Consider the following 72,089-nt stretch of genomic DNA (forward strand, 5'->3'; position numbering starts at 1 on the left):
TTTTCTTTGTGCTAATCCATATCGTGCAAATCCGCGGCTAAAATTATTTGCAAAATAGGCAATTTATGTTTCTCTTTTCGATTTTATATTTTTTCTTAAACAAACATCTATCTTCTAAAACTATTTATGATCAATTTTTAAAATTGTCCAGTATAATATTACCTTGTGCACATCCATTTCGGGCCCATCCTTGGTAACTAACAAATCAAAACTCAGAATAACAAATCACTTCAGCAGTGCAGTAAGAACGACACTTTAAAACCCTCTTGTTACACTCAATTTGCGCTTTTGTTTTCATATTTTGTTTTCATATTTTGTAATCTGGCAATCTTTCTGCGAAAACATTTTTAAATCATTCTTGAAAAATATCCGTCCATGTAAGTTGTTATAATTTTGCTACTCGCTTTATAGTCCCCCCTTTTCAATGTTTTTTCTTTTTATTTTATTTTATTATCTGTTTTTACATGTTATTTTTACTTTTTGTGATCTATTTTATTTGTTGTTATTTTATAAAAAAATTTTTTGAGTGCTCCTCACACTATTGTATTAATATATTTTGCTTTGACTTTATTGATACAATATCAGAAAGCACTCTGTTTTGCGGATATAATCGTGTGGGCTGAAGAAAAGATTATATCTTTTTTTTCCGGTTTATTAATTAACATTTCATTTTTTTTAAAATTTTCCTTTTAAATAAAATGTTATTATTTTTACTTATTATTTCCCACCTCCTTTTTTTTTCATATGTCTATAATTTTTCTTTGTTTTATTCTTCATTTTGAACTATATATGAACTTCATATATATATATATATATATATATATATATATATATATATATATATATATATATATATATATATATATATATATATATATATATATATATATATATATATATATATATATATATATATATATATATATATATATATATATATATATATATATATATATCATACTAAAACCATTAAAGATTATAGCTATTTGGATATAATATGAAAATGTATTATACCCCATCAAAAATATGAATCTATAATGATGAAAAAAATGAGTCAAAAGATTGAATTCTAATCTATGCAGAAGAATAAAATTGCAATTTAATTTCTAGTTGAACCAATACTTTTCCATCGATCTTAACAATTTGCTTTTTTTTCCTCTTTTTTCATATATACAGAGAATAAACGTTTTCAAAGACGGAGATAAAACTGCAATAAAAGAGAACCAAAAAATGTAAATCCTCGAATATAGCCATCAATAGTAAAAAAAAAATCTGTCGTTCAGTATCATGAAATAGCATAAAAATGTAAATATTCAAAAGTATTCATAGATGAATAAGATGTTTCAAAACTATTCTTGAAGGATTGAAAAATGGTTTTAAAACTTTTTTTTATTGATAAAAAATAACGTAAAGCTATTTTATTTAGAATGTTCCTATATAGCATATTTTACAGACTATTTTTTCATTTTATGTAAAATTAAAATATTTATTTACTAATAAGTATTTTTTTTCTCGAAAAGATGCTCTAAAGATTACTCTAGAAAAGATGATTCCACTCAAGTTGACTCAGCTTAATGAATTTATTTACCAACTTTATGTAAGGAAAAATAATTAAAAATATGTCAATTTTAATTTCATTTATTCATGCTATTTTTTAAAAAAAAAATCATTTCCAGACTACGGTCAGTGACCAACGAAAAGTATTCCGGGCACTAACCATAAAAATAAAATTATGCCCGTAAAGATATCAAGACCATAAAAATACAATTGCCCATGAAGTTTTTTCGAATTTTTTCATCAAGCACTTCGATTCAAGGAAAATCATGGAATAAGACGAAATGCTCTTATGTTGCCATCTGTGGAGAAGGGAGAGAGGGGTGTGTTCTTTTACACCAATGTGGGAGAAGGTTTCGGAATCGGCTGAAATCAATCCCAGGACCTTTGGTATCATAACCAGATGCTATAACCATTGTGAAAAAGAGCGTACACCCTTAGAAAGTTAGAAGGCTTTGGTATAAATTTACAATTTGGCGCTCCTCTTATTTTGGCGATTTTTTATGTTCTTATAGAATATAGGGAAAATGATTTAAAAGTGAGATTTTTAAAGACAAAATATCAAATATGAAGTAATACGGAAATGAAAAATTTTATGTACAATAAATGCTCCAAGGTACAGTGTTCAATCCATAGGGTACCTAGTTTAATGTTGTTGTTGTTGTTTGTCCTCATCTGGCCGGACGAAGTCGGGCCAGATCTAAGAACCCGTTGACCTGAATGAAATCGAAGACCAAAAGAGAAGTAGAGTAGATGTTTTACCTAGTTTTATACTCTAACCCTGCGGTTCCCAATTTTTTACAGCTATAGTACCCTAAATGATCGAGCAACTTTCGCCAGAACTCCAAAGATAAAATTAAATTTTTTAGTAGCCGTGAATATATTATCCAAAGAAAGGCTATTAATTAATTATTTTAATTACATTGAATGTGAAGAATGAAGTTTATTTCAATAATAGTTTTGTCAATAAAACTCTTAGAATAATAGATTTTATGCCAATTCACTGGCCTAGAGTGGTATCTAGTCTAGTTCTGAATTTGTTTTTGGTGCATACATTACCTGAAAAGGAATATAATAAGCTGAATTATAGTGTTTGATAAAGAACTCTTATAAACGTTGAAAATAGTTATAAGCTAAACTAAATATATTATTCCTGAATTTGATTATTTTTTTTTGAATTAAAAAGTTCAGCGAGGAAAGCTTATACAATTTTTTAATAAATGTTACCATTTCTTTCTTTTTACTAGCATTTCACTTAAATAATTTCATAAAAATAACCTAACTATCAAAGAAATTATGGTCTATTGTCTTGATGTAATTATAATTGCAAGTTTCAAAATGAATTCCTGATTAAAAAAAAATTAAACTCTCAGAACGTCTGCGACCCTTTCATGGAACACAATTTAGAAGCCGCTGTTGTAATCGAAGGTTTATGCAGTTGCTGCCACTAGATGAAGTTGTTTGATGCCAAACTTATAATAAAAGTATTTAAATAGTTTCAGTTTAGTATGAATTCGAATAAAATTAATCAATTATCAATTTATCTACATTACCTGCATTTTCATTAAAAAAAACGTGATGGTACTTTTAGACATGAAATTATAACTCTGCTTAAAAATATGGTCCTATATATCCCTCTAATATTGACCTATAATATTAAAATTGGACCACGTATTATATTACCGGGTATAAGTGTACCCCACTAGAGGAAATAATTGTAGACTTATTATGGGGTACACAATGTGGTCCTATATTTTACAATGTATGTATATATGTAATAATGTGTTGAATAGCGTTAAAATGAGGAAATTCGAAGTCAATATTCCGTATAAAAATTCATAACGAAATGCCTGCATATAAAAATAAATATGATAATAAACATGTGAGAGCAGAATAATTGAATAAATAATTCCAAAAAACTGAAGCAGTAAGATATTACCTGATTGAAAATTTTATACGCTTTAAAAATATACAAGTAGGAAATAACAGTCGACATGTTTTAAACACTTTAAAAATAGATGCCCATTTTAAAATCTTGTTAGACGTGAATGTAGTAAGAAATAACAGTCTACATGTTTCAAGTACTTCAAAAATAGACGTCCATTTTAAAGACTTGTTAGACGTGTATATAATAAAAAATAACAGTCGGCATGTTTCAAGCACTTCAAAAATGGATGTCCATTTTAAACACTTGTTTGACGTGAATGTAATAAGAAATAACAGTCGGCATGTTTCAAGCATTTCAAAAATAGGTGCCCATTTTAAAGACTTGTTAGACGTGAATGTAATAAGAAATAACAGTCTGCATGTTTCAAGCATTTCAAAAATAGACGCCCATTTTCAAGACTTGTTAGACGTGAATGTAGTAAGAAATAACAGTCGGCATGTTTCAAGCACTTCAAAAATAGATGCCCATTTTAAAGACTTGTTAGACGCGAATGTAATAAGAAATAACAGTCGGCATGCTTCAAGCATTTCAAAAATAGATGCCCACTTTAAAGACTTGTTAGACGTGAATGTAGTAAGAAATAACAGTCGGCATGTTTCAAACACTTTAAAAATAGACGCCCATTTTCAAGACTTACCAGACAGGAATATACACGAATGCACGTCTGAATGCAGACGTGAATGTACATTCGCGTCTGACAGGTCTTGAAAATCATTCTCTATTTTTGAAGCACATATTTTGAAACATGTTGACTGTTATTTTTGGAGTGAATGAAGTTTTTATTTAGGTAATGTTAAAGCATAATTTTAATGGCGACATTAAGGAGAGATTATTTTAGAATTTCCCTCTGTATTCAATTCCTACGTTTTTACTTCATAGAAATTATTTTCTTAACAATTACATTCGGATATTTTTTGTCCATTAATTTTTGTGACATCTTTGAAAAAGACAAATCGATGCAAAATCCTATCTAAGCAAACAAAAGAGAATCCAAAATACAGAAAAGAAGTATTGATGGTTTAAGATAACAAGAAGCTTTTGAAAGACTTATAACGAATGAAATAAAATGTTGGTAAATTTGGAAAAAAAGAAATTTGCCGATTTCCTTTTTTTTTTTCTTCATTTACCGATATCTTATTTTATTTATCAAGAAGATAAAGAACTTTTGATCCTTTTGTGCCATTATATTGTGTTCATACAGCATTTTTCTTTGTTTATTTTCATTATTTCAAAAACATCTGGTGTTTTCAATTGTTTGTATTGTAGTAAATGCAGAAAAACAATGTGATCGTATTCTGAATCGATACTTGAAATTCTTTTGTTGTACAAAATTGGCTTCATTGCTTAAGAAAATTAATTTTGATAAAAATAATTTTTTTGTAACTTCAAGTTAATTAAAGCCTTTTTTTTTGAACCAGAATGCGTTATATTTACAATGAAATAAAATGTTTTTCTTACGATATTTGTTTATTTATTTTTTTTAAAGTGAAGGAATAGTTCGGTTTTCAATTTAATAATCAAAATAGTTATATTTTATTGATATTATACTCTAAGTTTATTTTAAGTCTTTAAAATATTATTTTACAAATTTTGCCACGTAATGAAGTTTAATTATCAAATAAATTATATTATTAATTACTATTATCTATAAGTTATATTATCTAAAAATATTATTATTAATTATTTAATTATCTATTAATAATAATAATATTATATTACATTCCATTCGACTTTATAAAAACATCATATTTCATTAAAAACGAATATAATATTACGTTACATTCTAGTTAAATTAGAAAATGTAATTTAATTTAATCATAATTTGGTTTAATGCAGGCAGGAATATGTAACATTTTAATTTAAAATATCGAAAACAAATTTACGACATATTTTGGCATAAAGTAGAGATATTACTTTATATTATGTTTTATTTCGATGCAAGAATGTAATCTATAATAATAAAGGGAGCTTGTCTAGTTGTTTGCGTATTTATCTCTTATAACTCCAGAACTGTTAGTGGTAGGGTCTTTAAATTTTAATAGCGGGTGCAAGGGGTAATTCCGTTCCGCAGTGGACTGATCGTTAAGACACGGTTTCCAGCAGATCACCGAAGTCAAGCATCACTCGCTGCTGTCATTGTGCGGTTGGGTTTAACATTTAAGTGCTCGACTACATTTAAGTACTCGACTTCGCGTGCAGGTCGTCGGGCTACCGAGGGCGGGGTGCCATCCCCTCAGCAGAGCATCAAAATTGTGATGGTGTGTCTTCGGATCATCCTCAGGGATGTTTCCCAGACCGTCGCCAATAGACCATTGTGTCGAAGACTGCCCGTGTAGTAAATGGTGACTGATGCACGTTAAATCTGTTGAGTCTCAAAGTCCTCCATGTTCCCATAACAAATCAATACCTCTGGGGGTACTGATAGCGGAATTTCCTTGTCTTCCGGATTGGCTCAAAATTACAAGGCTACGGCGTAGAGCATTAGTAGTCGTAAACCCAAAAATTGGGTCGGCTGTTCAACGGCAGAAATTAAAAAATAGACCATTGTGCAACTCTAGAGCTACGTAAATGAACTACAACAACGGCAAGGGACAATTGCAATGAGCTCATTTGGGAGGAATTTCGGAAAATAAATTTTTCTAATTGCTCTAACATTTGGCATCGTTATAAATTATATTTTAAATGGTGATGTCTTTTAAAATATTTAAAAGATAACATGAATGATTTTTGTTTGCTCATAACCCTATTTAATCATAAAAGAAGCACGTTCGTTAAAATGTATTTATATTTTATTCTATATTGCAGATAAGCTAAGTGATCAGCGATATAATACTCGTATAAAAGCTACGTCACCGAATTAGCATTTTGTAAGTTATTTGAAACCATGTGGTTATTTTGTTTATAGTTATACTTTTTATGTTTGCAGTAGTACTTTAAGAGCCCTCTTTTCTTGCGTCTTTGGAGTTTACGAAAAAGCTTTTTTTCATGCTTATTGTTATTTATTAATCCTTAATGATAGAGCTTAATTCGTCAGAGTTATACTATTAAAGAATTAAAGAAAGTCTTTATGTCTTAGTGGTTCGGAAATTTTTTTAATGTTATGTTCCTGGTAGTTTCAGAGTGAAATCAAAAGAAAAAATTCATTTGATGTACGTCATGATAAGAAGATCGTCTTTTTTTTATTAGAAAATTGGTATTTTATTGCCTCACAGTCGGCATGGAAAATATACTTTTTTATATCTACATTTTGGGCACGTGGTTCAATTCCTCGGGCCCAAAGACTGGATGTCTGAACAGACTGCTTTTTCTCCTATCACGTCTTAGTGATTATAAAAATGAAAAATATTCATTTGTTGCACGACTTAGAAAATTGCCTATTTTTTATTGGAACATTGGTTTTTGTACTTCAATCACTTCACAGTCTGCATGGCAAATATTGCCTTTTCTAACTATCAATTGTATATTGTAAATATTGTCTTTGGGCCGGGGTTCAATTCTTCGGGCCTGAAGAGTGGATGTTTTGAATGGACGGATTTTTCTCTAATCATGTTTTTGTGATTATACGCAAGAAAAAAAAATAATTTGTCGAAAGTTATGATAAGAAAACAGCCTATTTGCTTAATCGAACATTGGCATTTTATACTTCAATTACTAACTGTTGAAATGGTAAATATTGTCTTTGCCAATCACAGCTTGATACGGGTTCAATTCCTTGGGTCTAAGGACTAGGCGTCTGAACAGACTATTTTTTTTATATATTGGAACATTGGTTTCTTATGCTGCAATCACCGTACAGTTGGTATAGTATTCGCAAACCAAAGCCTGGACCGGGGTTCAATTTCCCGGACGAAAACGATTATAATTTAACTGTATTTAAGAGATTTATTGTAATTACATACATTTCAGATTTGTGTGCTCAATTTAGGCTTATAAACCTTTGTCAATTAGAATGGACAGATAGCACAATACAGAAAAGGACAGCACGGAGATACACCCAGGTCTACAGTGGGATTCGCACCCGCTATCTCTAAGCTTTGCACAGCGTTAGGCCAAGGAGGCCCTTGTGTTTAAGTAAAAAAAGGCAGATCCTTTAATCTACGTCGCATTAGAGCTGCTCAATAGACCATTGGCGCCTGTCTGAGAAACATCCCTGAGGATGATCCGAAAACATGCCATTGCTATTTTAATCCTCTAAAGAGGGGATGGCACCCCTGCTTTGGTAGCCCGACGACCTGCACGTGAATTCGAGCACTTTACGGTAGAATAGTTTAACGAGGACCGTTATCGCGCTCCCTCGGTCCTCACGCAGGCTGACGAAAGTGGTCACTAACTCACTTTCTGATCGCAGCCAGTGATGCTTGACTTCAGTGTTCTACTACGAACCGTGTCCTTACTAGCAGTCCACTGCGGGATTTAAATAACAAAAGGAATCAAATTTAAATAATTATTGTAAACATACAATGAACTCGCAGCAAACTCATTTTTGAATAAATAGAGCAGTAATCTAGCTAAAGTCATCGGCGTTATCTTTTAAATAAATAAATAAAAACGGAATTATTTGCGATTTGAATTACAATAATGATTTTTGCATTAATCTTATAAAAAAGAAAGTGAGTAAATCAGTGTCATAGGAAGTTTTAAGTTTGCTTGTGCAGATGTTTAATCCCAAAAGCATACAGATTTACCGAATTTCTAGTGGATTGCTTTAGAAATACTAATTTCTATATAGCACATGCACCCATAGATATGTGTATTGGATTAAGTATGCAATGGTAGATGCCTCTATTTTCTTCATTAAAGCAAGAGTAAGTCAGAGTACTGCAAATGTGCAATTATAAACTTAAATGCTCCTACCAAATCAAGAAAGACAAATGTAGGTAGTTTTTTCTTTTGATACTTTTTACATTTGAACTACACTTTCTAAAAGTTTGCAATTGAGAATGTTTTGTAGTTTTTATTATAAAAACAATGAAATGCCAGATAATTGCTTGAAATGCAAATTTTTACGTATATGAATTTTGGAATGTTTTAACAACACAAAGAAAATCTATAGTTTAATTTTTTGTGACTGTATTCTGTTGAAATGTTGGCAGTTTGATCATAATAAGATCATTAGGATGATTTTGTGAAATTCTTCTTTAACTCGAGAAAAATGCTTTACAGATAGATATTTTTATTTTTTTCCGGCCAAAATGACGGAATTATATTTCTAAATCTGTTCTCTATTATGCAGATGCTTCTAATTGGAAAGAATATATTTTTCAACCACAAGATAGAAAGGAGAAATTGGATTATATTTTCTGGTATCACTGGTCCTTAATCTTGTCACGTTTAGTAAACGAGATTTGGTGTTCTTGTGAAATATTTTATTAATGTTCATGCATAGAATTCTCTTTTAACTTTCAAAAGAATTGCTTTTTTTAAAGTAAATTATGCTTTTATCTTTTTAATGAATGGTGTCTTTTTAAAAGACCCAGCTTGGTTTCAATTTATTATTTTGGAGCAATTTCTAAATTGTGAAACGAAAAGCATTAGTTTCCACGGCAACACGATATGGTGATGAAAATAAAGAGGATATTTTTTACAAATTGTATGTCAGATGAAAAATATATTTTAAATTTTAAGCTAGCTATTTGCATTATAATTTTGAGCGTGAAGTCTTTTTTAAAAAATAATTGTATAATATGGAATAAATACGTGCGTTCTAAAAATACAATAACTTAAAAGTTTCAAATTCTATTTTCTCTAGAAAAAATTTGATAATGGAAGGGTCCAATGACAACATTTATAAGAAATCGCGTTATCTTTGTTTTAAAATCAAGTTCTGCACTCCTTGTTTTTATGAAAGTTACTGTGTCCAATATTTACTTGATTAGAAACTTTATTCGCATCAAAAAACTACGAATTTGAAATAACAGTCGCGCTCCCAAACAGGCGCCCAATTTCATGACTGGCCGGATGAGATTTCATTCGCGTCTGACAAGCCTTGAAAATGGATCTTCACGTCTTTCAAGTCTTGAAAATGGGCGCCTGCTTTTGAGCTCTTGAAAAATGTCCACTGTCATTTTCAATTTGTAGATGTTTGAAACAAATGAAGTTTTTAATCAAGTAATATCTTACTGCTGCTGTTTCCTGGGATTATTTATTTATGTTTCAGATTGTCATTAATAGACCGTTAGTAAAGATATAGTGCGATGTTAACAATGAAGCTAAACGAAAAAAAATATTTTTGTAGTTTAAACGGTAAATTAAGTTTCAGATGACAAATTTTAAAGTAAATCACCTTTTTTTTTGTAGAATACTACTAGTTTGGAGAACGAAGATGTGTTCCATATCGTCTCTAATAACATATAAGTGTAGAAATGGTGCGATGTTAATAATGAAACCAAACTAAACATAACTAATTTTTTAGCTTAAGCAATCAGTGAAATTTCAAATAACAAATTTTACATTAAATCACGTTATCTTTATGGTAAAATAGTGTAGAGTACTCCTTGTTTTGGAAAAAGTATGTTCCAGGTTGTCACTAATAGACCGTTAGTGTAGATATAGTTCAATGTTAACGATAAAGCCAAACCAAACTTAATTTAATAGCTTAAATAATCAGTTTTAGAAGACAAAATTTACAGTAATAAGTCATTTTTGTTTTAAAATGGCGTTGAAAACTCCTTTTTTTGTAAAAAAAAATACATCCTTTGATATTCAGTATTTTGATCATTTTTATATTCAATATTTTTGAACTTTAGTGAATTTAAATAAAATTATGTTTTACATGAAGTTGGCAAAGATGCTTCGGTTTTCTGTTAACTTTGTAGAATGATGCGTGTCAAAAAAAGGCTAAAATTAACAATATACATTTTAAGAAAGAATACGGTTGTTAATCGTTTTAATTTACTTAGTACACTAGGTTTCAAATAATTACCACACATTTTTAAAATCTTTACAAAAAATGAAATCAAAATAACGCAAATAATGGTGATATCAAGTAGTTATTTTAAGGAGATATAAGTAGCAATCTCATTATCAAACAATGACGAATAGTTGTGAAATTCAGGCAGAATAAGAGTAAAATGCTAAGAAACTAATTTAAAACTAATTTTGTTTCGTCGGATGAAACTCAAAAGGGTTTTCTTTTCCTCAATTTATTAATCGAAGAAAAAAATTTTATTTTATTTTTCATTGTCTTGATTTTGATAATAATTTACCAGGTTTTAATAAAGATTGTGTTATAATTCTAGTTTTGACAAATATAATAGTCATAATTTTTCAAAAGCTATTACACAATTCGAAGTTATTACGCAAATGCCAGTTATTACGATTAATGGCAGTTATTACGATTTTTTTTATAATTAAGCAGCATACAAAATTTAATGATTCTTATACTTCGCGCTATAATTACTTATTTATAAATCTCTATATTTAACTTCAAACACGTAGAATTAAATTATATATTTAAAAGTAGGTAATTCTTCAGAAAACGAAAAATAAAACACATTAAAAAATTTAAACTCATCATTTGAGGCACAATAAATTAATTAATTAGTGAAGAAACTCTTTCTTGTACATAATTCCAGGATTCTAGTTTACATTTTCTAAATATGTTGAATTCGGTTGTTAGTGAAGAGCTCAAAGATAAGAAGGCGAGCCCAACAAGGCTGAATGCGTAGAATATCATTAAGTGTTCCATAATTAGAAGTTCCGCATCTCCTTTCCTTATGAACTACCACTTTCCAAACAGTTTTACATTTTGGAAATTGCATGTTGTTAAGAATTTCAAAGTGCTATCTTACTGTGAAATCTTTTCATATAAAGTACTAACTAGATGTGTGATAACAAAAGGAGGATTGCAACTAAACTTAATTTCTACTTTTCATCTCTTCCCCTTTAGATAAGACAGAATTGATCTAATTACATTCCTTTTTACTGTTCTCTGTGTCCATTGATTACTAGTTCTTAATTAATGAAAATTTTGAGTGGTTTATTGTTCTGAAATTTAATATTGTTATTTCAGAATGTATAAAAAGCTAATTAAAATACCATTTTGAAGCTATTAAGCTTCTTGTTGCTTAGTTCTCCTGTTCACTATTCTTTGCAGTTTAAAGTATGTCAGAAAAATGTTGTTTAATTAGATGATAGAGAACTAAAGATGATATTAGTGTGTTAATTTATCTGCAACTAAATATAAACTGTTTTTAGAATGTATAGAAAAACTAAATGTTATCAATATCTCTATCGGCTTTATATATATATATATATATATATATATATATATATATATATATATATATATATATATATATATATATATATATATATATATATATATATATATATATTTGGTAAATTTACCAAATGAGGTTTAAATTTTACAGAACTAATATAACTTGATAACGCAAAAATGTTCAGTTTAATTATCTATATTTTATTTAGTAATCGCTTGTGAACTTTGTTGTTGTTCAGCTACCTTTCCCTTTTATGCAAGATTTAAGCTAACTTTACATCTTATACATCTATAAAAATGCATGTTTGTAACTATACAAATGCGTTAACAAGGCTGAACTAAATCAGTAACCTAAATGTTACGCATCAGACTGATCTAACATCCTAAAATGAAATTATGGAGATAACAGGTTCCTATCCTAACGCAAAAATGGATGCATCTTTTCATTTATATATATTGTTTCACATACAGATGCAAGTCTGTTTGATTCTTACAAAGTTCGGCTTATAATCACCTGTCACGTCGTAAAACAGGTTTGCACAGGATAGAAAATGACATCACAAAGACACATCCTGGGTAACTGCAGGATTCGAACCATCTACCTCTGTTCAATAATAGAAGAATCATTGTAACGTTCTTCTCCAACTTGTGCTATCTGTTCTTCAATTTAGCAGGGCTTATAATAAATCATTCTTTGTAATGAACACATAAGCCTCCATATGTATGTGTAACAATAAATAAATACTTGAAATATAATTTTTTAAAAATTACTCATTTACAGGGGATCCTTGGGCGAGAAGTCTCCCCCTTTAAGCCATTCACTGTTTGAAATGTAGGAACCTGGCTCGAATTACACCGTAAGACTGGATATGTGACAATAAAGAAATTGTGTTTAGATATATTTAAGCTTACGTGCTTAAAGTAAAGGAGGAATTGTCGCTTTTTTTAAAATTGAAGAACAGATTGCACAAAAAATGAGAAAGACATCGCAGATATATTGAACCCGCAACCTCTACGCGCCAGAGTGTTTGGTGGAAGGACAATGAAGCTCTCAAAAATGTATGGTTGTTTTACTTATAATGCTAAATTCCACTACTATATATTATTAAATTCCACTGGATTAAAGCCCTCAAAGGATATGAGGGCAATGAGGAAGTAGATAGGCAGGCCAAATTAGCTTGTAAAAAATCAACAATAGATCTAGTTGACATACATCAAAACACACAACAAGAACAGAACTTATTAAGAATAACCTTTTAGCATGGCAGCAAAGATGGGATAGTGATGTTACAAAAGGTAGACACACTTACCAATTTATCCCAAAAGTCAGCAATCGAAAAATCTACTCCAACTTCTATATCAATCAATTTCTAACTAACCATTCAGCTCAAGGTAGTTATTAGTCAAAATTGCTCGGGAAAGACTCGAACTGCAGAGTTTGTAAAACTTATGAAGATATCGAACACATACTTAGTGTCTGTCCTGTTTATGATGATTTAAGAATCAGATTTTTCCCGAGAAATTTCAACTTTGATTCCATTAAAAGAAACTGGAACCAAAAGAAAATAAACAAAGGAATTGAAGAGATTTTTAAAAGATTTTTTGAAAACAGAATGGAAGATCTGGCCTAAACCGATCCTTCAACAGTATTCCCTGCATGCCCCGAAATAGGGGCGGAACAGGGTAAAGCCGAACGAGCGAACAATGAATTCTAGGGGCTTTGCTTGCGTGCATTATCGTTGTTCGGCTAAACCCTCTGAAGTGTAGATGTAGTGGGATCGAAACCAGCGATAACTCTGAATGTATTTCACAAATTTGTGCTGTCTGTTATTCATATTAAAAATTGAATTTAAGCCATTATTTTTCTTTACAAAGAAACCCACTTATCTATTAATTTAAGACATTTTTCTCATTCCACTAAGTGTAAAAAGTTTCATATAATTCAAGGTAAACATTTATTTCTTTAAAATACAATATTCTCAGAAAGTTGTTTATAAGTGAACAAATAAAGAAATCTCACTACCCCCATAAAAATGCATAAAACATATAGTCAGCTATTAGAGTTTAGTATTTTTGAAACTCTTGAAAGTATCAGCCAGATCAATTTTTCCCTTTGTCATACTTTAAAAATATTTCAGGGGGGCGGCAGTTAATTATTTATATTCCTAACTCTTATCAACCATTTGAATAAACCCCCATTTTAAGTAAACTGTTTGAAAGTAAATAATGCATTACTATCCAATTTGGTGAAAGGCATAAACATCAGATAGTTGAAATTACCCAATAGATTTACCAATAGATTTTTAAATTTGAATATTTTATTAAGTCAGTGATAATAACTATAATTTTGAAAACCAGAACTTCAGGTAAGCTGTTACCACAAAGAGCGGAATATTTACCAATGATTAATTTGAATAACGTAGGTTTTAGTTTAATTGGCAGAATTATGGCTCTTTACTGTATATGACTTCACGAAGGCCTATGCTACAACGAGCACAGAGGCAATCCAGATACTGGCGGGTGTTATGCCAATTGGTTTGAAAATCGTGGAGGACATCTTTTGCAAAAGGGTGAAGTGGGGCTGGAGACTCGAGGACATAAATTATACTCTACCAATTGATCTTGATCATAACATAGATTTCGAGAAACCAGCCCTAGGGCATCCTTCAGATTACATTGCTTTGCCCTGGGGATATAGCAGCCCTAAAGATCAGGGAGTGGAGATCTACACTGATGGCTCTCGGATGGAGGCAGATTATCCGAATAAATTCAGGACTTCACACGCAATGATAGTTAAGAACAACGGTATCACGATTTTCAAAGCCTCCACCAGAGTCACTGATAACACCAACATATTTATTGCAGAGCTTTTGGCAATCAAGTCTGCCCTGATATGGCTACGTCAACATGATATTACACATGCAACGATTTTTTCAGACTCACTATCATCCCTCCAGGCCCTGGCTGACCCAGAACCCAGTTCCAAACTCATAGAAGAGATCAAAAAAATTTGGAATAAGAACACTATTTTGAACTGGGTAAAAGCACATGTGGGGATCCAGGGCAATGAGGAGGCAGACAGGGCAGCAAAGGAAGCCATTGGTTCTGACAGTGTGGATCTCCAGGTTCTGAAGACCCCCAAACAAGCTAAAACCGAAATCAAACAATATTTAATGGCAAGGTGGAAAACCAATTGGGAAAATTCTGAGAAAGGCAGGCATACATTTAAATTCATTAAGACCCCGTCAACTACAAGGTTGCAAACTAATTTCTATTTTAACCAATTTCTAACGGGGCACGGAGTGTTCGGAGTACACCAAAACAAATTTTTTAATAAATCAGATACTTGCTCTAACTGTAACCAAAGACAAACCATAGAGCATCTTTTATATTATTGTGATCGGTACCGAACACTCCGAAAAAATTATTTCTTCCAAAAAACAGACCAACAAATTTTTGCAGACAAGGTTTGTAGAGAAATTATCAAGATTATCATTAAAACTACTCTTGAGGAACAAATGGAACTAATAAACAAAATTGACAATAACTAAAATTTTAACCTGCTTAATCTAACCACCTTGCCAAAACTTTTTTTTGGACCACATTGCCATTTTAGTGTTTTAATTTGACTTTTAACTTGACTTTGCATTTTATACATGCTTTAGGTTTGTTTACAACCTTTGGATTTTAATACATTTGGTATTTTACATTGCGATTGTATTTTATACATGGTTTTTAGATTGTTATACACCCCTTTTAACTCTTACCTTTTAGTATCTATTGGTATTTTGTCCTCTGTTTTTTTGTATTTTAATTGAATTTACTCTGCTTTACTTGTTGTTCTTCATTTTAACTACCTGTTACTACTTCACCCTCACTATTTTGGTTCCACCAGCAGGTTTCAAGCTGGCTTGATTGGCTGGATCCTTTCAATGCCCTATTGGCAAGTGTATACATCTGTGATTTTGTCTTAGTTTTAACTTTTCAATTTTAGCACTATATTCATTTATGTCATTTTATCGTTTCACCTTTTGGCGGTTTTATGAGCTGTATTTACGGCGGTTTTTGGTGAATTGTTAGATTTTTTGTCTTGTATTAAGGGTTCCACCAGCTCTGGCTCACAGCTCACTCAGTTTTTACTGGTTGTCTCAGGGTTCACAATTTTTGTATTATATATATATATAATTTTTGTATTCTATTTATATGAGGGTTAATAAGTTTTGTATTGTATATATACATATAATTTTTGTATTTTATTTATATAAGGGTCTGTTGACCTTTTAAATGATTCATTGTATTTGGCGTATGGGCCTATTGGCCTAGGCCGCTGTATATATATTAAATGACTTCACCATACAAGTAGGTGAAGAACCCAATCAAAACGAAAAGAGAAGACTATTTGGTTCTGACAGCCGACTCAGAGAGTCTAATAAGGTCCCGAGACAACCAAAATTCAATGTCGCATGGACTCGAGTCACGACCAAAGAGCACTTGAGGCTATTGAAGTGCTACAAATGTTGCAAATATGGCCGTAAGGCGAGAGAATGCAATAATAATGAAATCTGCAAAACTGTGGGACGAGCGGGCGTCATTTGGAAAATAAGCTCTGCGCAAATTGCGAGGCGTCCAAAGAAAAATGAAGAACGAGGATATTAACTAATCGCAGTGTCCTAGAAAAGTCTTTCTCTGTAAGCAGAGATTACAGAAACAACTTAGAAGCCGGATAGACTAAGAAGAATAAAAGAACGTGTCTTAGAGTCGCAACCATCTAAGATATTTCTGGCCAGATTTAAAAAAAAAATTCCACTTCATTTGAGCAGTCCATTGACGCCTCCATTTAAATGTTGTATTTTGAAAATTAAATTTAAATTTTGTAATTTCAAATTCTCATTAAACTGCATTATATTTTGCTATTGAAGAAAATTCGAAGGGCGTCCGATTTAAGGACCATTCAGTGGGTGGCGGGGTGGTGGTTGCCTGCTGTTGACCGAACCTGTAGTCTGTGTGACGCTGCCGCCCTGTGAGTCTCAAATTTGTGCCTCAACTGCTCACATGTCACCTCTTACTGTCGGCGTGATTGAGGTGCCCTCAGTCGAGAGTGACTCGGGGCCTTGTATCTGAGAGTCAGATTTGCTTGGCGCTTGTGCTGGGTGGTGATATTCTAACTCTTACCATAAAAGCACGGTAATTTTGTCAGAATTTTTTTTCTCCACGCAGTGTAAAATTTAAATAATTTAAACTAACTTAATAATTCTTCGATTATTACAGTTTCAACAATAATGGCATTTCTAAAATTAATAATATAATTGCAATATAATTTGAAAACCTCTTTTTCACACATTATGCGCAATTTATGCAGTTTAGTAACAATTACAAATTGCACAAATTGTTGCAATTGTAGTAATAGCAGCAATTTATGCAGTTTAGTAACAACTTAGTAGTAACGCAATGAACAAAAATGATTTTTAAATTTAGTTTCCATTTTATTGGTTGTGCAAATATTGAGCCTCCTTTTAACCAAGTAATGTTTAATGCAAAATGAGAAAAAATTGTTTATAAGGAAGGAAATATATTAAGTAAAAAAAAGTCCTTTCTAATCTAAGTTTTTTTTTTCAAACTGAAGATTTTGTAATGACGCTGTGCATTTCAGTAAGTGCTTCAGTCATAGCTGTTTCGAAATCATCTGAACTAGTTTTTGGACAGGTATTACTTGCACTAATGACGCATGTAAGGAAGGAGGGCTTTGGATTGTAAGCACATGCATAACCGTCCGGAACTAAAACTGGAAAGCCTCCACAATTTCTTGCTCTGATTGCAATCTAGAAAAAGAATTAAATTCAAGAGAATTTCATTCGAGCAATTATGACGGAAAATATAATTCATTTGCGTATAATTATATCAATGCAAAAAATGTTTCAGAAAGGTAAGAAAGTATCGTTAATAGATCTCTATCTAATATGTATCAGAGTTGGCCAAAAATGTAATCGATTACATTTTTTGATTACAGTAATCAATTACTTGTAATCATGATTACAATTTTCAAAAATTTTGATTACAGCTGTAATCATGATTACAATATTGATTACAGTAATCAATTACTTGTAATCGTGATTACAAAGTTTGATCATAGCTGTAATCATGATTACATAGTCGATTACAGTAATCAATTACTTGTAATCATGATTACTTGTTATCATGATTACAAGTAATCACAACAAAAACGATTACGAGTAATTATGATTACAAGTAATCAAAATATATGATTACATGTAATCATGATTACATGTAATCTGATTACAAGTAATTTGATTACATGTAATTTGATTACATGTAATCTAAATACACGATTACAGGACTATTGTATTCTTATAAATGATTATATTTTATAGTAGATAGTAGAATGTATTTTATAATGATACATTTTGCACGTATTAACATGTACTGCATTTTGTACGTATTTGTATACGTACAAATGAATGTAACTAAAATGTATGTACATATAATTTTATCTAGTGCATATGTTCAGATATTTTAGTTTCACACACATGTACATACACTTATATTTTAGGTATAAAATATATGTACGTATGTATATAGATAATAATTACGTATGTATGTGCAAACAATGTAGACATGTACATTTATACACAATGAATATATGCATTTTATGCAAATATTTGTGTATGTAAAATGTATATCTATGTTCATGTACGCATGTACATACAAGTACTTGTGTTTGTACGAACATACATACATTGTCTGTACAATGTATGTCCCATGCATGCATGTGCAATTTATTTATGAACAGTATAATATATGTATGCATGTACAATATAGGTATATCTGTAGGATGTACAATATATGTATGTATGCATGTACATGATATGCATGTCCAGTGTATTTATGTACATATACATAATATGTTCATGCACAATGTATGTATCCAAATATGCATAATACATTTGTGTATGATTGTACGTACATTGGACGTATTTATATTTTACATATATTCATACATACATTCGACATGCATAACGTACGTACATACACACATTTAAAAATGCATATATTGTACAGATGTATATATATATATAGCGTACAGATGTATATTCATGTAGTGTACATATGATGAAATGAACATATAATGTTCATATAATGTACATATGTGTGTACATATACAGTACATATGTGCATAAATATATTGGGCGTAATTCTTTCGTACAAATTTTACATGTGTACATGCATGCTATCCCTATCTATGCATATGGTGCAATGTATATATGTCCAATGAATGCATCCACACATGTACAATACACGTATGTTCCATGTATGCATATCCATATGTACTATATATGCACGTACAATACATGAATGTATGTATATACATTGTACATGCGTACATACATTACATGTATACATATGTACATTACATTTATGTCTAAATATGTGTACAATGCAGTAAATAAAATGCATGTAAGTTAACTTTTAATGACTCAAGCAAGTTAAATGACAAAATCAAACGATATTTAAATTTAGTTTTCAGCTTTAATTGTTCTATATCATTTTGAAATTCTCTGAATAAAAAATTCTTTTCAGGTATTTTCATGAAATCTTTGACAATTCAGATTTATTTTTTTTATAACATAATGCATGATTCATAGAAATTTTTTAAATGGTAAGAAAAACGGTAAATTTTATGTGTGGAATTAATATTTAGAAATTCAAAATAAAATTATCGTTTGCTTTCTAAAAAATATGAGGTCGAGTTTCATATGCCTTAGAATAAATTTTAAAACAAATTTTACTAACCTTATTCATATAAATTTTTTTAATGTATGCACAATGTATGTGTATATTGTAATTACATATATTTAAATGTACGCATGTATTTGTACATTACTTGTAATTTTGTACATGCATACGTTGTATGTACATGCGTACATTGTGCATATAACTATTTTTTTGTACATCTATGCATTACATGCGCATAAGTATTAACAAAGTATGTAGTTATACAAGTACATACGTAAGTTGTACATAAGTACATAATTTGCGTGCACATATATCGATGTACATATAAATATGCATGTATACATGTACGCATTTTATTTACGCAACTATGTGCATATATTGTACCTTTAAATAACATTCTTACACATCGTACGTAAATACGTACAATTTTACATACATACGTACATTGTATATATGTGCTATTATCGTAAATTTATACAATATGTATACTTAAGTACATAAAAGCATGCAAACGCATGAACATTATTTTCATATACGTTCATACATACATTGTCTACGTATACAAAGATTCAAAACATTGCCTTTTTGTACAAACTAACATACATGCGTACATGTATCATAAATGCATAATTATATGTACTAAGCATATACGCATTGCATTAAGTATATTACAATATAATTATGAATATTGTACGTACAAACAACGTTTGTGCATACATTGTATGTATAGGAATCACAAATTGTACGTTCATGCGTGCGTACATTCTATGTACATAAAAATATGAAAAACACATGAATACTTATATAAAAAATTTGACTATAGTATACAATCGTAATAACTTGTAATCGTATAGTTTGATTACAAGTAATCACAATTACTTGTAATCAAATTACATGTAATCATGATTACATGTAATCATATATTTTAATTACTTGTAATCATAATTACTCGTAATCGTTTTTTTGTGACTACTTGTAATCATGATTACAAGTAATCAAGATTACAAGTAATCGATTACTGTAATCAAAATTGTAATCATGATTACAGCTGTAATCAAAATTTTTTGAAAGTTGTAATCATGATTCCAAGTAATTGTTTACTTGTAATCGTGATTACAAGTAATTGATTACTGTAATCAAAATTGTAATCATGATTACAGCTGTAATCAAAATTTTTTGAAAGTTGTAATCACGATAACAAGTAATTGATTACTTGTAATCGTGATTACAAGTAATTGATTACATAGCTGTAATTATCTGTAATCAATTACTGTTGTAATCGATTACTGTAATCAACGGTCAACTCTGATATGTATCTTTATAAAAAAATGGATATTCAATTGAAATCTAACCACTTAAAAAAGATATTTTGTCATTCAAGGCTATAAAAGGGCGTATGGATATTATTGAGTGAATTAAATGGAACATTATAATATATATCGGAAGAAATCGAAAGTATATGAGAGTCAAAGTCGAAAGATTTGTAGAACAATTTCATAAATAAACAAGTAAATGTTTTGTAGTATATTATGAGGCCGTGAAATATTGTCAAGCTCTTAAGACATTTTTTTGCAGTATTCTCTTAGAGATTTCTTTAGGAGTTGACGTGATGTTTCAGTTCACTTATTTCTGTCCCAGAAATTTCCGCATCATTTTTAAAATCTCGATATCTTAAATGCGATATTATTACTGCCGATGTATCGCATGTATCGCATGTATCGCCATGTATTTGAACTTTCATACTGTATGAGTATTTAATATTTACCATTCCGTGATCGTTTTATTGCAATAAGTCACACAGCAAGGCTTATGTTTAATTTTTTAACTCACAAAATGTATTGCGATATCTCTTTAAAATATGCTTGTAGGGACCTTGATTTTGTTATAGCATTTTTAACCTCCAGAAAATTAATTTTGAAAACGAAATCATGCCCTGCTCAGAAAAGTTACAAAAATTTAATTTCATATCAGTGATCATAAGCTTTCAAATGTGATATTCCAATTATGAAATTAGTTTCTCCAAGAACAATTCCATGCCAAAAACAATTTTTAAGGATTACTTATTTTTTAAAAATTTTATTCAATGATGATCGAAAAAAATTGTATTGTATTCAAATTTGGACCTAATTTTAAGGATTATAATTTTAAATGTAGAAACACAAAATTCGAACAAAAACGTTTAAATAATTCCTGAGAAATCAAATTTTAAATATCTGATTTTTATAAAATTGCGAAATAAATCTAAATTAAAATTTAAAAAAAATTCAAATAAAAATTGCTTAAAGCACTTCAAACTAACAATAAAACTAGAAAACAAATCCTCATATTTTTATTAATTCAAAAACTTCACGGCTGTTTTTAAGTTCGAAATAATTAGATATACGCCAAGTTAAATTTATTTACTTACATTACTAGTTGATAATCTATAATAAGTACTTCTTATAAATGCAACGTCTTGGAACAAAACTGGTTCATCCATTCCTGATTCTTTTGCTATTAGTCTCAATCCCAAGAGAAGCCTATCAAAAGCCATTCCATTCACTGCCTAAAATAAAGAATAAAACACATTTTTCAACAATATTGAAACTTTTATATCTCATCTTAATGATGTATTATAATTTCTTCATTGAATAAAAAAAAACTTATTATTTTAATAATTTATGTTATTATAAAAGGGTTGCAGTTATTACATGGTATACATTATCATGCAATTATCATATAAACTACCAGACGACTTGGGATAATTTTAAAAAGTAAGAAATAATTCTTAACAATAATGAATGATTAAGTTATGAAATGTATGAATTTTTGAAGTAAAACGTCTAACGCAACTTCCAACAAGGTTGCGTTAAACGTTTAACGCTGAATGCGTGGCACTCGAAACGCATGCGCGTAGTATACCTGTTTTACAGTCAGAGCTTGGTTGCCTTGCAACCTAGTAAAATTACGCATTCCTGTTTTGAATTAGTCAATAGGTTATCTTAAAATATTCATTTGCGCTGGCAACTTTTTTGGCGGTGGCCTGAGATCTTAGCAGGAGATTTTAATGTGAATTTCTCGTTACCTGAAGCTGAAACATTATTAACTTTCCTTAAAGACAAATTTGGATTGGAAATGATAAATGGTAGAAATGATCCAACAACCAAAGGGGGAACTACCATTGATGCAGTTTTTGTAAGAAATATTGAAGAAATAGAACTCAAATATTTCGTATCTTACTTTAGTTATCATAATCCCATTGTAAATGTTATAGATTTGGATATTTCTCCACTCGAAAATGATAATTAAAAGATGCGATCAATTGTGAATTGTAAGCAATGTTAATAAAGTTTGTCTTAAAGAAACAATATGATTTCACTAAAAATCAATTTCTACCCCTTCCTATTTTCATTTCCACATTACGAAGTTTCACTACTTCGGACTCCACTATTTTTTTTTAACTCCACTATTTTTTTTTTAATAAAATATTTTTCAACAAATCTGATATCTTAGTCTTAGTTTAAAAGAAAAAAATTGTAAATTTCAAGAAAAAAATTGTAAATTTCAAGCAAGGTCACGCGTGAGTGACGAACTTGATTGGCTCCTGAATTGTTTACGCCACGATTCAGCTTCCAATCAGGTTTGACACCCGTGTGTGGCGTTTAATTGCAGATGTCATATTAAATCTGATACAAAAATTTATTCTGTGTGATAAGAAAAAAAACTAAATCTAGTAACTTTAACGCAAATACGCCATATTGTTTATACACAAACAGCTGATTTTATTTATATTTTTAGGGAAACTTTATAGATAAAAAAAATATTCTAACATATACATAAAACAATATTACTTGAAGGGCATATTCCTTGTGAGTTTGAATAGCATTTCTTAAAAAAGAAATTTTAGAAGTAGGAGATGTTGACTTGTCAAGCATTTTTCTGCAGAAATCAACACTCTCGACTGACGTTGAGCGTATGACATCTGTTCTTCCGAACAAAAACTTTCGAGTCGATGCACTTTCATACGTTGCACCAATCTCCCCATGGATCCTTTATAAATGAAACTACATATTTATTAAGCTGAAAAATACAGAATAATTTTAAGGCATTTGAAACGAAAAAAGGAGAAAGAGAAAAATCTGATATGACTTTAAGCACTGTTAGTGATACAACTATTGATACTACTTTAGTATGTATCATGTTAATTAGAGTTAAAATTCTATTACACAGATTAAAGTTAATTTAAAATTTAATGATTAAAATTCTCCTGATTCCATAACATTAAGTAACACAAAAAAAGGGGGAGGGGAAGAAACTAAGATAACTCACCAGGGCGTCATATCTAATCGATTCAACCTTCGTACTACAAGGCAACGCTTCAACTGATTCCTAAATGGATACAACCCCTATAGCAGGAGGGAACTTCGCCAAACTCTCCCTTTGGCTCACTTTATCGATGTTTTTGGCACACTTATTATTTTGGGACTCCTTGCTCTGCATCATCAGTGAGCAGTCTGCACGAAAAAAATTAACCACAATGAATAACTTTTGATGTAATGACAGGGTTTTCGCGGGTTAGGATTAAATCTTGATGGTTTGAGGGAGTGATCTCAAATTAGTTAGCGGGCATGCTGTTTGAAGTTACGAAATCAAAGTCAAAAGTGAGCTTTCTCTGAATAAACATACCTTTTTTTCTACTGATCTGGAGTTCTGATCCCTAAATTCTGGCAATTTCTCAGAAACTAATTGATCGATTTCATTTAAATTTTGTATTTTACATATAAAATTACAATCTTTGGAATTGTGTAAAAATTTGCACACCTTACAATTCAAAATTAAGTCGACTATTAATAAATTACATAATGAAAAATAATAATTGAAAACTAATTTTTCCATGGAAATATCTTTTTGTAATCGTGTGCAAAAATTTTCAAGTTTTTAAAATAAATCGTAGTACGAAAAAGTAACATTAAGCGGTTCAAACTTTTGACCACTCTCCTGATCAAGCTATCTGGACAATATTTCAAAGATTATGGCTAGCCCCTTTATTTTGGGGGCCAAAAGTCTAGATAAATTGAAAAAAAAAGGTATGTCTATTTAGAGAAAATACGCTTTTGTGTCTGATTTCGTAACTTAAAATATCGTCTGCACTAACCATTTAGAATATTTGAGATCCCCCTAACGAACCATTAAGATTAAATCCTTGTGTGGGAAAATATGATAATTACATCAATAGATATTCAAAGTGGTTCGTTTTTTTCCACATTGTGCACGCTTTGTTTTTCTTAAGGGCTTTAGTTTACAACTAATACTATGAAAAAACTCTCTTAAGTTATTTCGCTGATCATTATATGTCTGGATTATGACTTAATGTTCATAACATAATGATAATGTAACAAATTATCAAACAATGACTTGTTTTTCTATTAGTTTTTAGAACTAAAAAATCTAAAGAATAGCAACATCAAAAGATAACATTATAGAACATTCTACACAGCATTCATATGATTGACAAATTCAGAGGGGTGATAAAAGACTTCAAAACGCTTTAAAAAATTTCTTTCTAAAATTACGGTAAAATATCTAGCAGCTGTCTTTTCATCAAATTAACCGTAAAATGTACCGTCAAGAATTTTTTTTTAAATTTTACAGTTTAAAAATAGTTTGCAACTAGTATGGTTAAAAAACCATAAGTACAAAACTATACCTTTTTTTTAAATAGTACCTTATTTTTTAACAATTTACAACTAGCATGGATTCAAAACCGTAAAAAAGAAATTAAACTGTACATTAGAGCTAGGCATTTCGTTTGGTAATTAGCATTGGAGGCTGGTAGTGGTTGAGTTGTGTTTCATAAACTGAACCATGGAATTAACCGTGGAAACGTAAAATACTATCTTTTTAAACTAATTTATTGAAACAATCTGCTTGATTTACGTAGGAAAAATAATTAATTTTGTTTTCAATATAAATAGCTGAAACTGCAACTTTTTTAAGTGTTATAATTTTAAATGAGGGTTGCAAAGTGTTATTAACAGTTTTGGAACTGTTAGAAATGAATGTAGGCCATGAAGCTAACAATTATGTTCAAAATGAAGGTGACTGCTACTGCTACTCTAGGTAGCTACTCTAAAATCATATGTGGAGTCACAAAAGGGTAGAAAGGCCAGACTAGCATTTCAGACTGCTGAAAATGAAAGAGAAGAAGCATCTTCTGGACCTGACAATGGTGCATATTAGTTAGTGGCAAAAGTTTATATATTTATATGGATTATTGGTCACAAGACATTTATAGTAATTTAATCGAAACTATGTTTCACTAACTTGCTGTATCTCTATTTAGTATAATTTTTTACCAATTTATTTCAAATTCGTAACAAGTTCAATTCAAGACGCAACATTCACAATAAATATAAATTCTGTTGACCGTAGGGATTTTTTAATTGAATGTATTGGTTTTGAAAAATTCAAACTTGAATTTTTTAAAACTTATGTAACTTATTTTTCAAAACTCAGAAAATGTATCTTATTTTAGGTCATTATCTTAAGTCAATTTTCACACCACCTAAAGTTATTTCTAACATCATTAAGCAACACCATTTTGTGGAAAAAAAATTCTACGTACAACAAGAACTACACTCATGCAGTTTAAAAAAAATCAAAAACGGAATCGAAGTTGAATGAATTTTCTCAACTTGTGAGTTCAGAAAGTTACGATAGTTTAAAAAACAATTTATAAAAATGTAATTATATACAAGGTAATTCTTTTAATTCTGGTATTTCTAATATGTACAATAAGATAAAAAAAAATGTGTTAAGTTTATCGCAATCATTGCAAAATTCATTATAAAATCCTTCTTTCTTTTCGGTTTCTACTGTGTTATTCCTTCATAAGTGAAATTATCATATGGTGAACTAAGTAAAAATTGGGTAAAAAGCAAAAAAAAAAACAAAAAAAAATTAAAAGCAATTCCATTTTTTTATCAATAATTTGATTTTGAGATATATTACTTATGATTAAATTACACATGAATTGCCTTTAAAAATTTTTGCTAAGAAATGGAATAGCAATCATAAAATACATGTAGGTAAAAATAAACTGATATTACTTAAATAATGAGAAAGCATACTACTTGTAAAATGCTAGTTGAAGAGCCATTTGTATGAAACTATCCGAACTCAATTTGTGTGATTTCATGAAATCTGTCCCATAATTATCGAAGTGCATACATCTCATGTCAAGATCATCTACAAATCTACATAAATAAGCATAATAATAATATTAATTTCACTTATAATACATTAGAAATCGTTTTTCAGCTTGACTTCTAAAAAGAAAAGTTATACACTTTGAAAAACTGCTAACTGCCCTCTTCTCAGTAAGCGATAAAAGCTACAAGCGTCATGTCTTGATGGAAAGGATAAATAATAGGCAAACTAAAATATTGATATAATGATATATGAGGTGCATTGTTTTACGTTGAATTGAATCGAAACAAGTTCGAGTTAATAAGATGAATAATTCAAGGATGGAATTAATAATTTGAAAAAAATTTACTAAAAAAATTAAACTATTAACACATTTGAATTTGTAAAAAAATTATAAGAAACAACACCCCCATTGTTTACACAATAATTTCAGACGAATAAATAATCAAGCAATGTATTTTTTTTATCGTAAAACCATTATAAGTTTTAAAGCATTAGTTCTATCTTCTTGAAATTATTTTCGGTTTAGTAAATAAATTATAGAAAATAATAATTGCACTCATAATAACTTATTACACCTATAAACTGACGCGTTGCACCTATAAACTAACTCATTACACCTACATATCAATTTCGATTCCTTCCGCGTTTACACATTTTTCTCATCCACAAAAATCCGAAGAATGAGGTCATGAAACGTTTTAGATTATTATTAAGAGAATGTTATTAAGAGATTATTATTAATGATTAAGAGAAAGGTAGAAATCACTGGGTAGATTTTTTAAAACTAGATTTTGAGGATTTCTGCCCTATCCTTACAGTAAAGGACTCTTCATGAAATAGGCAGTGTTGATTATTATGAAAAAATTAATGTTTCCGTTTTTGAAAAAGTAAACTTATTTTTGAGTAAAAAGGCTTTGCACCTTTTTTTTCAACAAATGATAAAAGTGCTGTTTCTGAAATACTTAACGTATTTGCAATAGTAGTTGTTATGCCATTGATAACTCACAGTTTAAACTTCATTGTAAGAACAAAATTGAGCGATTTTGTTGAGTTTTATGTGCACCGAAGAGCCATTACATTATTACCACCCTGATAATAACATGTAGGACCACCTTCAGCCCTCAAAACTGCTAGCACCCGCCGTGGCATTGATTCCACAAGGTGCAGATAGGTAGTCAGAGGTATCTGGTACCAAGCGATCACCAACTGGTCCTGCAATTCCCTCACATTGCGAGGGGGTAGCGTGGCAGCACGAATTTGGTTTTCCAAATAGGACCATTAATGCTCTATTGGATTAAGGTCAGGTGAATTTGGGGGTCAAGACATGACTTGAAAGTCACTGGAATGTTCCTCGAAACAATCCATGACGATTCGACCCTTTTGACATGGTGCATTATCCTGTTGGTAAACACCATCCCCCACAGGAAAAACTGTGGCCATGAATGGGTGAAACTGGTCTGCAACTATGTTTAAGTAACTTACAGACGTCAGGGATTGTTCTATGAGGATTATGGGTCCTAATGCGCCCCATGAAAACATTGTTCCTGGGCGAGAAACCATGAAAACCTGGGAGACCCCATTGTTATAGATGGAGGGGGGTCATAATGTAATGGCTCTTAGGTGTATTTTACAGCGCGTTGAAAGTGGAAAACCAAACTGTTCGTTTTCGCCACATTTTACTGTTTTACAACTGTAAATGGAAAAACGCGCTTTAAGCTTGTGAAAAACTGCATAAAGTTTACAGCGACGATGCTCTACAAGTACATCCACGCCAAAACTCTATGCTGGTGATTTTGATTTGAAAGATACTCTACGATCAGGAAGACTTACTCAGATTAAAGATGGTAAAATAAAGACATTGATTCAAACAAACCCTTGCAGATACATGGAAGATCAATAAAAAAGTGTTCACGACATTCTAGAGAAACTGGGATGCGTAAACAAGCTTGATATTTGGGTTTCTCATGAACTTAAAGAAGTTCATTTGACGGTACGAATGAAGTCTGCAATAAGTTCAAGAAACGTGAACAAAACAACCCCTTTCTGAAATGAATGATAATTGGTGATGAGAAGTGGATTGTTTTCAGCAACGCGGATTGTTTCCTCAAACGGTTTTGGTCAAGAGGTGATGAATCACCGTCAACAATTTCAAAAGCGGAATTTCATTGGAGGAAAGTTATGCGCTCAGTATGGCGAGATTGGAAGGGTGTGGTGTTACTTTTTTGTGCTCCAACAAAAGAACGGTACAATAAATTCGGATATGTATGGTAGGTAGGTGGAACAAAGCTATCACCCAGAGACGTTCGGTGGTCGTCAATCATAAAGAATTAGTGCTCTTTCACGACAGCGTGAGACCACATCCATCTTTAGCGACCTGTCAAAAATTATAGGAGCTTGGGTGGGATGTGTTACTTCACCCAGCATACTTACCTGACATCGCGCTGTAGAATTTCCACTTGTTCTGTTCTCTTCAATACTCTTTGAAATTAATAAGGTTGAATACAGACGAGGCTATAAATCAGCACTTTGTATAGTTTTTCGCAAATAAAGACCGGTTATTCTACGAACCAGGAACTATGAAGATCACCGAAAGATAGTAAAATATCATTGATCAAAAGGGAGCATATAATATTGATTGGTTTTTAATCATTATTTAAAAATATGGAAAAATGTGCAATGACTTTTCACTCAACCTAACATTTGGAGTTTAAGTTCAGTAACTTTAACAATTTTAATATGTTTCATTATGATACAAAATAAATTTTCAAGAGTGAAATATTAATCGGTGGGATCCATTTCTGGAATTTTGAATGATTGATACATTTAATTAAATGGATATGTTTCATTATGGATTGCACAATGTTTATGCCTGGCCTATATATAAATGGTGGTTCATTGGAAACGTGTCTTTCCATTATATTGCCCAAAGCCTTTTAATCATTTATAAAGTTTTCTAGGCTTTGAAATAACTAAAAATAGTTGCATAAAGGTTTAATGGATTTTTTCAAAATTTCTATCGCCACATATAACAATATTTCAAAGTTTCTTTTGATTTAAACTTTAGGAACAAAAATCGATTATTTTTCAATATCAATGGGTTGAAATTTCTAAATGTGCGAGAATTTTTTCTTGAGTTGGACTTTCAAATATGGACATTTTCAGTTACTGCCAACTCATTTATGTGCCTTGAATACGAATGTTTAAGACTTATCTGATTTAGAATTGAATTCAAAACACTACTTTTATTAAATATCTTAAGTGATGTACCTTTTTAGATCCCTTTTGGCGTCTTCTATATCTTCTACAGTCTCTCTTGAAACATTGAATTTTAACATATTTGGATCTGGAGCGGAAGTCGAATGGCAATGCTTGTTACTCTCACTTCTATTCCTTTAAAACAAATGCAAAGTGACAAAGAATATTTCTCTTTTAAAATATTTATTCCATAAATGCTAGTTTATTTTAAATCTATATATTATGATGGAGAAGGAAAGGAATGGAACGTGGCTAGTTTATTAATACAGTGTACAATAGTATATGCCCTTTACAAAATAATGCAATGCTTTGATATCCATATAGTGTAGGGGGCATTAATCTTTTGACAGATATCAACCAAATTTTTTTGCACATACGTTGGAAAATGTTTGCAGTATACGAAAGAGCATATTGCTTACAACAATTACATTTGTCTCCATTCATAGCTAATAATATTAGTCCTTATGTATTAAGATTAGACACGATAACTTTCAGTGAAATTTCGTTTTTGTAGACTTCGGCAAAAACTTATAAGTAAAAACTTATCAATTGGTATAAATTAGTATTGCTTATTAGTTGGTAATAAAAAAACAACGGAAGCTTATACCTCTTTGGAAAAACACCTCAAGCCATTATTACAGATGCGATTTAAAATCTAGACACCTTTGTTTATTCTTGCATGCGTTTAATCGATCCTGACTAAACTAGATCACTTTGAAGGCTTTCTCTCCGGTGAAGACAAAATGGTCTTCAGTATCTTCTGCCAATTCTTTGAATCTTCTTTAATGTGGAAACTGATTATCCGCAGTTTTGCTAGTTTCAATGCTTCAGCATCAATAATTTATTTTCTCTGCTACTTGTGTTTTTTATTTTACGTATACTGTATGAAACCAAAACTGTTTACAAATATATTTGACCTCATGCACATTTATTTTTGGCGAAAAAAGCGTTGAAGTTGACTTTTATGATTGCCCGAGTATAGGTAATAGAGTATTTTTTTAAAGTTAATTAAGAAATCGTATATGTTATTAGCTTAGTACAGAAAATAAAGGCACTCAAAAAGTTACGTATACATCAGCTCCGAAATTTTTTTAAAATCAAGTAACATCTATGTTCAAAATTATTATTAAAAATAAAACTGCAATAAAGTTCAAAACATAAATTTAAAGTAATAATTCTTTAAATTGTATCAAAGTACAAATCCATTAAAATATTGTATTAAATATAAATCAATAAATTTTTTACACGTAGTTTATGAAAACATTTTTGAAGCTATTTATTCAATTTAGTATATACGTGTATGCTATTTAATCCGTAATTTGATTCATTAAGTTTTGCGTACGTGTTTTTTTTCAGTAAGCTTTACTTGTCAGAAAAAGAAATTTATTAAATCTGTAGTTTTGTACAGCAAAAGAAATTTATTTAGTAGGCAGTTAAGAAATTACGGCTTTTGAATTGGATTGAATTATAGTTTATTTTCTTTAGTAAATTTAATTTCATTCGTTAAACTTTGATATACATAAACTAAAAAGAAAAAAAAACACAGAGTTACGTTTTTTTGTCTATTTAATTTTAATGCGTTAAAAAAGAGCTAGTAATCTTTAATTAAAGATTGTGCTATACAAATAAAATATAAAAGTATCTATCGACAATATTTGTAGTATGTTCTGCTAAAATTTGCCTCATTTTAGCTTTTATAGTCATTGAACGCATAATTTTGCAAGTTAGCGTGCGTTCAACCAATTTCTATAAAACGTTTTACATACGTGTAATCGAATACATGCTGAAGCAATCTCCTAAAAAATTGACCATCAATTATGCTGTGTTCGAAGTTAAATCCAAAGGTTCCATCTCGATTTACGATGATCTGCAAAGTAAAAAAGCAAATTAAGGGATTTACATGAAATAATTGCTGAATTTCTGTTCTTCTTAGGGGATGAAAAATAAGTAAATATTCTATTAATCAGTACTAAATAACACTTAAATCACAGTTAAAATTGAAAAATCTATACAAAAACAGTTAATAAAGATTGAATCGTGGTGGCTGAGTGGAAACAAATTTTAAAAGAATAAAAAACTTGCATCATAATTTCGACCTGTTACAGCCAAGAGAAAAATCTCCAAAAAAGAGAGTAAGTCGTTAAAGGCCGTTGGATTGTAAATTAATGGTTAGTTCCCTCAAAAAGTTGTCCAGGATGGCTAGTTTTATTTTTTTATTTTTATAGCCGTCGTTGAACAGCTGACCCAATTTTATGGGATTACGACTACTAATAAAGAGCTTAACCCCGTCCCTCCCCCGTAAGGGGGCATCCGGGGACACTCCGAAAGTTCGAAGTGAGCGCAACAGTTCAATTACATAAGCAAACATATTCAAAATTTTCAAATTGGAGTTTTAACAAATAGGTAGAATATTAAATATGAAACTCAGAAAACAGTGCTACTTAGAAATAAACTAATTGCAGCTGGCACAACAGTACTAAAAGTATCAAATTCCAGCAATATTTTTTTAAAACAAGAAAGACATATATATATATATATATATATATATATATATATATATATATATATATATATATATATATATATATATATATATATATATATATATATATATATATATATATATATATATATATATATATATATATATATATATATATATATATATATATATATATATATATATATATATATATATATATATATATATATATATATATATATAAAACTCTAGGAACACAGGTGATTAAAATTTTCAAAATGAGGAATCACATAGGGGCAGAGATTGACAAAAGCATGAAATTAAAGCACAAAAAACATTTTAAGAGAAAATTCAAGTAAAAATCAAACCATAACAGGTAAATCAAAAAGCCGTGATTTAAAGTGTATCTTTCCTAACAATAGGCAGCAAAAGGCCATCAGAATTCCTCTTATTATTTCCTCAATTCCCTTTTTTATTTTAGGGTTTGACTAATGCTGCTTTATAAACTCATAGGCAGTTTTTGAATGAAAAAATTTCTCTATAATGTGCTTAAAATTTGTACAATGGATTAATATATGTTCCCAATCCTCAACAAGCTGACAAGTACTGCGCAGCTGAGCTCCCGCAAAAAATCTGGCCTGATGTTGTAACTACTAATGTTCAACTCCGCAGCCTTGTTATTTCGAACCCAATCCAGAAGACAAGGGAACTCCTGGATCGAGTATTGGGAGAAATTTGCCTTCGTGGAGGACTTTTTGATGGAGCTGATCCGCATTCGCGTTACATTGAGAGGAAGACCACGAGAACCTCCCACGGCTAGCTTGACGGCAAGGAGACTCAAATCCATGATCCGTCTACCACTGAGGATATTTAACGTCAGTACTGTGGTCGGTGCAAGCTGGATGCGGAGTTCGTATTGACTGGAATTCAAACCCGGTTCACCTCATTGGAAGGTGAGCGCTTTATCCCCTGAGCCATCGCGGCTCAGGATGCCTAGTTTGTCCGGAGGTATCAGGTTCAAAATTACAAGACTATGTTGTGGAACATTGATAGTCGTAAACTCAGAATTGGGTCAGCTGTGGAACGCCGGTAATAAAACGAGACAAAGTTGTTAAAGCTTAAATAAATCTATATTTTTTATTTATTTATTATGGTTTGTTGCTTTACCCTGTGGCTTTATACTATCATATTGATAGAAACACGTTTCTATGCCTCAGTAAAAGTATGAGTTAAAATTTTAAGAAAATAAAATGTCAGTTGGTGTGCTAGTATAAAACCGTTAATTTACGAAATACGCTGTTATTTAAAAACGGACACGTGTTTTTAAGCAGATAAGTACGGTTATTTTCATAAACGAACTCTGTTATTTTAGCAAAAAAAAAAAAAAAAAAATTCATAAAACAATTACGCCAACAATGTGGTTGGTGAGACCTGCTAGCAGAATTCGTACGACCAGTCAACGCTGGGCTTCGAACCTGGGTAATTCATTGAGCTACCGAATCTCGAATTTTTTTTCTTGTGAAGAAAATCATTAACTGCTTTGATCTTGAAAATCATATTGAAATCACATTCAAGTGTAAAAACATTTAAAACTGTAGTGACCCATCCTTTTTAAAAAGCCTGGTAATTAAACGTAAAAAAAGATTTAGATAAACATAATGATCCGGTATAGTATCATTTTAGTATTGAAGTCGATACTCAGTTTTTGTATACGATGTTCAAAACAATAAAATAATTTCGGATTCATAAAAGAAAGTATAGAAAATAATCACAAAATGATTTGAAAAAAATTCGAGTTATCTTAGTATTCAAACGGCAGTTCAAATTACAGGTTCAATATTCAAACCTGTAATTTGAACTGCCGTTTTATCCTGCTTATGATTAGAGTGAAAAACAGAAGAAAAAAATATATATTGTTGTTTTCTCAACAAAACAACTTTAAATCGTCTAATATAGAAAGAAAATTCTGAAAAACAAATATTTCACGTAAACATTTTTTAACATTTAACGGATAGCAGTTAAGAACAGAAAAAATCTGTATTTTTCTTTAAACAATTTTTTTTTCTGTGAAAAATATTTTATATTTTGGTAGTATCGACTGTTTTTTTTTTTACAGTGTAGGTCATTCCATCAAAATGAAATTTAACTTTATTCATTGTCATTTGGCATGTTTTAGTTCTTGGAGACCAACTCAATGATAGTCGAAATTTACCACATTCAAGCGATTTTCTCTGGTACTTTCGAGGGGCAGTAGGAAGTCTCTATCCATAGTATCTATTTTAAAACTTAACAGCATTAATAAAATTTTGATGGATACCAAATATACTAGCAAGGGCATATTTGTACCTATCTTAATATATTGGTTATAAAAACTACACCAATTACCATAGTACCAGTAATGAATATTATTAAAAATAATTGGCGTCAATAATATTATTTTGATTTTTTAAGTTTCTTCTAAATGAATTACTACCATTTCACCATTATTTCAGTTAAGAAGTATATGGTTAATTTTTTTAATTCATTTGATATCAAAATAAATTTAGCATCATTGGCGTCAATTATATTACAGTAATTTTTTTCCGTTTTTCCTAAACGAATTAGTACTATTTTTTTTAAAATTTATTCTCTTTTCAATACATGCCTTAATTTTTTTCTCCAAATACCATTGTTTTTAAATTATTCAGCTTTATAGAAATCCATTTTAAAAACATAACTGTAAAAAAATAAAAACATGGTTTCAGATAACTTCAGAAATGGGTGACGTAGCCAGCGCATGCTACCCTTAAATGTTACCACATTCCCATTGATCATTTTGTTTATCTGATATAACGACTAATAAATATTTAAATACTGAAGAACGTAACGTGTAATAAAATCCTTTTTAAATAATTATCGTTAAAATATTTAAAAAATGAATGGAACCGGCTATAGTTTAATATATTAATATAAAAAAATGATTAATTCTTAACTAATCCAGAAAATTCCATTTATCAAAACTCGAATGATCTAATTAAAAGTTTTTAATTTTAGAATTGATAGGTAAAATTACCACTTTCATCCATTTCTTAAAATTTCAGGACTCTAGCGGACAGGAGGAGCTGCAAGAGGGACACTTAGGCAGACACATAAATTCTTCATTTTATTGTTTTTACACTACACAACCTTTCAACCCTTACTTAAAAGAACTCTATACCAAGGGAGAAACTGTCCATCACAAATTCTCTTTCATCTCCATAAGTTATTTAAAAACTAAAGGTTAGAAAAGTGAGTTGAGACTTTAGTAGGTCATAAAGTTTCAATTGCTGAAAAGAAATTTTCAATATATCAAAATGAATGCAAGTTACAGGAAGATAACTTAAGAAAAAAAGGTTATATGCTTTATTTCTCCCTAAATCCGGATAGCCTTTATTTAAATGGATACCAATAAATAATTCTCGCATTGAAGATTTCGAACAATCAAATATTTACATTTTCAATATTGAAGAAGTTAATATTTAATTCTTAGATCGAGCTTCAAGGGGCAAAAATAAAACAACTTCTCTCACAGACACGGAAATGTTTTTAGTTCAATAAAAAATAGCATTGCACTTAGCACAATAAAAGAAAACAAATATACTGTATAAGAAATGATGTCATGATATTTAAAGATTTCAAATTTGCTCTGTTTTTAGTATTTATTTATTTTATTAGTTTTTACCATTCTTACCTGAAATTCGTCAAACCATCTGTTTCCACTATTTATATCAGTTCCTCCTCCATGTATAAAATGGCTTATCATGTGAGATTTCCTGTTGGGCATGTCTTTGTTTGATACAGGTTTATCCAGACATAAGATAAAGAGGGCTTTTTGAATAGCATTGATAGACTTTTTATTTATTGGATCATCTAAAAAATATATATAATTTTTAAGTGTCATATATTTAAATGGAAACACTTTAATTTAAGGGTGTGTTTTAAAATGCAGTTTTAATTAAGAATATTATTGGTATTTTTGAAGCCGCCTTTGGTTATCACTAGGTTATCGAAACATAGAATAAAGTAGGAATTTCGAATAACATTGATTTATCAAATCATCTAAAATCATATTACTTTCTAAGTGTCTATATTTGAATAAAAACGTGTTTTTCGATAATCAGTATATATTAAGAATATTAATGGCATTTTTGAATCCGTATTTGGTTATCACTGGGTTATTCAAACATAGAATAAAGTAGTAGTTTTGAATAACATTGATAGATTTCTTTATTAATCGGATCTTTTAAAAAAATATATTGCATTCTAAGAGTCTATATTTAAATAAAAACGTGAAATTAAGGATGTTTTTCAATAATCATTATATATTAAGAATATTAATGATATTTTTGAATCCGTATTTGGTTATCACAGGGTTATCCAAACATAGAATAAAGAAAGATTTTTGAATAACATTGGACTTTTTAATTATCGGATCATCTAAAAAATATATATAATTTTTATGTGCTGCATAATTAAATGAAAATACTAGCAATTTTAATTCAGAATATTTATGGTATTTTTGAAGCCGTCTTTGGTTATCACTGAGTCATCAAAACATAGAATAAAGTAGGACTTTTGAATAATATTGATAGACTTTTAAATTTATCGGATCATCTAAAAATATATTACTTTCTAAGTGTCTAGATTTAAATAAAAACCTGAAATTAAGGGTGTTTTTCGATACTCAGTATATATTAAGAATATTAATCGTATTTTTGAATCCGTATTTGGTTGTCACAGGTTTAATCAAACGTAGAAAAAAGAAATATTTTTGAATTACATTGAGGGACTTTTTAACTATCGGATCATCTAAAATATATATATATATATATATATATATATATATATATATATATATATATATATATATTTCTTATTTGTTGCATATTTAAATGGAAACATTAATTTAAGGGTGTGTTTTAAAATGCAGTTTTAATTAAGAATATTAATGGTATTTTTGAATCCGTCTTCGGTTGTCACTTTGTCTTATAAACATATAATAAATTAGGACTTTTGAATAACATTGATAGACTTTTTTATTTATCGGAAAATATTTCGGAATATATAAAAAAATATTTCTTTCTAAGTGTCTAGATTTAAATAAAAACATGAAATTAAGGGTGGTTTTTGATACTCAGTACATATTAAGGGTATTAATGATATTTTTGAAGCTACCTTTGTTTGTTACGGAGCAATCCCAACACAGAATAATAGATAGCCTTTTGAATGGAATAAAGATAGACTTTTTATTTATCGTATCATCTAAAAAGAACGATTATTTTTTTATGTGCCTTATATTAAAATAGAAACACTTAATCGATCATTGACTTATTTTTTATTGTCCAAAAACAGTGTAGAAATCACGAACAAACACGCTTACCAATGTGAATAAAGCACGAATAATAACACATAAATGGACAGACCTTGTATAAATAAAATAGTTTTTAAAAATTGACTTACATTTACGCAAAGTGTTGTAAGCTTTAAGCCATTTATCCCTATGTAGAGTTGTAAGTATTCCTATGGGTAGTTGGGGTTCTTGAGACTGATCTACCACTTTCTTAAGTTGCGAATAAATCTGATCTTCGTGAAGTGGTTCACCATCATCGCCATAAACTTTGCAGCTAAAATACTTAAAAAATGGAAAATATTTAATGTTTTCCATTAGAAAAACTTATTCTAATTAATCTAACTGAGAATGCAAGAGCAAAACCAATTTTTTTAATTTTAATTAATTATTATTTTTATTGCTAAGTTATTCTGAATACGCTTACATTACATCTGTACTATATTTTATTTTCAATTGTTTTGCATTAACTCGGGATATAGAGAAATTCATTATATATAACATAATCATATATTCTAGAATATAAAGATTCCTCAGAATAGGTAGAGGTAGCGAATTTTATTTCGTTCAAAATTTATCAAAAATTAAAAAACAGTTTTTAAGCTAAAGTAAAAGTATCAACTTTGCTCTCTCTTAGTAGACTTTGATATAAATATATCCTTTTAACAAATTAATTATGCATATTATGGGTGAAAAACAAAAGTTTAAGTAAGGGAGGAAAAAAAAGCATTTTCAGAACTTGGTGAATCGCTATTGAGGAAGATAAGGTGAAAACAACAAAAATCAGTTTGATTATCAGATGGAATTTGAAGATCTTTCAAATAGTAGCCTTTTATATATACACTTAGACTGTTAGAATTTTTATTCTAAAATTATGGCAAATTAACCAACAGCAGTCTGTCTATCCAATTATCCATAAAGATTACGGTAAGGAAAATTTTTTACCTTTGCAGTTTTGAAATCGTTTACAACTGGTATGGTAATAAATCCATGAATGCAAAATTATACGTTTTTTTTAAAACCATTTACAGCTATCAAGTGATCAATACTATGAAAACGAATTTAACTGAACATTAGAGCTAGGTTTTAACCATAAGTATCAGGCATTAGAGAGTGCATGACACTTGAAACTCGTTAAATGTTGAAGAACATGGAGGAAATGTTGTGGTATCAAAACTGGGACACGAACCCCCGTTCTGTCTATTATGAGACTGATAGATTAGCCCTCTCGACTATATTATGTACGCAGCTGCATAAAACTAAGTGTGCTTCATTGGGTGAGCTTAGTTAGGTGGGTTTAGTTGGTGCGTTAAAATTCTGGTTGTTTCACCGTATTAGGTGAAAATAGTTAATAAACGGTTTTTCTACCAGCTAACAGTTTTAATACCATCTTATTTATTGTTATTTGACTGTTTTGTTTGAAGATGTTGAAACAACAAACAAATTAACGGTTAACCATTTTTCCAAAAAATTTATTACAGCGTAAAACAAAAGCAATCAAATAAGCCTTCTTGGCTTTATTCCCGTGTTTTAATACGTTGACGCATTTTGGAAAATAATTTTTGTGGATTGTAAGAAGGTAAATTGTGGTAAAGGAACTATTACCTGTAACGACGAAGAGCGTATAAAGTTTTTTTATTAATATCTACAAAAATTTCAATATAATTTCATGTAATTTGGTACATACATCATCCTACATCTGGTTATTTGATAGAAGCATCAAAAATGCAAATTTTAAATTTGAATGTCTTTTTCCCCCTTAAGAATTGCATGGAAACGAACAACAATGTTCATTGATGTTCGAGTCGTAATCTCTAACATAAATGCAGTCGTCGTACAAGAATGTTAAGGATTAGTAAAATAAATACTATTTATAATTTGACATGCTATTTACCACGTCTTTGTGTAATTTTGATTCTCAAAAATATTTTTTCAAAGTTGTTATGCATATTTCAGAACAGTTCACTTGTAATGCAATAACTTTCCAGCAAATTAGAATTTCTAAAAACAAAGTGTTAAGTTCTTAAATTAAATTGGCCCTTTCATCACTTCAAACTTCAACTATGCACTTAAACGTTCCATAAATTGCGCCTCGAGGCTTTTTTATTACAATTTTATTAGTTGATAATTCTTGAACTAACAATTGGATATTTTTTTATTCCATCGCATATTATGCACGTATTACTAAACATATGCCTAATTTCAAGTTCCTAAGTAATATAGTTCTGTATAAACAAAATGTGACGTAAAATTGGAAACATAATACAGGGGCTGCATGAAATTTTTTTAAACCAAGAGAAACAGCACGATTTCTTTACACTGTTCATCTACGAGTATTTTTTGAAGATATTTTAAAATTACTTTTAAATCGTATTTTGAAATTTAAAACTATAAAAAACAAGTTTTAATATTAAAATAACTTTATATCGGCCAAAATATTTCATACTTACATGATTTTTATGTGCAACAACAATGTGGTTCTGTGGTTCGTCCTCTAAATAACTTAAAAAAATAGAATCACGGGGAGAATTAGGGATTCTACAGCCAGCAAACATATCACAGTAATTAGTCATATCTAAAGGGTGGCCTCCAATGACTTCTTTTTCCAGTGTAGAACTGTATGAGAAATAAAGAAAAAAATATTTTTAATGCGGTACATAATAAATTTTGTGTTTGAATTATTTAAATAATTTATATTTCAACAACGCATTTATTTGAAAATGAAAAATATTTGAAAAAAAAGGAAAAAAATATACTAAACGGTTTTACTGGATTTTACTTACTGATATTTGGGCCTTAATAATTATGTATTAAAATTTTATAGTAGTCAATATTAAAATTTTCAATAAAATATATTAAAGTTTCCATTATTAATAATTCTTTTTAGAAGTGATAAATTTTGAGAAAAGTTACAGTAATTTTCAGTAAAAATTACTAAACCTTTTTCTTATTTATTAATTAGCTGTCTTTAGTGACTACCTGGTCCACCTTTTTAAATAAGTAGAATTCCAAGTATCTCGAAACTGAAAATGATATTATCTAAAACTATGTGTACGTATAAAAGAGATACTAACTCTCGCATTGGCTTTCGCATATACAAATCTCGAATACTTTGGGTTATTTTTTAGATTTAAAAACAATATCTTTGAATTGTGCTATTTAAAAAAAATAATTAGTTTAATGGTGCTGTTAAACTGAAAGAAGCAAAACTAAGTAATTGAGTATTTACGTTTCTACTTTACTTTATGTTTAGTTTTTGCATTTATCAACTATGGTACGTTTAATTGGCAAGTAATTGAGTATTTACTTTTACGTTACTTTTTTACCTTTACGTTTAGTTTTTACATTAATCGATTATGTCACGTTTAATTGGTAATTGAAATTGACTTTTACTTGCAACCAGATTGTTTTTTTATGCCTATGAAAGATTTTTTCACGGTATGTAACTCTAATTTGCTTCTTTTCACAAAACCTACGAAATATTTTGGCAACAAAAAACTGAAACAAACTGAGCTATATCTTTGGCAGATATAAAGACTAAAACAGAATAGTTTGAATAAATAATAAAATAAAATGTTCTACATTTTTATTTTAATTTTGTCAATAATTTAAGTCGAAAACCTAATTCTTTAGATCCATATTTTAGTTTTAAAAACGGTTAGCAATTAACCTCGGAGAGAGATGAATTTTGTGAAGAGAGATCTACCGGAAATGCGTTCCTTGATTTTTTAATTCTGGTTAACTAACAGTAACTTACCTATTTCCCCCCTATTTTTTACGCCCTTTGGTATATTAAGGTATTTTATCTTGCATTTTCATTCATTTACTTCCATTTTTTCCGTTTTTTTGTAAATTTCAAACTTAAAAGTTAACAATTAGACTTAAATTTTACTTCAAGCACTGAAGTTTATAATTGGGAATGGTGGAATGTTCTAAAATTCACGCGTAAAAGGTAGTTGTAGCAGGTAAGTGTATCCCGAACAGTAATAATAAAAAGATGAATGATAGACTAAATAATAAAATGCTTAATAAATCAGAAGACAATAGAAAGGATAAACGAAATAATGATATGATTGGTAATTAATTACACTTATATGACTGATAATTATTGAAATAATATGATTGATGAACTAAATAATATTAGTATTTATATTAGTATTGATATTAATGTATTTGACAAATCAAATAATATGAGGGAAGTTAAAATAAACTGTAATATTGTTAAACAAAATACTATAAGAAATAAATTAAATGATAATAGGAAAGATAAAGTAATTAATATTTGGGCTGATAAACTGAGGATGTTGAACTAAATAACAATAGAATTGGTAAAATAAATATAACTGATGACCAAAAAAGTAAGAATAAAAATATAATGAAAAAATAATAGGATTGATGAATTAAGTAATATTAGTACAAAATCAATAAATAATGAAGCGTAGATAACTCAGCCGAGGTAACTTTTTTTTAGAAAAAGGGAGGCGAGTTGGAAATGTAGTTGCTAGTGTGACGAAAAGGATCAAAGTGCAAGCAATGATAAATGAAATTCAAGCAACTGTCAGTACATTTATTTCGTTTTTTTAAAGTAACATGAAATCGAATAATCGACTACAAAGAGCTTCACGATCTCAAATAACTGGAGCTTTGCAACTCCAATAATTATTGAAAATGTTAACAGAGCTCAGAATAGTTGTCGATTGTAAAACATTTAGTTGAACTTTCAGTTAGTCCTTCTGTTGTATGACAATGTTAAAGCACATACAATCTATAATGAAGAAACTTGGACAGAAGTTCAAACGGTTTCTTTATATGATAAAGTGTACGTATATGAAGAAATGTATATAAAGAAAAGCGTTATGCATATAAATTTATTGAAATACCTATAAATCAATGACATCACATGTATTGAGAAAGTCTATTGTGCACAGTTTGTATATTTTGCATATTATATGAATTTAATTTTAAAAATAGTAAAACGCATGGCTAAAATCTTAAGTAACCAATATGCAATCGAAAGGAGTTCGAATTGAGAAACACGCCGAAAGGAGGAGCGAAAGTAATTTCAGGAGTTCAAAAGCTCAGTTCATTGTTAATAATTTCTTGGAAAATGGTTAAATAACAATTTATTTAATTGTTATCCTACCATATTAAAATAAAACAGTCAAATAACCGTAAATGAAATAGTATTCAAACTGTTAACTCCGATAAAAACCGTTTATTAACTTATTCACTTAATCTGGTTGAACTCTGTCAATCTCATGACCAACAGAACGGGGGTTCGAGTCCCAGTGTTGACACCACACTATTTCCTCCAGCACATTAAGAGTTTCCTGTGTCTTTCGCTCCCCAATTGTTTCATTCACGCATAGATGTCAGCACCAAAAAGCTGCTTAATACGAAAAAAGTTTATTTCCCATCTCTAACGATAGGTCAAACAACCAGATAAACTAATTAAACCGAATTCCATAATTTATTTGAAAGAACACAACTAAGCCACTACGTAACTCCATTGTCCATTACCTAACAAAAAGCCAGGCTCCAATGTCAAGTTAAATTTCTTTTTCATAGTTTTGATATCATGCTAGCTGTAAATAGTTGAAAAACTGTATACTTTTGTATTCACGTTTTTTACCATATTAGTAGTAAACGGTCTTAAAACCGTAAAGGTAAAATATATTCTTTACTTAAAACTTTTCCGTTAATTGGATGGAAAGACTTTTGTCGGTTATTTTACCATAATTTTAGAATGAAAATTCTAACAGTTTTGAAGGGTCCTTTTAATTCTTCTGAGTTTCTTTAAATTAAATGTTATTAAGTAGCCTCTGCCATTTTATTTAATGACTTTAATCAACATTTCTGTGTCAGGAAAGTAGTATTCTTATAAACTCACTTGTCAAACTGGCTTTTGAGATTTAACATTGCAGCAACAACTTTAGCTGAAAATCTGTAATAAATTGACAGTATATAAATAAAAAAAATGAATTTTTCTGTATTGCGATATAAATTTTAAAACAATATTATGTAACTTTAAATCTATAAAAATATCTAGCTATAACTAAAAACTGAATTTTTAAAAAGCTATTTTAGACATTTATTTCTAGCCTTTTAAACTACGCTATTACCCATACAATTTCAATCATATTACAATTTTAGCCAGCGAAAATTAAAAAGTTGTTGTAAAGTTTCGAAAAAGATAATAAATAGCTCTCCTTATTTTTCCAATTTTAAATTCTCGGAAGAAACTATGTAACAGAAATTCTTTTTTCCTTTTAAGTAGAGAATTTAGAAAAACTCATTTTTGTGAAAAATGTTTTATGTGAACTTAAGAGGACTCCATAACACGGGAGAAATTTTTCATCGTAAATTTTCTTTCACCACCATAAGTAATTCATAATTCATTCACATATATATATATATTCATTCTCGGGATTCAAAAATGTCACTTATTCCTTCATCATTTATACTAATAATAATAACTCTTCGATGAAATATAAATTAGTACAGCAATTTATTTCATTTTTTAAGAAAAATAAATGTTTAAAAAATATTATTTAAATTACATGATGTACCCGAACAAAGTGTAAGGAAATGCATTTTTGTTTTCTTTTTAGGAATAGATAAACCAAAGTAAAACAGAAAAAACAAACCTTAAGAGCTTCAAAACTAATTCGAACTTTTAAAAAAGGACCAAATCCTTCAATCCTCGGATATAGGGGACAAAATGATCTCCTTTAGTGTGTTTAGCACTTTTCAAAAAAATGAATTAAAAAAGTACATTCATTATTGGAGATCGCAAACTAACATTTCAAGAAAGGGAAAAAATACTATCAAAATCTAACGAATCCCGATTGAAAAAGGCGATAGTGAAAGCATCAAAAATGTCTTCAAATTTCATTAGGTTTTTAGTGTTCTGCACACACAATTTCCTTAATAATAGTTCGTTATTTTTCTATGGCTTTTTTTTCCTTGGCGAAATATTAATGTATGGCCTCCAACACTCCTACTTTTTTGTCTTCATTTTTAGTAAGGATTAAGAGAAATAAAAATTAAAGGTGACAAATACGAAACATGTTATTTTTTCTTCCTAAATTTAATGTTCCACTGAATAATATTTTTTGAAGAACCAATTCATAAAATTGTAGGAAATGAAAAGGTTGCACAAACTTCAAGTTGATTAAAACTAATTTAAACGAAATACCTCAAATGAGATTCATCTGTATTAAAATCTTGAAACTCTCCCATGACTGCCATAGAAGAGCCAGTCAACAAGGAGTCTCGCACAGATAAGTAAGCTTCATTTATCCACCATTCACGAATCTGAAGAAAAAAATAAAAATTTATTCAAGTTTCTTGCAGATGTATTTAGCTTCCAATTCAGAAAGATATCACTCACCCAGTTTTCGGTTTTGTTAGATTTGTCTACGAGGGCTGCGTGCAGTTTCACACCTAAGCCATCTGGAGCCCCGAATTCTTTTACAATCTATGAACAAAATGCAAAATTTGGAATCAAGTTCATTAAATATTTTTTCACGCACTGTTCAGGTAATGAGCTTTAAGTTGAACAGCATTGTAAAAGTTTATAACTTATATATATTTTATAGCAATTTATATTTTTGATCATTGGCCCTTCCACCTCAAAACAATAAACGTAATTTATATTAATGAGATCAACGTTGGTGTGCCTCATTTTTATTAATTGATACTGCCTTTTTATTAATTGTTGCATATTATTGAGATCGATATTATCCTGTTTCCTTTTTTTGATTAATCGATACATTTTTACTTTATTTTTATTAATTATTGCTTATTATTGAGATCGAGATTGGCCTGTTTCCTTTTTTATTAATTGATACATTTCTGTTTTATTTTTATTAATTGTTTCATATTAATGATATCGACGTTGATCTGTTTCGTTTTTATTAATTGATACTATTTTGTAATATTGTTATTAATTGCTGAATATTATTGAGATCAACGTTGGTCTGTTTTATTTTTAATAATTGATACATTTTTGTTTTTATTTTCATTAATGTTTGAATATTAATGAGATCGACGTTGGTCTCATTCATTTTCATTAATTGATACTGTTTTATTTCTATTAATTGTTGCGCCTTACACACCTGCTGTTAAGTTAGCTTCTAGGATCGAACTCCCTAGTCCAACTCTTCCCCAGTTTTGCGAGAGACGCCTTAACTGAATACCTTATGAAAATTTAATAAAATTAAAAGTTTAACGAGTCTGACTTTTCTAAAATTAGATTTCTCAGGTACTATTCGTCTGATTCTTCAAATTTATTTTTTACCATATAAAATTAAATTCTTTGAAATAACGTCAAAAGTTTTATACCTTACAATTATTATTTTTTGCTTCAAATTATCTTTAGATCAAAGAATTTCATAATTGTGTAGAGGATTTTTTTACTCTGCTTAAAAAGTTCTCGAGATTGGCGAAATTCGCTGAAAGTGAAATTAATATTATTAGGTTCAAATTTTCGATTACTCTTCTCTCTTGACCAAACTATTAGGAACATATTTACCAGATTATGGCTAACCCATATATTTTGCGGGTTAGAAATGATAATCTTTTGGGTCAATTCATAGAAATACGTTTTTGTGCTTGGTAACGTAACTTAAAATTCCTTCTGCACAATGCACGTGGTTAAAATGATTTCAATTACGTTTTGCAATTTAGATCAGGGAAATTACTAAATGTTTGGCGAAAGAACACAAACGGCATATATTTTATAAAGCTAAAGATTACTGCCCCGATATTTCGAAATGCTTTCTCGAAAGTTCCAGCTTTCTGCCGATTTCAAGGAAATTTTTGAAAGTTTCGAACGTTTAAAAAGTTAACCATGAACACTACTTTTAAACAAATATCAAACATGAGCTCATGATCATGTTTGAGCTTCTTTCAGACTGTTTTGTGTTTAATTTACGAGAATGATCGTATAATGTCAGTAAGTTTATCTCATATAATCGACATTCTCAGGATATTTGGAATTCCTTTATTCTAAGCAAATGCCTAGAATTTTGAAAAAGTACCGAACTCATACTTATACCTTACTCTTAAAATTTCGGAAAGGGTTTAACCATTCTTATCCCAAATGAGTTACAATTACCAGTTTTCTCTTTTATTCATGGTATTGCTCATTCTAAAGTAAAATTTTCTATACTGTAAAAAATTCCGGATCAACATACGATAAAAAGTATTGGCCTCATGCGTGCAACATCCGTAAAATCTATTTTACGACAAAATACATTGCTACTCTTGAATTTTATATAGTAATTTTTACAGTATTAGCTATTTAATTAAAGTGATTCAGCGGTTTTATGGTAAATACCACTGTAAAAATTACGGTATACGATATTCTTTGTTCAGAGAAATTTTACGTCAAAAGTGGATTTTATAGTAATGAAGTATTGGCACCAAAATGCCGGTATTTTCTATCGTAATCTGGAAATTTTTTACAGGGCAGTGAGATGACGTAGGAGGAAAAAAAAAACGTAACAAAAAAAATGAGTTATGATTATCATACTTTACATGTGTTTTTAAATTCTTCATCGGTCTGGAACGGGCGAACAGATCGTAAATATTTTTCTAGTGATGAATGTAGAGGTGGAACTGGAAGCTTAGGAAGAGACTTATGATAATTCATCATCTCTTTGTGCATTTTCATGGAACTTAAAGGATGGGTAGATGCAAGCTTTTCATGTTTCAAAACAATTGACTCTGCCCTGGCTAGCTATAAACATATAAAATTAATTTTTAGTGTGTTCTTTTTTTTCTAATGACATTTCCATAATAACATTTTCAAAATATTCGTTTAAATTCTCAAAATCTTTATCTATATATCTTACGTAATCAATCTATACCTATCTGTAAATTTATCAACATCTATCTTACGTAATGTATCTATACCTATCTATATATTTATATATCTATATACTGAGTGTCGCTCAAATGTTGCCACTAACTTCTAGGGGAAGTAAGGCACATCATAAGGATTAAGAATTAGTTAGAAAACCATGACCGGAAATGTAATTCTGCGCTGCTAGGGACACTTTCCTATTATGGACATATCGTTCGTGTGCCTTTGAGCTCCAACTTTTATTTTTCTAAAATACTCTAACCTCATGTTAATCTTATGTTACTATTATTTTATTTTATATCCGTCGTTGAACAGCCGTCACAATTTTTGGGGTATACGACTACTAATGTTTAATTCCGCAGACTTGTGATTTTGAATTCAATCCAGAAGACAAAGGGACTCCTGCTTCAAGTACTGGGAAAAATTTACAGACGTGGTTTTTTTGTTGTTGATGGAACTGTGGGGTTGATTGGTATCTTTGTTAGAGTCCCCACTTAAACTCTAAAAAGAAATATAACTCTAAAAAGAAATATATAAATCTAGGAAAGCGTTCCACATGAAAATGTTTCCGGTTTCTTCATAAATAACACTAAGTTTAAATAAATAACTCTCTTTATTAACATTTAGGAAACTAGTAAATTTAACTAAAACATTTTAACATATATAAAACTTAACCACTTTAACATGGAAGCAGCATAGAAATGAACTGCGAAAAGGTAACCGGCGAGAACATGCCGGATTGCTAGCTAGAACCGACGGGGAGAGAGAGAGCAAGCTGTGAGGATGCGGCCAAGTTATATCCAAAACATACTGTGCGCATTTTGCTGATTTCGCCCTTCACGCATATCTCCATTCAGGTATGAGGTTTACGTCAATTATCGGCTGCGAGCGACGTAGTCCAACGTCAGAGATTCGTAGTTCGGACTTTGCATTTCAGAACTACAGAACTAACCCAAATTTGCGTTACTTGTTGAGGAAAACCTCCAGCGGTTTGAAAGATGGCAAGGAGACTGTAACCCATGGTGCGTATACCACTGATAATATTTTACTTCAGCACTGTGGTCGGTACAAGCCGGGTGAGGTTTTCATATTTGTTACTATTATTTTATTTTATAACCGTCGCTCAATTTTTGGGTTTACGAGTGCTAAAGTTCAACTCCGTAGCCTTGCAACTTTGAGCCCGATCCAGAAGACAAGGGAACTCCAAGGGATCAAGTATTGGGAGAAATTTGCCTTCGTTAAGGACTTTTTGATGGAACTAACTCACATTTGCGTCACATGGAGAGAAGGACCACGACAACCTCCCACGGTTAGTCTGACGGAAAGGGGACTGCAACCTATGATCTGTTTACCACTGTGGATAATTCACTTCAGCACTGTGTTCGGTGCAAGCCAGATGCGGATTCGTATCGACCAGCCATCGCTTGGATTCGAACCGGGTTCATCTCATTGGAAGTTGAACGCTCTATTCTCAGAGCCATCCCGGATATGTTACTATTATCTTTCATTTTATATCCGTTGTTGAGCAGCCGACCCAGTTTTATGGTTTACTACTACTAATGTTTAACTCCGTAGCCTTGAAATTTTGAACCAATCCAGAAGACAAAGAAACTCCTGGAAACCCCTAGAGGTATGATTTACTTAATTATTTTAGAGTGTTCCATTAAAATAGGTTCATAAATGCTGTTTTCTCGTAATTTAATGATTAGCCGAGCTTGTCCAGTTAGTCGCATCATTAAATTACGAGAAAACAGTGAATACTGAACCTATTTCAAAGCAGGTTTTGACAATTATTAATAGAAAGTAAAAAGTTAAGATAATTTAGATTAAAAAAAAAGTACCTGACGTTAAAAAGCACTCGATGAAACAGTTCAAAATGGGAAAGCGGCTTTAGCGGCATACGATAAAATTTCCGATCATAGTTGCCTAGGTAATTTTTAATCCTTATGAAATGCCCTACTTCCCATTAAAGTTTGTCGCAATATTTATGAGACATTCTGATTATAAAAATTAACGATCATTCTCCGTGTTTCCCCATTTCTACAGCCATCTTTGGTTCTTGGTATAATGAAACACTTAGAGTCAACACTGTGAGAAAGTTTAGATTATCTCAACACCAAATATGGTGGCAAAAACTTAACACCAAAATTGGAGTATTAAATTGCCACACATAACTCTTAGATCTAGCTGTTATACTACTCCAAGAACAAATAATGTTCTTCCACACTACTTGGTACAGAATAGCGGTCATGATTTTTGTTAATCAGTTACATAAGAGTCATTAAAGTTAACTTTGCAATACAATATTAAGTAAGGACTGTTAAATTAGGTTGCATGTGTACAGAATTTCTTAAAGTAAAATTAGTTTGTTAATCAAACATACGCTCAGCATAGTGAGAATATTTATATATATTCAAACAAGGATTGACAAAATGGATATTAAATATTATAAAACTATTTAATAAATGTAACAGTTTTATGCAAATCATCTTATAAGCACATAATTATCTTTATTGTACAACTAAAAACATTTATGCTTGTTTATAACAGTTTGCTTACTTATTTTTTTGAAATGTTACATCTTGCGAGCCAATTTCAATTGTCCACCATCTTTATTCGAGAGTAAACAAAAAATATCGATTCTTTGACTGTTTCAAAACGTGTGCCATCATTGGCAAAAATAATACATGACAGGAATAAAATTATCTGAGCTTTTTGTAAACTTTATGATTTGGTGTTAAGATTTAACTACATCCTTTTAAGTGTGCATGAATGCTCAATTCTGAGCTATCTTGAAATCACACATAATTTGCCGAGTTTTTCAATTCGGATAGGCATTACAATTCAGTTTTTACCGTGTACATACACACTTATACATTTTAGTGTTAGAATATATATAAATTTTATGTACTTTATTCAAAATTATGTACTTTATTTAAGCTCGTAAAATTATAAAAATTTTGGAAATAGATAAGGAAATTAAAAAAATATATATATCAAAACATATATATTGCATTTAGAGAAGTAATACTTATTTATCTAATCTATCTCATTTAATCTGTCTTATTTATCAAATCTATCTTTCTTATCTAATCTATCTAATCTAATCGAATTGATCATCAACGATATTAATGTTGTTAAAATTTAAACAAAATAAGAATGATTTTAAGAATTAATATTGAATAAGGCAAAAAATTTTAAAAAATAATACACACTAGAACTAAATTAAAAATTACTCTGAAATAAATCATCCATATTTTACACAAAATAAATCTTGTTTTTCAAAACAACTTTATAATTTCAAATAAATATTAATAATTTCAATAAATCTTAACAATTTCAAATAAAAAAAAATCTAGTAACAAAAAACAACGTAATAATCCCCATCATCAACAAGAACAATAATAATGATAAAATTAATTAAATAATAGTAATTACCTTCCCGCGCAATAGTCTGAAAAGCATGATGTTATTCTTTCAAACAAGTGTGCAGATTCTAATATTCAAGAACATGTTCAATTGTTCTAAAGTGTGTTGTGTACACAGACGCGGATTAATGACAGCATCTGTATATACAGTGTCTCTTTATTGAGATAGTTTTAAACTTATTGATTACGGTTCTATTTTGGAATAAGACTACCATATTTTAACTATTTTGATTGGATGTTCGAACGATAACTTGTACTTAAAGAAAAATTTAAAAGCTTCAATAATTACCTTTTCAGCTTTAATATGCTTAAGCTGCCTCTTTATAACGATTGCGTTACTAAGTGACCTACAAAAGTCCTAAACAGCTGTTCGTTAATGGACCTCTATCTGGATGTTATGGACAGTATTTTTCAATTTAAATACATAAATTAATAAAAAAATATTTAATATATATGGTGCAGTTTCTTTTTTAAATGATAGAAGGCACCCCAAACCAACCTCCATGATAATTCTATTCTTTCATAATCTTTATTTACTTATTTATTTTTTTGAAGTTGATACCCTAGCAACAATTTTACCTTGGACCCAGTTGGGTTCAAAATTGGCTCGCCATGGGTCCTATAAGATCATGCACCGAGAGACCAATACTGGGATGTCTTGATTTCTTAATATTTTTCCTAGAATGGCCTATATAGGGCCTGCATTGGTAAAATAATGGATATAAAATATCGGGTGAATTGGAAAATTCTATGTTGGGCTAATACCGGAAAAATAAAGGCCCTATGAACACTTACTGAGTCAAGATTCAGGAATATTTGCCCAATGACGGCCCAAGTTATTTTGCTGCTAGGGTATTTTTTAACAAAAAATTTACTTATAGCTTGTGAAATGCATATGCTTTATAATTTATGCAAAATCATTTTGTTTATATATAATGAAAATTATTGATTGCCCAGAATAATAATCAATTGAACTTGAAAAAGAATTCGGTATGTGTGGAAAAATAAAAAGAAATAAAAGAGATATAGGTAGATTTTTTTTAAACACTAGATAAATAGTCATTATTTAAAACAAAAAAAAAAGGGAGAAAAAGTTCGAGACAAAAATGTTCTTAAAATTGCCGTAGCTTTCAAGCAAATAATGGGAATTTTGAAAAAAAAAACACTTACTCATCTAATGAAATTAGTGGGAAGTATACTTCTCATGAACTTATACAGGGTTAAATTTTATTTATTTGATAGACATGGAATCATAAAGTTACAGTAATCTTAAATTTTTTTCTAATCAACTGGATTTGAAATTTCCAACAGTCACTTGATTTAATGAATATCGTTATTGCCTCTGACGTATCTCTGTATTAGTAGCAGTAACTCCTTAAGAAAATCTAATTTTTTAATCTATATAATTTTAAATTTACAAACAGTTTGCAGAAAGGAAAGGGTTTATGCTGGTATTTTCTGAAAAAACATATTTTAATTTCTGCTCATCCAAAAATCTTACATATTCGTTCGTTGCATTTTACAAGTAATTTTAGAATCCTTCAAGGGCCATTTTCACTTAAAACCCTTTCTTTACTCAAAAAATATTCGATTTCGATCAAATAATCTTACGCTGGAAGAATGTTCTAAAATGTATTGCAAGAAGCCAAGCTACCCAGTGTTTAAGATACCGTCAGTCACAAAATCTTGAGAGAAAAAAAAGTATTTTCTTTTACTGCGTTTCAAATATCACATTTGAAGCGAAAAAAACCAAATATAACCGGATCCTTATCGGCGAAAAGTTTTTTTTTTTCGGTATCAAAACTTTTACTCTTTTTCAATACGCTTTTCTTCATCTTATGCACCATACCTCTTTCTAAAGGTAGAAAACCCTTTTATGTAGGTATTTTTAACTTTCCTTAATACTTGTCTTTTTAAAATGAAACTTTCAAAAGATTTTTTCAGTGGCTAAAGAATTCGGTAACCGAGCGAAATCAAAAATAGTTTTAAAATATCAAAGCGTATAATGTTACTAGTAAGGACTTGGTGAAAATTTAATTTAAGTTTGCCACATTTTACACTACAATTTTTTTATTTTATTTGAGGATCACTTGTAAATCAGTCAATAGTCTCGTGCAAAGTTACAGAGAATTAAAAATGAAAAAATTATGTTAAATTACTGAAATATTCACAGGGGATTTGGTAGTTATGCAGAATTAAAGAAGATATCTGTAAATCGTCTCCTGGCCTTTAAATATTGACCTTTTTCCGCCTCTTCAACCATCGGAGATATCATATTAGAATGAAATCTGAATTACTAAAAGGCGAGCGATAGAATGTGGAAATCAACCAGATACCCAGCTTCTATCACGGGGATTCGAACCCCGCTCACAGTCGAAGACTCTATCAATCATACCGCAAAGTCACTTACCTTTCCACTGTCAATACATCTGCGATTAATTAGGCAGATATCAACACATAGAAATACGTTTCTATTAAGATGGGAATACGTATCATCGAATGGGAATACAGTAAGCAGCTAGTTGCCATTACAGACCACAAAATTATGACAAAAGATGGATTTACTTCACTCAAGGATGTAGTTCAGCCTCTAGCTTGGACATCTCTATGTTATTTATGTCCTGGCTAGGAATCGTATCAGATTATACTCGTATTAGCTTGTGAACCAATTGACCTATATTATTATTTGAATGTCATAACATTGCTTTACTTTTTGATTTATCGGTATACTTAAGGTTCCTATAAATGTTGAATTGTTGAAAAGTTAAGCTGTTGAACTATAATTCCTTTCAAATTAGCGACACCATTATTTGGAGTCAAATCAAGTTGATGAAGTGTATCGTGCTAACCAATCCCTTTTAAACTTGATTAAAGAATACTATAGTTCTACGTAAACGGACAATTAATTCAAATTGACTGCTGTCGCTTTTTTTTAACGCAAATATTAAATAAAAATAATGTAAGACTACATGCATTTAATTTATAGCATATTGAGAGAATATTTTAAGAGGCACATAAATCTTATACCAAGCCGACTTCGAACTATATAATTGAGTATCTGGAGGTGACGTCATCGTGGGTAAAACGTTGACCTAATCGATTCAGAAGCCAATCAGGTTTGACACCCACGCGTGCCGTCACTTACAGATATCCAATTAAATCTGAGTTAAATTATATTGTTAGAGACAATCACTTCACTTCTTTTTGAGTTGTAAGTTTTCCTATTACGCATCATTAATTGCTACCGAAATTAACATCAATTAATGCTTATGTTGACCTTAAATATAGAACTTTGAAATACATAAGTGTCATCAGTTACCATTTATGGTGGTAGCAAGTTTGTTCTGTATTGTTGTTCAAAGTACCAATTTCATGATTCAAAATTGACACAATGTTTCAGGAAGAGTTGTAGCTGTTTATATTGACATTCACATTGCATTTCTTGTAACTTTAAACCCATACATTATTTTATGAACACATTTTTTCTTTTTTTCTTTTGGTACAGTTTTAGTCAATAAGTACTAAGTTTTCTATTTAAAAAAAAATTATTCCATTGCTTTGTCGTTTCAATCCCTTTTTTTTTAAATACATGACAATAATTGATAATGTTTCTAATTAAGTATTTAGAAAAGTTATCTTACATTCTTTGCAAAAATAAACAAAACCATTAAAATAATTAAACCAGTAGCCTGATTTCAAACGGAAGCGTTGGCACGTAACCATAACTTAGGCATTGCAAAATTTGTTTAATATTCTCTTAGCTTCAGACAAACAATATACAGAATAACGCAATAAAGCATAGAATTTAAATCTTAAACTAATGATAATAATAGGGAGCTTTTTGAATAATGAATTCAGAAAAAAGTATCTCGATTTTTCGCAAAGACAAATAAAAGCATAAAACTAAATAAACCAGTGCTTTGGACCTTAATTTACCCTAGAGATTATTTCTGCGTTTTAATTGAGCACTGAGTTGAAATGGGAGTGTTGGTACGTAACTGAAGCAATGTATTTTAGATGTTTGCATTGTTTAATATTCTTCCAGTTTCCAGCAGACAAAATTTTTTTTAAATAACATGATAAAACATAGCATTCAAAAACTCTTTTATGACTTAAAATTTATTTTGACATCAAAATGTCATGAAAATACACATTTATGTTACATACCAATGGGAACAAGAGTTAGAGGTAGGTTTGAGGTCAAATGGCTTGACTGTGTAGAAGAGGACTTAAAAATCATAAGAATTACTAACTAGAGAACAATCGCAAAAAAAGAGCAGAATGGATGAAGGTTGTAGGGAAGGTTCTGGCCCACAAAGAGCTATCATATCAAAAGACGAAGTGTTGACTGTACACAAAGCATCCTTTGTAAATTACTTTGGTTGATTTAAAAATTAACGGTATATTACAAAGCACTTTTAACACTAAAAAGACCGAACATTGTTATATACTGTGATGATGCTATCACAATACACCCAAATTTGAAACAGTGTCTTGCTCTCTTTAAAAACATTAATTTTTAGCGGTGCCTTGCACCTAGTTTATCGTAACTACAACCGGGAGTTAAGCCTAGCTGGTTCTCCGGATGAACGCTATCATTCAAGAATTCGAAGTGTGTTTACGCCCGGTGTTGGTGAACGAGAAAATTTTGGTGTAAGATCCTCTTCACTTCTCTGCGTGCTCGTTTTCTGATTTTCATGATTGTCCATGGATTGTTAAGGTTGCGCATTTCATGCGAATATAGTAATTAGGATATAGTAAAATTTTATATATTGATCTTTGAGATATAGCCAGCCGAGCATGCAGAGAAGGAGACACGCGTTCTCGAATATGAATTACACGAATTAATCCAGTGTTCCTTTTCCAAAGAAGATGTTTTTTTGTTGAATTGTGATTCCTTCCTGAAATAAATGACTAACTCAATGTGAAGAATCCACGACTCGTGACTTTCTTTTCCCTTGGACCAGTGTTCCTGTGGCCCCACTTATACGACACGTGCCCATGGCAGCTACATCTCATATACCTAGAAGTTATATACCTTCCTCAGATAGTTTGCGTATGGATCAATAAGGCATCAAAAATCTTAAAATATATAATCATAATTAATTTAATAAAGCATATATAGAGACATGATCATTGAAACTTTAAGGTATTCTATTCGTTTAAGTTAACTAAAATATTTGATAAAACGAAATATCTGTTTTTTCATTTGTATACGAAATCGAAGAAGAATCGAATCTCCTTTTCTCTAGAAGTAATATTTAAAGATATATGGCGATTATACATAGATATAAATACTCTAGTGTGTTTTAAGGAAACTAGGGTACCTTACATATAATAAAGGGTGCCTTAGGCTCAAAACTACCTGTTGGTTTATATCCAAAACTAAGGGATAATTATTAAAATACCTAAGGAGCCACTCTGGCCCCTTTGACGTTCTAAGTATAAGGTTCCATGTACTTATTTCTGTAAGACTAACACATAAATGATTAAATAAGCACTTAAATTGGATTAATTAGGAAAAGTCAGAATCAGCAAGTAATTTGTAGAATTACAGAGCAACAAGAAACAACAGGGATCAAGTAGGCCCCATTCGTATTTCTAGTGTTAAGGCAAATGCTAGATACTATTACCGATCACGATGCATCAATTCATAATAAATCCTTTATTAGAACATTATGTGTCAAAATATTATTGATATTTATTGCAAAACTAAATTTCTGAATTCAGGATAAGAAAAATTTTATGGTTGTCGTAAAAGGAAAAGTAAATAAGAAAAAATAAACTAAGGATAATGAAAACTCCAGAAAAAATATTAAAAGAAAATAATCGGGCGAGATAAAAAAAAACTATCATTTTCTTTTTAACAAAATTATTCAATAAAATTCCACTCAAGTCTTAAACGATAATTATCTTTAGCAAAGGAGGACTTACGTTACATATTCGTCATTCTTTTTCATTTAGACTCTCTTACTGTAAATCCTAAAATAAATTTAAAAAAAAAACATTACCTTAGTAAAGAAGTAAAAATAAAAACATAACTGTTGATTTATAGTAATACAAATTATTCATTTATAAAATTGTAGCTATTTATGCACCTTTTCGTCAATTCAATATATTATTTCCAATTTAATTGTTGCAAACAAATAAGTTTTCTTAATGCGTACAAAGTCATTGTATTTTATTAATGTATCTTACTAGTTATGCATCATTAAGTAGAAAATTCTAAGAAATTGGAGCAATGAGGATTGCAAATTTAAAAACTTATAACCACTTAGAATATTGATTTTCAGAGAAATTTAAGATAAAGTAAGATAAACTAGTCAAAAAGAATGATATCTGTACTACTACAAAACTATACTATGTATTAGATTCAAAAGGGATTCCTTATAAAACTGTTTTCAATTCAATAAATATAGATAATGGAATATTAATGCACCATAGATTAACTGGAGCTTAATGAACGTTTAAACAATTCAGGAAGCTGCACCAGTTTCGGAAATTGAAAAGGAAATTATATTTCATACCGTTATTTGCTGAATTATTGATGATGAGAGTTTATCTTTAAACATATCATTTATCTGTTATTCAACAAAATTTTGGATGCTATGGGAAATATTGAAATATTTTGATAACAGAAGTAAATTTATTTGAATGACTTATTTATGTTTATGTAAATTTACTGAGTTTTCTCAAATTCTGAGTTATCTAACTTGCACATACCATCTTCCAAGTTAGGTTTCATAAATGTTTACTGGATGAGTGAGAATAAGTATTTTGGTTATTGTTTGTTTTAAATGTACAGTACTTAAAATAGAAACGGATCACCCTGAATAACTTTTGATCTTACGATCGGATCTTCTCATTCTAGGATTCATTCTTACGTTTACGTTTTTCTTCAAAACGTTTTCCTCAAAATTCTATTTCCTAGAAAGTATTCGACAGTTTGCGCTTAAAATTTCGATTTTGTAATTTTAGAATACCTTCTTTAAAATAATGTAAAATTTGTTTATCTTACAATTCAAGAGTTTTTCGACGATTATTAAATAAAGTAATAAATATTAATTATATGTTATATTTCGCTTGGAATCTTTGGATAAACAAATTTTATGGCTGTGCAAAAACTGCTTACTTCATTTAAAATTTTTTCGAGATATCGAGAAATACGTAAAAAATAAAGGGGTTCAAAATTGGGGCCGCATTTGTGACCAAACTATTGAGACCACATTGCCAATGTCCCTATGTTTTGGTAATCAGAAATCCAAATCCGTCAGAGAAAGGTACGTTTTCGTCTTCAATTTCGTATTTCAAAATATCGTCTGCACTAATTAATTAGCATATTTGTGGTTGCCTTCTCACCTTATAAAAATTGAGTCCTCGTATGTGAAAATCCAATCATTAAATCAAAAGTTTTTCAGGTTGGCTCGTGTATTTATCTCGCTTAAAAGCATATTACCTGTATTAAAATATAACACTTAAAAATTCAAAAAGTTGTGAGTGAAGCTCTGTTGTATATATAGGGAGGCTAAAATTAATATTTTCTTAATTATACTAATATACAATGACAGATTTAGACGACTTTGAAGAAATGGTAGATTTGGTAAGGCTGATTGGAAAATATATGTTCATCCTCGAAAACTGCCGAAGCTATATAATTTGTTATGCTTATTACAGTAAACCTTATCGGCACATTACGAATGAAATTTGAAGAGAGTCCGATTTTCCATTTAGTCTAAGACATACTGAGTGTAAAATATTAAAAAACAAAACAACTGCCGAAGTTATTTAATTTGTTAGGTTTATTATAGTAAGCCTTTCTGGAGCATTGCAATTTGCAAAGAGTCGGAGTTTCCATTTAGTCTACGACATACAAATAAGTGAGTTTCTGTAACCTATATTGATTGTTCTATTTTGCCCATGTTTTTGTTTTTTTGTGAAAAAATATAATATACAGAACAGTTTAATTTGATGTGTGCTGTTCAGTAAAAAAAAGTAATCCACAGAAGAAAACAACGAACAAAGCTATTATTGACTTATTATTTACATAGAGTCCATCAGATTTCTTAAATTACTACAGTAATAAAACTTGGAAAAATGAGAACCCGGGTAAAATAAATTTAAATATTTCTTTACTTTAGTACAAAGAAAATATTCGATTGTCAAATCACTGTAGAAATAATATTTGTTCTAAAAGTATGAAGGTTAGTCTTATTTATTAAAGGATATTTCAAAACAAAGAATCTCATTCTTTAAAATCAGTTGAGATCTCTCGCTCTAAAATATTTTCTTTTCATTCTGAGAAGACTATTAAAATAACAATAAAAGCGTTCATAAAACATATAAAATAAAGAAATTATTGCTTTTTAGGAAATTCCAGGACAAAGGAAGGCTAGTCGAGGAATATATCCCAAATTATGTTTATGTCATTTGAGGACAATTTATTAAAAATTTTTAAGGGATGGTTCTACTACAAAGCGAAATAGTGAATATATAAAATATCTTTATTAAGTTATTTTAATTTGTTATTTGTTTTGTATTTTATTAAATTATTATTGTGTTTTGTAAAATTAGTCCTAATCAGGAATTTAAAAATCTAAATATTAAAAAGTTGATTGAAGACTTTTTTGAACGCAATAGAATACATTTATTTTATATTAAACAACTTATCTTTTATTCAAATAATGAAGCAAAAAATCATTCAATTGTGGAGTAGTTATAGAAAGGGCAACATTGAGCTATAACAGTTTAGTACATTGTTAAAAATTCCGGATCAAACTACCATTTTAAGTACCTGCTCTTTGAGTGCATCATCCGTAAAATCCATTTTTACCAGAACTATACCGTAGTTTTTACAGTAAAATTTACTCAGAGTGATTCAATGAATTACGGTGATTATCACTTAAAAAAAGTACGGTATATCAGATTTCTGTTCCTTAAAAATGGAATTTACGGTAAAATGTACCTTTTTACCGTAATTTAATGCGGAATTTTCTGCGGAATATTTTTTAGTCCAAAAATAAATTGGCAAAAGATGAAGTACGAAATTTTACAACCAATAAGCAAAAGGAAATATGCAATCTAAAGGCCTGGTTTCTTAGGACAGGACGCCGTCAGCTGGAAATCAGCGCTAACCTCTGATTGGTCCATTTTTGAGTTTGATAGTATACGTCATCGAACGCTCATCTTGAACAACAATTGCCGTCCAAGTCAACTGCAGTTGGATTACAACGTGACGTTAACCACAGAAGCAATGGCGGACAACATCCAACAGCATATTGAAATCAGACAAGATTTTGATTTTGACATTAAACATAGCTTCTTCATTAAACATAGCACTCTTCATTTAGCTCAGCTATAATGTGCTTTTTCTTGGACAAAGTCATTATTTGCTCTCTAAAACACTGGTCGACAATAACAAAATCAATACAAATTCAAAATAAATATTTGTTTACGTTATTAACGCATGCGCAATGAGAGATAATGTCTGCGTTGAACCGACTGCTCACGCTGAGCTAACAAAAAAGTATTTTTTGGGCTTCAGCTTTACGTCAACTTTCCGCTGACGCCAAGATAAGGCGCTAGTACTAAGAAACCAGGCCTTGAGCTAACAAGCCAGTATTTTGTTGGCGTCAGCGGGACGTTGACGTCCAGCTGACGCTCAGATAAGGCTCTTGTCCTAAAGAAACCAGACCTTAAGTAACATCTTTAGCAGTAAGGAGATGACGCTGTTGATTAATTTATTACTTGATTTGTAGAATTGTTTTAAATAACTCTATCTTAATTTTGGATTATCATCAGTTACTGAAAATTTCTCGACTCTATTAAATTAATAACGCTTTAAATACAGGTTTTGATGCCATTGAGTTTTTTTTAAATATTATGTGAGAGTGAGATAATACAAATTTGGCCTTGTTAACGACATTAGATCTTAAACATCTCTTCATAACGCGTGGACATGTATTTTACCCTGGTGTGCTCCTCTCAGCCCCTGTAGTTTTTCGTGTTCTTCTTTCATCTTTTTTTCCCTCTCTGTTCTGCTGGGGTCTTTCTAGTTTTGTTTCTCCCTTATTTTTCCATTTTTTTGTTGGCTAACTTTTTGTTTAATATTTTTAATCACTTTTGTTTCTTCTCATTCACGTCTGGCAAGTTTTTAAAATGGACGCCAGTTTTTGCGTGTTGAAAATACGTCAAGCGTTTGAAATTTATATATTTTTGAAAAGAATGTTTCAATCGGGTGACGTATTACCGCTTGAAACTATTTATTTTACATCTATGGTGATTTGAAGCATTTAAATTTTTAGATTTTCTTTATTAAAAAAGGGTTCATATGCACTTTATTTAATAGTTTGCAGTTTATTTCTCATTTTTTAATTAAAATAAAATGAAAATTTATAATAAACGTAAATCTAAAGACAATTTGCATTTGCACGAGCATTATTTGATGTGATCAACGCAAACAGTTTTGTAAAAGGACGAAAATGAATAATCAATTTACATGACCATAGTTTTCTTACTAGACAACGGACAGTTATTTCTCGAGGATTTCTGGACACGGGACAAGGAATCAATTCAACGTAAGGAATATGTCAAGTCTGGAATGGATATTTAGTGATGCTTAAACGTTTCAAGATTGACCCAGACAATCATCAATCATTTCAGTTTTGCTGGAGTTTTTCAAACTAGGGCACTAAGTTTTGAACTTATTTATATGATAGAGATATTTTTTTTTTAGGAAAAAAGAACGAATAGAAGATCTTAGCATTTTGAAATAATTGATAGCATTATTTCCTTTTACTTATAGCGCTAGAAAAGATTTATAAGGTCTGTTAAAGCTATTGTGTATATTTTTGTTTTATAACTGTCGTTGAATAGCCGACTCAGTTTTGGGCTTAGGACTACCAATATCCAGTGGCGTAGCTAGGTAACCAAGGGCCCTGGGGCAAATTAAAAAATGGGGCCCCACTGCTTTTTATTAAACTGATTAGGTTTTATCAAATAAAAATATGAAATATACAAATACTTTGTGCACGAAAAAGAGCTTTTGTATACAAAAGCTCTTTTTCGTGCACTGCAGGGAGGTAATAAAAATATTAAACAGTAACAACATAAATTACAATTAATACTTGGTGTAGGTTTGGCTAATAAAACGAAATAGAGAAGATTCAAGGGTTTATTATATAAAGGTCGGGCCTACCAACTGACTAAATAACAATTATATTTACAATTTTTTCCTAGCTTTAGTTTTCGCAAAAGTATCAATGACTTCGTTTAAATCCAGGCTTGATGCGGTTTTGTTTTCAATTGCTATTAACGATAAATGTCGGAGTCGAGTTTGGCCCATATTATTTCTTAAATAATTTTTTATTATTTTTAATTTGCTAAATAACCTTTCAGCTGCTGCAGAAGTGACAGGAATTGTAAAGAATAATATCATTGCTGTAACTACTTCCGTCAGGTCGCATTCTAGCACTCCATATTTGCTCATTATTTCCTTACATAATTGGTGAACAGTCCATGCTTGAGTTAGATGAGGTAAAACTAGGTGGTAAATATTAATAAATTGAAGTGAAAAACTGGGCCCTATTATATCTGAATATTGTTTTGGGAATTCGTCACACTTTTGTAATAAAGTTGCTTCATCAACATGTAATAAAAATGTTGGTGTTAGAAAATCGAATATATGACAGACTGCACTCATACCAATAAAACGTGTATCTAATTGAGATATTACTGTGTCTAGTAACATTATTGAAAATCGCAATTTTAAATATTTTTTCTCGATTAGGAAATCGGTGATCAGCAGCTAATTCATCAAAATGTTTTTTAACTTTTATTTGCCTTTTTTCTTGAAAATGGGTATCAATACCGTATTTTCTTGCAGTTTCACTGGCTTTGCACTTGAATAATTCGAAATCATTTCTATAAATTTGCAACTTTGCTTTGGTCTCTGCTAAAACTTTACTCGCCTCGCCCAAATTGATGTCGCATTTTTGTAAAGTTTTGGATGCATAATTGATGTCGTTCAATACATTGTGCATGAATTCGCAAAGCAACACGAACTCGAAATTTAGCATTTTTGTTTTAATACTCTCTGCTGAACTACGCTCATCTTTATTAGGATTCTTTAGAACTATTTCTGATAAAGCTTTGATAATATCAAAATAACGAAGTTTTATTGCAGATATCGTATTGACCCTACTGGACCATCTATAGTCGGATTTAGTTTTTTTAGAGTTGTGTTCGATTCGCCAGTGAATTTTGACAGTAGATCCCAACGTTTGATGCTGTTTCCGAAAAAGTTATACAGATCTTGCAACGTTGCGAAAAAAATCTGTATTTCCACACAACTGCTAACGGCATCATTTATCACCAAATTTAAATTATGAGTGGCACAATGTACGTACTCTGCGTTAGGCTGGATATCCTTAATATGTTTTTGTACACCATTATACACACCACTCATCACACTGGCTCCATCATAGCCTTTCCCCACACATTTTTTTAAATCAATATTTTTGTTGATAAATAATGTTGTCACTTGGTTGACTAAATCTACTGCGCCATGTTTGATGGCTGCATAAAAGTCCAGAAGCACTTTTACTTCTATATCAATTGGCTGTCCATTTTCCGATCTGGTTATTACTGCATACCTCACAACAATGCTTAGCTGATCTACCTTCCATATGTCCTGTGTCGTATCCATTATGATGGCAGAAAACGGTGATGCTCTAATTTGGTCTAGTAGATGGGTTTCGAGTTTGGTCCCCAAGCTCTCAATCATTTCATTTTGAATTGTTGCACTCAGATATCTTGTAGATCCTAAAAACATAAAAAAACACAATTTCAAAAAAGTCCTGATATTAAACAGTTAGTAATTATAAACAAAATAAAACGATAAAAAAAATTTAGAAATAATTATTATTACCTTTGGGCATATCCAAAACTTGCCGCAAAATGTGATCATATCGGGCGACAAGCTCTACAAAGGACAGAAAATTTCCGTGGTATCCTTTCTGACTTAAGTCTTCTTGATGTCCTCTCAAAGCCAAAGAACTCTTTGCTAGGGTAAGTATGATATCGAATAACCTTTGAAGAACCGTTTTCCAAAATGATGCTTCTTTTCGAATTTCATTTCCAAGTTCCTTGTCGATAGTATTAGTATCGTTTTTTTCTCCAAAATTCATACACAGCACATGATTCCGAATGGCCACTCGAACAACTGTGTTGTTTAAATCTTTCTGATAAATGCTTCCAATCTCGAATTCCCGTACACCAAACATTATTCCTTTGTGAAGCAAATAACCAGCAGGGTTGACAATAGGCAGCGTCTAGTATTTTGGAATAACACAACCAAAAACGATTAACTGGCCCATATTTAGAACACGAAACGTAGTACGATTTTGAAAAACACCTATTGATCTGGTTGATGTCTGTTGGAAAAAGTCCTGAAGGCTGTAAAGACCCCATATCAAGAATTTGACGTTTTTCGTTATCACTTAATATCTTCTTCGTGAAGTTTCCCAAGCCATAAGAAGATTTGTCGTACACATTTTCGAAAAATTTAGAGGTCTGTGGTTCCTCCAAACCCTTCGCTCTATTTGTGTCATGCAAACATCATCCACGTTCACATGATCGGCGGTGGAGGTATCTCCAACTGCAATAATTGTCGAATCTTCTTCAGTAGGCTTCTCAACCAACACTGCAGTTACCACATTATTTGAGTCACTATCAATAGAAATATTTTGGCTAGATGTACTTGCAGAAGGCTGACTAAAAAACTTGTCAATTTTGGGCAATTTTTGTTTACTATCTTCTCTTTCTTGGCGTTGTTTGCGTTTAAATGCACCACTGGGTTTCTTCTTTTTATCCATAATTTTAGTTTTCTAATTTATTTAAACAATACAATATTAGATTGTGCTCGAGTTGGTAGGTACTCACTGTTCACTGACGACGTTAAAAGTAAAATAAAAGGAAAGAGAAACACAATGATACGCAACAAGTGTCGTTGGGGAATCCCCGGAAAACAATTATCACCGTTAGTGTTACCACATTTAACGGTGGAGACTGTAATGGTTGGCAACTGTAAGGCGATCTTTTAAGGCGCATTTTGTCATCCCGTCGGAGTGATGCGAGAGAGAGAAAGGTAGATGTATGTTTGATATAATCGGGAGATGGTCTCCTCGGTCTTCTAAGAGCTGGAAGCTCTTACTGGAAAACAATGCCTATTTCTTTTGTTTTTAAATAAAGTTAAGTTTTATTGTTTTAAAAATCTGGTCTGCTTATTTATTGGAAAGGAAAGGCATTACAGAGACCATGAACGATCTCCTGCCCACGGACCTGAATTAATGTGCCTACTGCAGGTGACTTGCATTTTTTCACGATATTTCGCGTTATACAATGAGCTGTAGCCGAAATCTATAGATTTGACACGATTTATTGACTTAACGGAGATAAATATGAGTGGTAAAATCAAATAAAATTGAACCACTATATTGACCAGTACAAAAAAGTTTATTGACATTAGCTTACTTACTCCTGATACAGCATTAATTTTTTAACCGTTCTCGAAAAAAAAATCTTAATTCGAATTCACAATAAAACGCACATCGATGAATAATAAAACGCACATATCACTATCCGTAAAATTGACAACATTGCCAACAAGAATTTAGGGGAATTCCCTAGGCATAACTTTTGAATTTCTCTCAACTGAGTTGTCATGATTAAAGTGGGGTTGCAACCTGTCATATTTATTTTGAAAATGGGAGAAATTTCCAAAAGTTCAATTCGATCGAGATTTCTGGTAAGGATTCGAGGGCCCCCTGAGCTTGAGGGCCCCGGGGCACTGCCCCGCCTAGCCCCTTGGTAGCTACGCCACTGCCAATATCTCGGTGGCCTTGCAGTTTTGAACCCAATTCAGAAGACAACGGATCTCCTGGTTGAAGTAATAGGAGTAATTTTCCTTTGTGGAGGACTTTTTGATGAAACTAAGCATTTGCGTTACATGGAGAGGAAAACCATGAAATCTTCCTACGGTTTACCTGATGGAAAAGGGACTCTGATCCATGATCCATCTACCACTGAGAATATTTTACGTCAGCACTGTGTTCGGTGCCAGCTGGGTGCTGATTTTGGTATGATCAACCATCGCTGGGATTCGAACCCTGGTTACTAGAGCATTGAAGGAACCAGACATGCATAGTCATTTGAGCTGTCATTACCCCCAGAGGTATATGCAATGTTTTGGGTACACCGAGCTGGCAGCTATGCATTTGATTTACGCAAAGGATCTGGTTACAAAAATCGTTTGTGCTGCTGCGTATATCCAACAAAATCCAGGTTTATTTGAGTGAGTCTGCCAATCCATGGACTTATGGTATAAATCATTACTAGCAATGGGGGGAACTTAGAACATCTTTTTTGAAATTCTTACATATCATCTCCCACACAGCACATGTGATAGCTGTCACCAATAAATACTTCAATAATCCATGTCTTGTGCCTCTTTGTAACATGTCCATGTCATACTACCTTCCCATGGTATTTCCAACCTTGAAAATCTTAATCTTTTTGATGTTCCATATTTTACCTTAAAGCTTGTTCCAATAATCCTGGGACACTGCCCAGGTACACTGTATTAAACTGCCCATTAGTGTATTATATTCATTGTTTGTTTGCATATTCAGTTCTATGAGCTTTTTTTGTTTCTTTTAGTGGATTAATAAATTTCATGGTTACTATGGTTACCATCCTGGACCATCTGCTACAAAGTAACAGAAATACTTCTTGTATGTTTGCTTCTTATCTTGTAATTAGAATAAAATTAAAAAAATACATAAAAATAATTGAATGCTAAAAAAAAATATTTTAAAAATGAATAAATATGTTAAAAATACTTACTTCAATATTTTGTTCGGTAAAATTATTCCTTTTTAGACTTACATCCAAGCACAAATTGCCTTTCATAATTTTTTTTATTCTGTAAAATATGACCTATCTATTGCTGATTTGTTAAGGACATTGCTCATTTGTTAAAAAGGAGGATTTGTTGCCACGATTTGATAAATAGATTATCAAACAAACGTCTTATTTAAACTTTATACACAGCAAAATATTGAGAAACAAATCCCTGTATAAAGTACTGGCACTTCGGGTGCAGCAAACATAAAATCAATTTTCCTGTAAAATCCATTTTTACTGTAAAATATTATACCGTAATTTTTAAAGTAATAATTTTTTCAGTGATTCAGTGATTTTACAGAAATTATTGCTGTAAAAATTACGTAGAGTTTTTGTTACATAATTTGCTCTGTGTGTGTGACAAAAATGGAGTACACTGATGAAATCAAGGTAAAAATTATCGGCACTCAGTGTGCCGGTACTTTTTACCGTGATTACACCCGCGTACTCATACAGTTTATTTCTCGAAACATCTAATTACAATTAAAATGTTTTTTGTCTTGTGTTGGATTAGCTAGCAGCATGAATGGCAGCACGAAACATTTGCAATAATTTATATAAATTCCTGCAATATATATATAATTATACGAATAATATATATACAGTAATCCATTAATGTACATATAATTATAACTTATGTAAATTCCTGTAATATATGTTTTAAATTTACTTGAATATTTTTACTATGAATTAAATTTAAACTTAATTGTCAGAACTTAATTGAAAGCTTTTTTTGTCCTAATGCCCACCTGTGTTAACATCCATTGGCGATTTTGTTGATCTCTCTTTCAGGGGCACCATATTAGGTGGGTCAACATCGCTCCTACAGTGAGGACAGATAGTACAGAGAAGGAAAGGACATCCATGCCTTGCCCGGGATTCGAACCCACAACCTTTCTGATGCAAGGACAGTTCCCTACCCCCTACACAGGCCGGTCGGCATTTGTAAGCTTAATTGTCAGATTTGTTACGCTCCGACTTTTTAAGAACTGCTCATAAAAACTGCTCATTTCATGAGTGCTATTCATGAAAACATTCAAGACTATATTAAATCATGTAATATAAATTACTTAAGAATTTTGTTGGTATTTTTAAATAGTAGATGCATAAACATATGTGTTTTAAAACGTTTATTCACTCAATTATCATTTTTGAACTCTTTAGAAATTCTTTTAAGCGATTGATATAGTTTTTGAATTAAAAAGTGTTTTTTATGAGATATTTAATCTTTACATATATAATATATTGCATTTCTCACAATGCTCAACCTCATATGGCGAATTCTACAAAAACCTCATTGTGGAAGTTTTGTTAAGAGGTGTTTGATCTTCCACCACATTGTCCCTATCTTGCTCCAACTATTTCTTACGTTGTTCGTTCAGCTAAAGAATTTCCTCGTCTGTTGTCAATTTTCTACACATATCTTTAACACTGTGATACTAGCCCAAGGTATGAGCCTAATTTAGCACAAGGTATGAGAAGTCTTACTATTCTCGCACAGAGAAAAAAAATGTATTGTCAAAACAACCAGAATATAGTAAAATTTCTGGCTTCATGGAAACACCAAAATGTTCGGTAATTTTTATCGAAGAGCTTTGGTAATGATTTTGGTAGAATTGAAAACAAAATATGGTTTTACATTATGTGGTATTTTTAAAGGCGTATATGTGGTATTTTTTAAAAATAATTTTTTAATATCTCTGAAATCTGAAATTATATTTAGATCCAACGAATAATCCATTATTCACTTATTTTGATTGCCATTTTCTAATAACAAATATGAGAAATTCTGACAACGATATGAATTTATAGAAAAAATTTAATAGTATTTCACTTATTTTTGAATAAAAATTTAATTGCTGAATTCTTTAATGAAGAAATGCGTTTCCTAATAGTCATTTTAGCTAGACTAAATTTATCTCTAAGACTGCGAATTCAACTGTTGAACATAAAACCAAATTTTAGATTATTAATGATAAAACTATGAAAAAATTTCATTCATCTTGTTAAATATGAAAAGGTTTAAAATTCAAAATAAAATGGTTTTTTAATGGTTAATTCATACACAATGCCTTCATTTACTTTAATTATAACGTCTGGCTTGCTCAAGCAAGAAAACATTTTTTTCGCTTAAATTTATTTTTAGTTTTGTATTTTTACTAACAGCGTGGAAACAAGATCTTTAATTCTGAGAAGCAGAATTAGCAGTAAACCAATACCATATTGAGTGGAAAAATTATAATTTACATGGTTTAAATACCGTTTATTTCTTTATTTTTATATCAGAATTGTTTTTTTTATAAGAAATATCATTACATATAGAATGGTAATTATAGCAGAATTTTTTTTCTCCAATCCTGTGTGAATCTTATGAAGAGAAAAAAGTATTTTTCAGTAAACATGGATTTTCGCTAATGTATTTTTTCGGGAAATTTTATTTTGTTTCGTGTTTCGGTCTGTGAAATTTAACTTTCCAGGCGAACTTCATATTTTAGTTACATTTTGGTAAATCAGCCTGACATAAAAGCACGTTATATAGCGGAATTGTACAATAATAACCAAAAAATATTCTTTAAAAAAAATAATACAGATAGCCTATATTGAAAAAAATAATAAAGGAACTTACAGAAAATGTTATTTTTTCCTCTCCGTTTATTTCATTGCTTTCATATTTTCTCTTTTATATTTTTTATTTTTGCTAGTTTATATATTACTAACTAGTAAAACTTTTTTACTTTGATCTAGAGAAGCAAACATCACTGTTTTTTGACACGTGTCTCATTTGAATGGATCTTTCAAAATGTTTTCCTGCCCAAAAATTCTTATTTTGATTTCGTTAATAGAAAAGTTTTTGGTATTAGTATGATAACTACAAAAATATATCTAGAAATAAATATATAAGAAAACGATGAAACATGAACGCAAATAAAGATATGAAAAGGCTGCGCAAAGGGAAATATATAAATTAAAATCTAAAAACTTTAAAGATAAGCAGTATAAAAGTAAAATATAGAGAGAAAAAAAGAAAATGCGTAATTAAAGTTAGAAAATATAAAAGCTTTTAAGAATAATAATGAGATTGAAATATAAGTCTGTAAAAGCTTAAGAAAAGGAAATATGAGAGCAAAATAGAAAAAAATATAATAAACAATTATCTGAAAATATTAAGGCATATAAAAAGAGGAATACATAAAAATATCATAGAAAGATAAAAGAAAAAACAAATATATAAAAGAACTATTATTTGCTCTTAATAGGAAATTAACAGAAAATCTAAGCATGCGAAGCCTCTAGATACTTATAAAAAAAACAGCAATTTTTTTCAAACCTAGGTTTCTGCAACTTGATATGATTTTTTCCCAGAACAAGCTAAAAAAATAATTTCTTTCCTGCTAAAGTAAAGTTAGTTAAAGTTAAGTTATTTTATTTACGCTTTTTTTAACTTCATGTTCCTACATACAGGTAAAATACCAATTACAGCATTATTTGTGTGTATTTTTAAAGAAGTTCATATTACAGTTGTTTTAAGTTAGAGTTGTAACATAATCAGTTTGAGAGTTGAAGTACCAGAGATGTTAATGCCATAAAGGGGGTGGTAGAGATTATGAAATAAAAAAAGCTATTATCTATTAAACCAATAATCTCGAAACTTCCTTGGACATATCTCCTTCCGCACCCGGCTCGCACCAACCACAGCGATAAAGTAAAATATTCTCAGTAGTAGACGGAACTTGTATTATTTCCTTTGCTGTCTGGCTGGCCATGGGAGGTATTTTAGGTTTTCCTCTCCATGTAACGTAAATGCTGGATCCTTCCTTCAAAAATGTCCTCCGCGAAGGCAAATTCAACCTATAGTAGATTTAAGAGCTCCCTTGTCTTCAGGATTAGATTTAAAATTACAGGGCTACCGACTTGAACATTAGTTGTCGTAAACTCAAAAATTGGGTCTGCTGTTCATCAACGATTATAAAATAAAATAAAAATCAATAAATGATCAAAATAAAATAGAATCCCTCAGGACAGCCCTGATAATAAGTTACTATACAGTTATTGTTGCTCAGGGGATAGAGCGTTCACCTTCTGATGAGGTGAACCTGGTTCGAATCCCAGAAATGACTGGTTGAAACGAATTCCGCTCCCGGCTCGCACCGACCACAGTGTAGATGTAAGATTCCTATCCTCATCCTCAGTATTTGAGGCATCATGGGTTGGAATCCTCTAGCCTTCCGACTAACCGTGGTAGGATTTCCTCTCCATGTAACGCAAATGCGGGTTAGTTCCATCAAAAGTTATCCACGAAAGCAAATTTCTCCCAATATTTGATCCAGGAGTTCCCTTGTCTTATGAATTGGGTTCAAAATGACATGTTTACGGAGTTGAACGTTGGTAGCAGTGAACCCAAAATTGAGTCGGCTGTTCAACGACGGTTGTAAAATAAAATAAATCACTATAAAATTTCAAACACGCGTAAAAAATACTATAATAATATTTTTTTGAGTTAAAACTTTATTCGTACTAGCATAACAGAAATAATTAATGAAAACATACTAATGTGCAACGTCATAATTAAAATAGCATTATGTCAAAGACGATTTTAAATTATGTGATATTTTTGACTAAATGTTTTTTGAATAAAATTCAAAGAGTATTTAAGGTCATTTTTAAAAATATAAATAAATAGAGAATAGAGAATAGAGATATAATAATAGAGAATAGAGAATATTCCAGAATATTCCAGAATTCTTAAAAATAGAGAATATTCCAGAAAATATTCAAATAACGAAATTATAAGAAAGAAAAGTATATGAACAGGTGTATGTAGTATGCTGATATACCACTTTTAATGCGATTTTGATTAGCACTAATTTAATAAAGGTTTTATAGAAAGCTTTTTATTTTATGATTTATTTTATGTTTTTTGTTGAATTTATTTAACTTCAGAAAAATAAAATATTCTCTAAAACTTTCATGAGCAATGAAAAGAACACATTTACACGTTGAGAAAACTAAATTCGGCTATCAAACGAAAAGTTAAAAAAGCTAAAAAAAGCTAAAGAAACTA

The 72,089-nt window shown here is 30.3% G+C and overlaps 1 protein-coding gene across 1 annotated transcript; it reads right to left on the reverse strand.

Moving 5' to 3' along the window:
* Nucleotides 1-17,185: 17,185 nt before the first annotated feature.
* LOC107451699 (carnitine O-acetyltransferase) lies at nt 17,186-51,234 on the reverse strand. The gene is made up of 14 exons (XM_043043247.3): nt 51,078-51,234; nt 47,307-47,513; nt 45,162-45,248; nt 44,967-45,085; nt 43,659-43,712; nt 40,219-40,384; nt 37,882-38,053; nt 36,113-36,291; nt 31,688-31,788; nt 29,934-30,056; nt 26,588-26,710; nt 23,306-23,504; nt 21,883-22,020; nt 17,186-17,542 (listed from the first exon to the last, which is right to left on the reverse strand). The coding sequence occupies exons 1-14, from the start codon at nt 51,102-51,104 to the stop codon at nt 17,336-17,338; spliced, it is 1,902 nt and encodes a 633-aa protein (XP_042899181.2). The 5' UTR covers nt 51,105-51,234; the 3' UTR covers nt 17,186-17,335.
* Between the last annotated feature and the right edge of the window lie 20,855 nt (nt 51,235-72,089).

This window comes from Parasteatoda tepidariorum, chromosome 7 (genome assembly GCF_982258835.1).
Source record: "Parasteatoda tepidariorum strain Cologne lab strain chromosome 7, Ptep-v5.0, whole genome shotgun sequence".
Taxonomy (NCBI): Eukaryota; Metazoa; Arthropoda; class Arachnida; order Araneae; family Theridiidae; genus Parasteatoda; species Parasteatoda tepidariorum.

Excerpts from the sequence above, each read along its gene's own strand:
- LOC107451699 (XM_043043247.3), bottom strand. The coding sequence starts at position 51,104 with ATGCTTTTCAGACTATTGCGCGGGAAG. Across the intron at positions 23,505-26,587 it reads CTTCAACTAGCATTTTACAA|GATCCATGGGGAGATTGGTG; the intron begins GTAGTATGCTTT and ends TCATTTATAAAG. Across the intron at positions 17,543-21,882 it reads ATAGATTATCAACTAGTAAT|ATTGCAATCAGAGCAAGAAA; the intron begins GTAAGTAAATAA and ends TTCTTTTTCTAG.